The sequence below is a fragment of the Trachurus trachurus genome (genome assembly GCF_905171665.1).
Source record: "Trachurus trachurus genome assembly, chromosome: 18".
In the NCBI taxonomy this organism is placed as follows: domain Eukaryota; kingdom Metazoa; phylum Chordata; class Actinopteri; order Carangiformes; family Carangidae; genus Trachurus; species Trachurus trachurus.
The window spans coordinates 292,882-364,970 of NC_139909.1; the positions used below are offsets into that span (position 1 = coordinate 292,882).

General features: G+C 44.0%; 2 protein-coding genes across 4 annotated transcripts; one reads left to right on the top strand and one right to left on the bottom strand.

Annotated features, from left to right (window-relative positions):
- Positions 1-1,956: 1,956 nt before the first annotated feature.
- On the bottom strand, positions 1,957-38,180 carry ctc1 (CTS telomere maintenance complex component 1; the record flags this gene model as incomplete). Of its 2 annotated transcripts, XM_083993388.1 has the most annotated exons (25): positions 1,957-2,075; positions 4,639-4,759; positions 4,896-5,052; positions 6,486-6,541; positions 8,909-9,071; positions 9,152-9,211; positions 10,650-10,785; positions 12,859-12,944; positions 13,037-13,083; positions 15,015-15,143; positions 15,283-15,369; positions 18,613-18,952; positions 20,809-20,923; positions 21,833-21,999; positions 24,726-24,928; positions 25,328-25,487; positions 27,127-27,356; positions 28,243-28,365; positions 29,337-29,639; positions 30,812-30,941; positions 32,216-32,436; positions 32,851-33,073; positions 36,021-36,123; positions 37,057-37,159; positions 38,130-38,180. In XM_083993388.1, 25 exons carry the CDS (start codon positions 38,178-38,180, stop codon positions 1,981-1,983), a joined length of 3,609 nt encoding a protein of 1,202 aa, XP_083849514.1. In that variant the 3' UTR covers positions 1,957-1,980. The 2 variants fall into 2 exon arrangements, with proteins under 2 accessions (XP_083849514.1, XP_083849515.1); XM_083993389.1 differs by lacking the exon at positions 38,130-38,180 and having other exon boundaries at positions 36,021-36,117; positions 37,057-37,148.
- Positions 38,181-42,133: 3,953 nt separating this feature from the next.
- On the top strand, positions 42,134-55,103 carry hmgb2b (high mobility group box 2b). Of its 2 annotated transcripts, XR_014596221.1 has the most exons (6): positions 42,134-42,294; positions 45,059-45,217; positions 48,343-48,494; positions 51,476-51,650; positions 53,369-54,081; positions 54,504-55,097. XR_014596221.1 is itself a non-coding variant. In XM_083993427.1 (5 exons), exons 2-5 carry the CDS (start codon positions 45,068-45,070, stop codon positions 53,495-53,497), a joined length of 606 nt encoding a protein of 201 aa, XP_083849553.1. In that variant the 5' UTR covers positions 42,183-42,294; positions 45,059-45,067; the 3' UTR covers positions 53,498-55,103. The 2 variants fall into 2 exon arrangements, 1 of the variants encoding a protein (XP_083849553.1); XM_083993427.1 differs by having other exon boundaries at positions 42,183-42,294; positions 53,369-55,103.
- Positions 55,104-72,089: the final 16,986 nt, after the last annotated feature.

Consider the following 72,089-nt stretch of genomic DNA (forward strand, 5'->3'; position numbering starts at 1 on the left):
TTATTGGTTTGGTAATTTAACTGTTAAATCTACAACTGAAATCTCAAGCCTTGTCAAAACTGCTGGCAAGATTATGGGAATAACACCCCCCCTAAATCCACAGGACCTTTTTGAGCAGGCGACGATCAGACAGGCAAATGCCATTTTAACAGATAGTTCTCATGTGCTGAATAGTGAACATACTCTCCTGAACTCTGGAAAGAGATCTAGGCTTCCTTTGTGCAGGCACAATCCATACAAACATTCCTCTGTGCCTGTATCAACCAAGCTTCTCAACAGCATGAAATGACTGCGATGTCTCTGTATATGTATACGAACATAGGCTGTGTGTGTATATGGAAATGAATGTATTATGAGTCAAACTATGGACATACTGTATGTGAGTGAATGGATTAATGTATGCTTGAGGTTATGTGATGCTGATATGACTGTATATTAATGATTCCAGTTAGAGTAGCGGTGTGGATGCATGTGAATGACGTTCAGCTTGCTGCAGGTGCAGGATTGTCCAGTGGTCTGTTTACTCCACCAGTCTGTTAACCTGATGTTCTTTTTGTACTGTAGCTAAGTGTTTTTATGTATGCAACATGTTCCCTGTTTCCCTGGTGGAGACCGATAAACTAACCTAACTAACTAACTAAGTGTTACCCAGTGGTCTGAAGCTGGAACAGGTGAGAGTTCACCGTAACCAATAAACTAACCTAACCTAACAAGAAGAAAGCTGTTCTAAACCTGTTGTGTCTGTAGACTCGGATCAATAACAGTATTGATTATTGATCTATAATATTCGTATAGTATAGAATATACATTCATATCAGTATGCTTGAGGTTATGTGATGCTGATATGACTGTATATTTATGATTCCAGTTAGAGTAGCGGTGTGGATGCATGTGAATGACGTTCAGCTTGCTGCAGGTGCAGGATTGTCCAGTGGTCTGTTTACTCCACCAGTCTGTTAACCTGATGTTCTTTTTGCACTGTAGCTAAGTGTTTTTTATGTAGCAACATGTTCCCTGTCTCCCTGGTGGAGACCAGTAAACTAACCTAACCTGACCTGACCCTGATTGTAAAGGGTTACCCAGTGGTCTAAACCTGGAACAGGTGAGAGTTCACCGTTGTTGCCATGACAACAGGGGGCGGGGTGATGTAACACGAGAGAGAGACGCAAAGTTCAGGAGAAAAAGATTTAATACATGACATCATCACAACAATCAACACTGTCAGGTGAGTGTGTGTGTGTGTTGGTCCAGATGTTTATCCAGGTGTGTGTGTGTTGGTCCAGGTGTTCATCCAGGTGTGTGTGTGTGTGTTGGTCCAGGTGTTCATCCAGGTGTGTGTGTGTGTGTTGGTCCAGGTGTTCATCCAGGTGTGTGTGTGTGTGTGTTGGTCCAGATGTTCATCCAGGTGTGTGTGTGTGTGTTGGTCCAGGTGTTCATCCAGGTGTGTGTGTGTGTGTTGGTCCAGGTGTTCATCCAGGTGTGTGTGTGTGTGTTGGTCCAGGTGTTCATCCAGGTGTGTGTGTGTGTGTGTTGGTCCAGATGTTCATCCAGGTGTGTGTGTGTGTGTTGGTCCAGGTGTTCATCCAGGTGTGTGTGTGTGTGTTGGTCCAGGTGTTCATCCAGGTGTGTGTGTGTGTGTTGGTCCAGGTGTTCATCCAGGTGTGTGTGTGTGTGTTGGTCCAGGTGTTCATCCAGGTGTGTGTGTGTGTGTGTTGGTCCAGATGTTCATCCAGGTGTGTGTGTGTGTGTGTTGGTCCAGATGTTCATCCAGGTGTGTGTGTGTGTGTGTTGGTCCAGATGTTCATCCAGGTGTGTGTGTGTGTGTGTTGGTCCAGGTGTTCATCCAGGTGTGTGTGTGTGGGTGGTGTGTGTGTTGGTCCAGGTGTTCATCCAGGTGTGTGTGTGTGTGTGTGTTGGTCCAGGTGTTCATCCAGGTGTGTGTGTGTGTTGGTCCAGGTGTGTGTGTGTTTATCCAGATGTTCATCCAGGTGTGTCCAGCTGCAGACAGGTGAGCTGCAGAGGAGGAGTCGTCCTGCTCATGAAGTCTCTGTCTCCTCGACTGAACCTCCTCATCTCTGACACACACACACACACACACACACACACACGTTGATCATTACACACTCTTTGATGACGTCAACACACGTGAACTATGACGTGACCAGATGTTGCTGCTACTGGTCATGAACATCCATCCTATGTGTGGTGTCCTAGGAAAACCCTTCACATGGTGGGATTTTGACATTTTAATTTTTTAATATTTCAATAAACTAGAAGTTTTCAGCCGTTCATAACTGTTTGAATAACTGAGATATCCCACTCAGATCAAAAGTTATGGGCATTTTAATCTGTTATGACCAAAAAACTGAAAAGTGAGAAAACTGGCTTTAACTAGAACGTTGCTGTTTTAACCCTCTAAAGACGAGTGTTTTACAAAACATTAAACAACTTCTGAACCGTTTATGATAGAGACGAGCTGTAAAAAAGCATCTGAATCGTGGGATTCTCTGCTTTCCGAGGGTGAAGGTTACCTCTACGGTAACAACGGACCTGTCTCCCCCTGTTGTCCATGTGGCTACTTGTGCGGCGGTGTGTGTGCTGCCTCTGTGCCATCCAAGAGTTCACCTGTGTCGTTCTATGTCTTGGGTTTCTCCTGTATTTTTCTGCAAACTGTATTTTATTGTGATTGTACTGTGAGTTTGATGTTGGGACTACAGATGGAAATGAGCCCTAGTGGCTAAATCTGGTACAACCATCCAGGCCCGGCTCTAGCCATTTTGGTGCCCTAGGCGAGATTACTCCCAGGCGCCCCCCCCCCCCCCAACAATGATCAATAATGATTATAAGGATAACGTAGCAGTGTATCTCTATGTCCCCTCTGACCCCGAGATACACAACTTGCACAACAATCAGTAAAATGTCATAAAGTAAATCCTGGGTGAAGACATGAAAAAAATGAGTCTACAGTCATGAGAATAACCTGTTGTGATGCTTGAAATGGGTATACGAAAGTCTTAGCTTCACAAAAGCAGTGGAATATACTGTATGAATAAAAGCTAATAGATACGTGTGGAAAACAAGTTAAAATGAAATTTTGTGAAATTGCTTTTTGAGCATAAATGTTATCTGTCATTCTATTTTCACCAAATGTCTCAAATGTAAAATAAAAGAAGCTAAATATTGACTTAACAGTACATTTCAAACTTCATGAGATGTGTGTAGCCCTAAATGAGAAATTAGCTTTTTTTCTCCAAACAAAATATCAACTAAACAGACAAAAAACACAACATTTACAATATTTAACCTATATAATGTACCCTATATATGTCACTGTGGTGCTGTTTAAGAGGTAAAAAAAAGAAAATGGTTTGAGAGCTCAGCAGGTCTGGAGCTGGAGCTGTGGCCCTGCTGTCTGAGCAGGCTGAAGTCTCAACTCTCTTCTTTTTTCAATATCTTCCTCATCTAATGAGTCAGAACTTTCAGCCTCTGAAGCACCTTCATCCTCCTCACTGCTTCTCTCTCTCCTATCGATTCTGCGGGTTCGAAGCGTTTCACAGCTGTTCTTTTGATTGACAGGTCATCAAGGGCGGCGTAAAATGACCGAAATATAAACAAAAACATATCGAGACGGTCGCGCAAACGAGCCGGCATTTGTGCCGACTTTGAGGATTAATGCAACCAAGTATCCACACATCTAATTAAAAATGTGGCGTTTCTAACAAGAAAACGGCTTGAAAGCATTCCTACTGCAGACAGGTAGGCCTACCTCTGCTGTGTGTGTGACTGCGGGGGGAGCGGAGGGCAGTACCAATGGGCATGTGGGGGAGAGAGGGGGGGGGGGGGGCGACTTAGTAAGTAATGTTGTAACATATTATATTATTACTTTTTAATAGGTATTGCTTTGCATTTAAATTAACGTGGGATTATTTTTTGTATTAAGAAATAATAGTACCTAAAAATAGTGAAAGTTACACTTTTTTTTCTTTCCCATTTGTGGCGCTGGCGCCCCCTGGATGGACGGCGCCCTTAGCATTTGCCTATACGGCCTATGCCACGGGCCGGCCCTGCAACCATCTCTTCTCTGTTCTTGATTAATGGTATTGTACACTGTCCTGTGATAATAAACTAAACTAAAAAAAAAAGTCTCCTCTAGCGCTGCTGCTGCTGCTCAGCTGGAAATGAAATGCTTCATGCTATTCGCCACAAAAACATAAAAATAAGTACTTTCCGTTTTGTTTTCTTAAAATATTTATTCACCACGATGTAGTAGGGAGTTCAAAGTACCAGAATCACATTAAACATCAAAATCGTGGAAACAGTAGCTACTTTTCCACCTGTTTTGGCTGTTTGCCACAACAGAACGTCAGCGACTTCTGACGGGTTTTCCCAGGCCGCCACACGTGTTTGAGTAAAGCTGATCAATGTGCGACAGAGCATCGTGGTAACCGTGGTAACTGGCTGACAGGTGTGTGTGTGTGTGTGTGTGCGTGTGTGTGTGTGTGTGTGTGCGTGTGTGTGTGTGTGTGTGTGTGTGTGTGTGTGTGTGTGCGTGTGTGTGTGTGTGTGTGTGTGTGTGTGTGTGTGTGTGTGTGTGTGTGTGTGTGTGTGTGTGTGTGTGTGTGTGTGTGTGTGTGTTACCCTCGGGCCTCTGCTTGCTCGTCCTCCTGCAGGTGAGCGAGAGCGGCGCACACACCTCGCTGCTGCACACACACAACAGGAAGTGGAGGAGCGCGTCGTCCGGGTCGCCGCCGTCACACACCTGAGACACACACACACACACACAGGAAGTGACATCATCACCACACAGGAAGTGACATCACAGACAGGAAGTGACATCACACAGACAGGAAGTGACATCACAGGCAGAAAGGCGTCTGATTGGACGGGGAACTGACCAGGCTGCGGCCGCGGGGGAAGACCCTGACGTGACCTCTGACCCTGACGGCCCGCTGAAGCCCCGCCCACTGAGCCTCGGCCAATCGCAGCAGAGGACGGACCAGAGCGCCGGACACCCAGAGGTGAGCCTCGCCGGTCCCGTCGTCAACCACCAACCTGATCAATCAATACATACAGATCAATGGAGGGGGGGGAGGGGAGGGGTGGGAGGAGGAGGGAGGAGGAGGAGAGAGGAGGAGGAGAGGAAGAGGAAAGAGGAGGAGGAGGAGGAGGAAGAGGAGGTGAGCCTCGCCGGTCCCGTCGTCAACCACCAACCTGATGATCAATAATCAATACACACTGATCAATGAGGAGGGGGGGAGGAGGAAGAGGAGGAGGTGAGAAGAGGAAGAGGAGGAGAGCAGAGGAAGAGGAGGAAGAGAGAAGAGGAAGAGGAGAGAAGAGGAGGAAGAAGAAGATGAGGAGGAAAGAAGAGGAGGAGAGAAGAGAGAAGAGGTAGAGGAGGAGAGCAGAGGAAGAGGAGGAAGAGGAAGAGGAGAGAAGAGGAGGAGGAGGAGAGAAGAGAGAAGAGGAAGAGGAGGAAGAGGAGGAGGGGGAGGAGGAGGAGGGAGAGGAAGAGAGAAGAGGAAGAGGAGGAGGAAGAGGAGAGAAGAGGAGGAGGAGGAAGAGGAGGAGGAGAGAGGAGGAGGAGGAAGAGAGAAGAGTAGAGAAGAGGAGGAAGAGGAGGAGGGGGAGGAGGAGGAGGGAGAGGAAGAGAGAAGAGGAAGAGGAGGAGGAAGAGGAGGAGGGGGAGGTGAGGAGGAGGAGGAAGAGAGAAGAGTAGAGAAGAGGAGGAAGAGGAGGAGGGGGAGGTGAGTAGGAGGAGGAAGAGAGAAGAGGAGGAGGAGGAGAGAAGAGGAGGAGGGGGAGGTGAGGAGGAGGAGGAGGAAGAGAGAAGAGGAGGAGAAGAGGAGGAGGAGAGAAGAGGAGGAGAGCAGAGGAAGAGGAGGAAGAGAGAGGAGGAGGAGGAGAGAGGAGGAGAGAGGAAGAGGAGAGAAGAGAAAGAGGAGAGAAGAGGAGGAGGAGGAGAGAAGAGGAGAGAGGAGGAAGAGAGAAGAGGAAGAGGAGAGAAGAGAGAAGAGGAAGAGGAGAGAAGAGAGAAGAGGAGGAAGAGAGAAGAGGAAGAGGAGAGGAGGAGGAGGAGAGAAGAGAGAAGAGGAAGAGGAGAGAAGAGGAGGAGGAGGAGAGAAGAGGAGGAGGAGAGACGAGGAAGAGGAGAGAAGAGGAGGAGGAGAGAAGAGGAAGAGGAGAGAAGAGGAGGAGGAGGAAGAGAGAAGAGGAAGAGGAGAGAAGAGGAGAGAAGAGGAAAGAGGAGGAGGAGGAGGAGAGAAGAGGAGGAGGAAGAGGAGGAGGAGGAGGAGAGAAGAGAAGACAGAAGGAGGAGGAAGAGGAGGAGAGAAGAGGAGGAGGAGATAAGAGGAGAGAGGAGGAGGAGGAGGAGGAGGAGAGAAGAGGAGAGAGGAAGAGGAGGAGAGAAGAGGAGGAGGAGAGAAGAGAGAAGAGAAGGAGGAGGAGAAGAGGAAGAGGGGGAAGAGGAAGAGGATTCTTACTTTGCTCTGGAGTGGAAGACTGAGGAGGTCGAACGACACTGAGAACTGGAACAAGACTGAGAGAGAGAGAGAGAATGACAATGAGCAGCTAAAGTCACAACAACAACTTAAACTTTATTGATTTCATTTCAGTTTTCATTTGACAACATGAACTGAAAACCAAATCAACGGACAAAGTCACAGACAACTTAGTTCCTAACGACAAAAAAGCCAGAGAAGGAGACGGAGGAAGTGACTCATTTAGTCCTACTCCTACATACACAGAGAACAAACTGAAATGTATTTATGCTGCACATAACAAATAAGGTTGAAAGGAACACACAACCCTATACCAACCCTATAACCATGACCATCAGGTGGAATTTATACAACCTCTTCCCTTCAGGGCATAGTCAGGGTTTAGGGTTAGTAAGTGTGCAGTAAAATTGTTGGTGCTCCACTAAAAGACATTTCCTTGCTGTACAAAACTAGGGCCCTGAATAAAGCCAAACTCGTCCTGACTGACCCTAGCCATCCCCTTGGCACCTGAATTTAAACTGATCCCATCCAGACGCAGATTTCATGTGCCAAGATGCAGGACCAACAGATTTAAAGATTCATGGGCTCCAGTGGCCATTGGCCTTCTTAACAACTCCTGTTTCATCTAGGTGGCATTGTTGCACTTTAACTCCTGTTTCGTCCAGGATGGCATTGTTGCACTTTAACTCCTGTTTCATCCAGGATGGCATTGTTGCACTTTAACTCCTGTTTAATCCAGGTGGCATTGTTGTACTTTAACTCCTGTTTCATCCAGGTGGCATTGTTGTACTTTTACTCCTGTTCCAGGATGGCATTGTTGCACTTTAACTCCTGTTTAATCCAGGTGGCATTGTTGCACTTTAACTCCTGTTTCATCCAGGATGGCATTGTTGCACTTTAACTCCTGTTACAGGTGGCATTGTTGCACTTTTACTCCTGTTCCAGGATGGCATTGTTGCACTTTAACTCCTGTTCCAGGTGGCATTGTTGCACTTTTACTCCTGTTCCAGGATGGCATTGTTGCACTTTAACTCCTGTTTCATCCAGGATGGCATTGTTGCACTTTAACTCCTGTTACAGGATGGCATTGTTGCACTTTAACTCCTGTTACAGGATGGCATTGTTGCACTTTTACTCCTGTTCCAGGATGGCATTGTTGCACTTTTACTCCTGTTTAATCCAGGTGGCATTGTTGCACTTTAACTCCTGTTTCATCCAGGTGGCATTGTTGCACTTTAACTCCTGTTTAATCCAGGATGGCATTGTTGCACTTTAACTCCTGTTTAATCCAGGATGGCATTGTTGCACTTTAACTCCTGTTTAATCCAGGATGGCATTGTTGCACTTTACCTCCTGTTCCAGGATGGCATTGTTGCACTTTAACTCCTGTTTAATCCAGGATGGCATTGTTGCACTTTACCTCCTGTTCCAGGATGGCATTGTTGCACTTTAACTCCTGTTCCAGGATGGCATTGTTGCACTTTAACTCCTGTTTCATCCAGGATGGCATTGTTGCACTTTAACTCCTGTTTCATCCAGGTGGCATTGTTGCACTTTAACTCCTGTTTCATCCAGGATGGCATTGTTGCACTTTAACTCCTGTTTCATCCAGGATGGCATTGTTGCACTTTAACTCCTGTTTCATCCAGGTGGCATTGTTGCACTTTAACTCCTGTTTAATCCAGGATGGCATTGTTGCACTTTACCTCCTGTTTCATCCAGGATGGCATTGTTGCACTTTAACTCCTGTTTCATCCAGGTGGCATTGTTGCACTTTAACTCCTGTTTAATCCAGGATGGCATTGTTGCACTTTACCTCCTGTTCCAGGATGGCATTGTTGCACTTTAACTCCTGTTTCATCCAGGTGGCATTGTTGCACTTTAACTCCTGCTGACTGATCAGTGAGGGGAGGTGAGGTGACGGCTTAAATGTTACGTGACACAAAGGTTTTCAGACGGCCAGTGCACTTCTTATCACTTGTGTTTACAGACTTCAGTCCAGTTTGGTCCGAGTGTCCGTTACCGTGGTTACCAACAAGCGTTTGAGCCAGCGCAGTAATATTTAGAACGTAATCAGGCTATTTGACCGGAACATCTTTATGGGTGTCTTTATAATGGACACCCCGCAGCCAATCAGAATCGAGGATTCACCCAGACCATGGTATAACGTTACATAACATATACGATGTTACGCTGTGTGTGTTTGTGTGGTCTTAACCAGAGCGCGTTTGTGTTGCGGTGCAGCAGAGACGAGAGCCGGGACACTGGGGCAGGGAAAATGTCGCGGCTTATAGTCCAGAAAGTACGGTATATGTTTGAATTGATTTATATTAATGCATTATTTTAACTGTTCATCCATGTTCTTACTCCTACAACAGAAACACAACCGTTTCTTAGTTTCTCACCTGTGTGAAGACGCTGCCACACAGCGAGCAGCTCCACTGCAGCTCCAGCAGCAGGAAACACACCAGGTGACCTCTGACCTGGCCCACGGTGCACCCCTGGCCCCCCCCGCCCACAGCCCACGGGCCCAGGTGCATCATGGGAGGAGGGGGGGGGCGGGCCGAGCTGAGGGGGGGGAGGGGACACACGATCAATAATAAACCAATAAAACCTCAACAACCAATCACAGTCCGCTTCCTGTTTACCTGGTGGAGACGACGGTGACGCAGCTGATGGGTAGACTGCTGCAGTACGGCCCCCCCCTCCTGAAACACAGGTAAACTACAGGTAAACTACAGGTAGACTGCTGCAGTACGGCCCCCCCCTCCTGAAACACAGGTAAACTACAGGTAAACTACAGGTAGACTGCTGCAGTACGGCCCCCCCCCTCCTGAAACACAGGTAAACTACAGGTAAACTACAGGTAGACTGCTGCAGTACGGCCCCCCCCTCCTGAAACACAGGTAAACTACAGGTAAACTACAGGTAAACTACAGGTAAACTACGGGTAAACTGCTGCAGTACGGCCCCCCCCTCCTGAAACACAGGTAAACTACAGGTAAACTACAGGTAGACTGCTGCAGTACGGCCCCCCCCTCCTGAAACACAGGTAAACTACAGGTAAACTACAGGTAGACTGCTGCAGTACGGCCCCCCCCTCCTGAAACACAGGTAAACTACAGGTAAACTACAGGTAGACTGCTGCAGTACGGCCCCTCCCTCCTGAAACACAGGTAAACTACAGGTAGACTACAGGTAGACTGCTGCAGTACAGCCCCCCTCCTGAAACACAGGTAAACTACAGGTAAACTGCTGCAGTACGGCCCCCCCCTCCTGAAACACAGGTAAACTACAGGTAAACTACAGGTAGACTGCTGCAGTACAGCCCCCCTCCTGAAACACAGGTAAACTACAGGTAAACTACAGGTAAACTGCTGCAGTACGGCCCCCCCCTCCTGAAACACAGGTAAACTACAGGTAAACTACAGGTAGACTGCTGCAGTACAGCCCCCCTCCTGAAACACAGGTAAACTACAGGTAAACTACAGGTAAACTACAGGTAAACTGCTGCAGTACGGCCCCCCCCTCCTGAAACACAGGTAAACTACAGGTAAACTACAGGTAGACTGCAGGTAAACTCCAGATAAACTCCAGGTAAACTACAGGTAAACTACAGGTAAACTACAGGTAGACTGCTGCAGTACGGCCCCCCCCTCCTGAAACACAGGTAAACTACAGGTAAACTACAGGTAGACTGCAGGTAAACTCCAGATAAACTCCAGGTAAACTACAGGTAAACTACAGGTAAACTCCAGGTAAACTCCAGATAAACTCCAGATAACCTACAGGTAAACCACAGGTAAACTCCAGATAAACTACAGATAAACTCCAGGTAAACTCCAGGTAAACTACAGGTAAACTCCAGGTAAACTACAGGTAAACTACAGATAAACTCCAGGTAAACTACAGGTAAACTACAGATAAACTCCAGGTAAACTGCTGCAGTACAGCCCCCCCCCCCTCCTGAAACACAGGTAAACTACAGTTAAACTCCAGATAAACTACAGTATGTTAAGTCTGAGGAAGGGTCGTTGAGCCTGAAACGTTACTCCCTTTGGGTGATAATAAATGATTTATTGCTCTGGAGCTTTTTGCCGGTGTGTGCGGATTTTTCCTTTTTCATCACAAACTCCAGTGTGTTACCTGGACACTCTCCTCTGGAAAGCAGACAGCAGCAGCGTGTTGCCTGGCAACAGGCCAGGTGGGTAGGGGGTGTGGCTTAAGTCCAGGTAAACCTGCAGGCTCCGCCCACTTTCATCGGACATGGTGAGACGCACACCTGGAGGGTCGATAAGAACACCTGGTGGTTAGAGTTACACACCTGGAGGGTCGTTAACACAGAGTTACACACCTGGAGGGTCGTTGAGAACACACCTGCTGGTTAGGGTTATGAAGGGTTATGAAGGGTTATGAAGGGTTATGATGGGTTATGAAGGGTTATGAAGGGTTATGAAGGGTTATGATGGGTTATGAAGGGTTATGATGGGTTATGAAGGGTTATGAAGGGTTATGAAGGGTTATGATGGGTTATGAAGGGTTATGAAGGGTTATGAAGGGTTATGATGGGTTATGAAGGGTTATGATGGGTTATGAAGGGTTATGATGGGTTATGAAGGGTTATGATGGGTTATGATGGGTTATGAAGGGTTATGAAGGGTTATGAAGGGTTATGAAGGGTTATGAAGGGTTATGATGGGTTATGAAGGGTTATGATGGGTTATGAAGGGTTATGAAGGGTTATGAAGGGTTATGAAGGGTTATGAAGGGTTATGATGGGTTATGATGGGTTATGAAGGGTTATGATGGGTTATGAAGGGTTATGAAGGGTTATGATGGGTTATGAAGGGTTATGAAGGGTTATGAAGGGTTATGATGGGTTAGGCATGACGCCGTGAGCGGTTAAGCTCAGGGTAAGATGCAGGTGGGGGCTGAAGGGCAAGAAGAATAAAAAAAGGCAAAGGAAAAGGGGGAGAGAGGGAGAGAGACACACACCACCAGAGACACCAACCAACACAATAACAGGCCCTGAAGGAAGCAGAACTAGGAAGTGTTGGAGTGAACATTAAGTTTGAAGTGAACATTATACTAAGTGAGTTCTAGACACGGCCTTAGATTAAACCAGGTCCAGTTTGGTGGCAACATGCAGCTACACATGGTTCTGTAAATAATCTGGACTATACCATGGTCTGGGTGAATCCTCGATTTTGATTGGCTGCGGGGTGTCCATTAAAAAGTGACAATGGACACCCATAAAGATGTTTCTAGGGGCCGTGTCCACCAGACGTTTTCAGCGCTCTGGGCGTCTATTTTCCATTCAAACCCTATTGAGTCGGCGCTCACAGCGCTCAGCGCCCTCGGCGGTAAAACGCCCTGGGCGCTTGCTTCTTTTTGTCGCGGCGCTCAGAGCGCTTCGAGTTGAAATCTGTTCAACTTTCAGAACAGCGCTACGCTCGTCAATGTCACTTTTCACCGCACCGACCAATCAGAATCAAGAAGGGGCGGGACATACGTTACCACAGCAACACAACCGGAGACGTGGCTCGGTTTATATCCTGACCATCACTTGTGTTGAAGGTAGGCCGACCTCAGGGTCCATGTCAAAAGCTGCCGCTAATGCTATTGTGTATTTCTGACACTCGTTGTAGTGTTTACATTAAACAAGGCAGGAACACGGAAGTGTCAGAGGACTCGTTTTGTAACCTAGCAACAGCGGCGTTCTGACGAGGGAGAGAGAGAGCGCTAAGCGCTGGGAAAGCAGCGATGAGAGCGCTGTCAGAGCTGAAAGCACGTCTGGTGGACACAGCCCCCTATTCTAATATCACTGCGCTGGCTCAAACGCTTGTTGGTAACCACGGCAACGGACACTCGGACCAAAACAACTTTTTTTCAGCGCATCACGGCACTGGAGTCTGTAAACACACAAGCGGTAAGAAGTAAAACTTTGTGTCACGTAACATTTAAGCCATCACCTCCATCACCTCCCTTCACTGATCAACTACCAGGCTGTGGCAGAGTCACCATGGCAACACGCTGCGGTCACAGAGGGTCCCTCTTGTTTTTCTTTTATTGCCGACTAGAGTTATTAAATAGTCCACTCAGCCGCTTATTGTTAAACGTATGATTTTAACGGTAAAAACAACATTAAATTAAAATAATTTATTTAATATGTATTTATCTGGTAAGTGACCATGGTATAAGCGGGATAATGCCCGGCGAGGTGTCCGAGGTTCACGCCTCCGCATCGTCCATTAATTTCTGATAATGGACACCTCGAAGGGCATTATCCCTTACTTATTTAATCGTGCAGCCCTACTTCACACCTGTCTTCACCTGTCTTCACCTGTCCACTGACCTGTGTGTGTCTGTGGAGACTCAGTCGTCCTGTCGGTCAGACTGGTCCTGTCTGACACCACGGCCCGGAGACTCACCAGCTCTGAGCTGTAGAGACACACAGAGAGAGACAGAGTTAGAGTTACATGGTGTAGTAGAGACAGCAGCCTGTGGGGGCAGCACTGAGCTCCATCAGTTACCTGCAGTCCAACACCTGAGAGACAGACAGCACCGGGGGAGGGACAGCCTGAGACACAGAGAGACAGAGAGAGACTTTTTATTTATTAGTTTCTATTAGATTCAGTGAGTTGTAATACACGTCAGGATGTTTTGAGTCAGTAGGCGTGTTTCCACTGCAGGAACTTGGGGGTAATTTTATGGGGCCAGCCCCGTTGGTGTGTGTTTTCACTGCAGGAACCTCCCCCACAGGGCCATTTACAGGAACTTTTACGGGGGCCAACGGAGTACCTACTCCAGGGTAGGTACTCCGTTGGGCCTGAAAAGCTCCTGGGTGGGGCTCGAGGTTAACCCGGCACTGATTGGCTAAAGCTAGAGCAGCTCTGACGCTACCAGAAAGCACCAAAACAACCAACCGGCATTTTTAAAAGGGTGAGCAGAAGCGGAGCATTAGCCTAGCAGACACCGCTGTAAACAACAAGAAAACAGCAGGAAGATGTACACAAATGGACCGATGATGAGGTGCAGACATTGATTGTAGTCTACGGCACCGAGGAGATTCAGAGGGGGTTTGAGTAATCGCGGACAAATGAAAATATCAGCGCACCACGACACACTGGGGATCCATCACGCCGCAAAACAATGCCGTGAAAAGTTTAAAAAAAAACTCTAGCAGGATTACAATCAGCGGCCATGCGCACAAACACACAAACCAGAAACGCGGCTACCGCCTCAGCTCCTTCCATCCTTCTCCTTCTCCGTTGTTGTTATGATTTTTGTTTGTGACCTGCCTGGGTGACGTCACGGTCGAAACAGTCGCACAGCGATTAAGCAGCGATGGAAACTCATGACGTCACCGTGGGTCCGACTCTGCAGTGGAAACACGGCCACTGAGAGGACGGTTCCTGTAGAAGTTCCTACCCCCTCCCTTTACCAGGAACTCCTGCAGTGGAAACACGGCTAGTGTAGCTGTGTCCTAATGATGAGAGGACGAGGCTCTTTACTCTGGTATGATGATTCTAGTAGTAGAAGGTAGTTACCATCTACCTCTCTACTCTGACCTCCTGGATCAGACCTGTCACAACCACTACAGCTCCCATATTATGAATAACTGTTTTTTTCTGGTCTCTACCTGCATCGACTCCTGAGCTAAGTTGATGAAATACCGACCAGTTTGAAGTGATAAAGTGGTAATGATCTTTGCCGTGTACAGTCACCATGTTAATTAAAGGTGCAGACACAGAAACAGCTTGTTCTCAGCAGAGCTCATTGGAGCGACTTTCAGACAGCCGACATTCAGGACCACGGATCAGTTTGGGGCGACACATTTACAACACAGTGTAGTTGGACGTCTGACAGCTGAGTGAAACTGAGTAAAAAGAGTAGAATATGGGATCTTTAACACTAGAACAACAACCTCCGAGGGGTCGTTTTAACCCCCAATAGAAAACAGCTGTTTAGTGCCGTGCTCAGCGTTCACGCCGCTGTCCGGTTGCTTGACAAGTAGCCTACCTATCCTGCCGACCATGGCCCAAGAGAAGAGGAGGAAATGTGTTAAAATGCAGTAAAAACTAAACCTCTACAGTGTGCATGAAGAGTCTACATGTGGACCGTTCTGTATGGACCTGACACAGCAACAGGGTTTCTGCAGGCAGCTGCTACCAGCAAATCAGCCTCAGTCAACACAGAGGAAAAACGTTTTTGATTGATGATGAAATAGTGTAAAGCAACAGTGAAATGAACAACTGTCCCCATGAAGTGTAAATGTCAAAGTGTTTTTATGAAGCTACTTCTTATTTAACAGAAAGGAGGAAAATGAACTTTACTGCTTCAGATCAGTGATGGATGAAGGTCAAGACCCTATGGTGTTGTAGTGGTGAAGACACAGTGAAGAGCTGCTGCTGCTGTGTGTCTCTGTGTGTGTGTGTGTGTGTGTGTGTGTGTGTGTGTCTCTGTGTGTGTGTGTGTGTGTGTGTGTGTGTGTGTGTGTGTGTGTGTTACCTTGAGCAGCAGTGCTGGGCGTGTCACAGAGTGGAACCTCCAATCAGCTTGGACCTGTAGGGTGGAGTCAGTGTGAAGCTCCGCCCCCCTCCGCCCAGGAAGGCTGCAGCCAATCAGAACACTGGGATCCTGATGGACACACACACACACACACAGACAGTAGATGGTGACATCACAGCTGATGACATCACAGCTGATGACATCACAGCTGATGACCTCACAGCTATAGTTATATATAGATATATAGTTGTATTGCCAGGTGACTGACCTGAGAGCGAGCCACCAGTCTGTAGAAACATCTGGACTGGAGCAGAGGAAACCATCTGGTACACACACCGGAGAACACCAGCACCACCTACACACACACACACACACACACACACACACACACACACACACACACACACACACACACACACACACACACACACACACACACACACACACACACACACACACACACACAGGTTTACATGGACACAAATATTCCAGTTTTATTTGGTTTCAAAGCCCAAACTGAACAAAACTACCACACAGAAACAGCTCAATGAGAATAAACAGCCCAAACCCAACCACATTTCATTGGTTTTCAGAGAGGTGGAATAACCCTTTACTTAAACCAGGGGTGTCAAACGTGCGGCCCGTGGGCCAAAACCGGCCCGGTAGAGGGTCTAATCCGGCCCGCTGGTTGAATTTGCCAATTGTGAAAATGACATAGAAGACAGAAGAGGCATAATATTGTTGAAATTTCATCAAGAGATTTCAAGTTGTTCATAATATGTTTTGTAAAAGGAGAGTTCATGAACTGTAAACATCTTAATAATGAACTAAAACAAAGGGTTCTTTTTATTTATAGGTTATCATGCTATTATTTTACTGGTCGGGCCCACTTAAGATCATATTGCGCTGTTTGTGGCCCCTGAACTAAAATGAGTTTGACACCCCTGACTTAAACCATTAGAGAGTAAAATGACATCATGTAAACGGTGAAACTGAATGTTGTCTGGTTCTGGTTCTGGTTCTGTTCTTTCTGCTCCGTGTCGATGTAGTAAATGTGTAGAGAAGTTTCTTCACTTGTAAATGTTTGAAAGAAATAGTCAAAACAAAGAGTGACTACAGTCATAGTTATTATAGGCATTAGATAAACTCTATTGTCTCCCAAAGGGTTAATGTGTCTTGGGCAGAGTGTACAGAGACACATAGCAACATATAGCAACAATACAATCAGTACAGTGACAGACATAGAGACAAAGCAGCGCTGCACAGCCTCAGATTCTGACTGATATTCTGGATGCACCGTCGTCTGTTTCTCTGTGTTGCAGCATCTTCCTCCCACTGCAACATGTTTTAATAGACCACGTTTATGAAAAGCAGCGTTAGAAGTGAATAACGGGAAAATATCTTCAAAATAGGATTAGATGTGGGCTATTACATGCAAATAGTTTTTGTATTTTGTGTCACATTGTGTTATTGTAGTGACACTCATTGACAAGAACATTTCAAACCAGCGCTCCATGTCACAGAGGTTTCCTTCCCCTGCAGTAGACTCTCTCACTGGCTGACTTTCATTTATAAATCTGTTCTTGGACTGTTGCCTACATATTTGTGTGTACACATGTGTAGAAACCACAGCCGATATGGCCTCAGCGTTCTCAGGACTTTATACAGATGCAGAGTCAGAACGTTTAGACATTATACAGATGCAGGTCCCGAAAGTGAGAACGGAACTGGGCAAAAAGGCTTTTAAATGTTCTGCCCCGTCGACCTGGAACGATGTGCAGAAGGACTTGAAACTAGGGCCCGACCAATTTATCGGCGAGCCGATTAAATCGGCCGATTATAGCCCGTTTGAGAATAATCGGTAATCGGCCAAAACTCACCGATTGTCGCCGATATTTTCAGAAATAAAATGCAGGGAATAAGACTTGGTTTTACTTTGAAAATGTTCCCCCATTTGAAAACATCCCCCGACATTAGGCTATTTATCCTGTAGAGGGCGCCGTGCATCCAACTGCATTGCATCAATTAATCTTAATATTGTATCTGTTTAGCACTTTACCTGCCCAGGGACGACAGGTGGAAATTAGCAATTGTTGCTATAACCTGGCTCAAAGCATCTCTTCTTGTTTTACAAGATTAATGTTTTTTTTGTGCATTGTCCCTGTTTTAAATAAATAAATTCAATCAATCAATCAATCAATCCACTCTCCACTAACCACCTCACACACAGCAGACTGACTGATCTGCAGCAGGTCAACAAACCAGAAACGTCTGGAACAACATTGGAAAAAAAGTCGCTTTTGAAAAAAAAAAAGAGAGCGAGAGACACCCTGCTGTGCCGTGTAAAAAACAACAACAACAGAAAAGTGTCACGTGTCATGACTTCCTGTATCTGGCCCTTCAAATTAAAAGCCCTATAGCCTTTCATATACAGTTCAGTCATTGATTTTGACTTCATTTTGACAAGACAGGGCTCCAAATGTTGTTGTTTTTTCCTGCAACCAATTGACCAATGAAATTTTGGCAGCCCTAATTTATATATTATATAATTTATGTAGATATATTACTTAAATTAATAAAAATTTAAAACTTTATTTAAAAAAAAAATAATCGGCCGATTAATCGGTTATCGGATTTTTCCCCCCCTAATAATCGGCATCGGCATCGGCCCCAAAAAATAGATATCGGTCGGGCCCTACTAGAAACTGACTCATCTTGTAACTCTGGGGGAATTCAGGTCAATTATAATAAACAGAGAATTGAGCTCCATCGGACTGTGTGATTGCGTTGTTTAATCATGTTTTCCTGAAATGTGTGATTGTATTTTATCTGAGTCTTGTGTGATGTGCAGCTGAGCTGTTGTGTGTGTACTGCCGTCTTGGCCAGGTCACTCTTGGAAAAGAGGTTTTAAATCTCAATGAGTTTTTACCTGGTTAAAGCAGAAGTAAGCGATCCGGTCGTTTTGGCTAATGCTGCGTTCCAGGCAGGCTTTTGAAATCGTAAATTACAGCTTCAAGTCACAACTTACGACTTTGTAGCGTTCCAGGCAACCCACTCGTGTTTCTCCGACCTGTTTTACCTGTGAAAGTCACTATAACGGCCACTCGTAACTTCTGACCCGTGAACTCGTACCAGATCGAACTGGTACCACTTCACAGGTCGGAAAAACACGAGTTACGGGTTGCCTTGAACGCACCATAACCTCGTCATGGATCTATTGGTCCTCGTCCCTACGTCACCACATTCAGGCGCATCCCTTGGCTGCACACACAGAGAGGACTGCCCCTTTATGCCGTTCTCTCTCCTCATTGGATAAAGGTTGTAGGATACAAGGAAAGTTTTCTCCTGGGCTCAGAGCAGAGCAGAGTGACTGACAGACCCGTGTTTCAGACCAAACACTCTATAGAAGTGATTGCTGTTGGAAGATACAACTATTTAAGACTTATATTAACACAAAAATATCACTTACTTCTGCTTTAAATAAAGGATATTGATTGATAATGATCAAGAACCTGGTTGATTGGTGACCAGGTTATTACACACACACACCTGGTGACGTGTGTGTGTGTCTCTGTGTGTGTGTGTGTGTGTGTCTCACCTGCTGTAGCTCCTCCCCCTGCCTCTCCTCGTCACTGATTGGCCGGTTCCTGGGGTCCCGCCTCCAGCTGACCACCGGACCAATCACGGCGGCTCGTAGGGAGAAGTGCAGCACAAGCCCCGCCCCCTCTGCTGGCCCCGCCCCCGTGTTCCTCCAGGCCACGCCCTCTTTCTGCTGCACCCTGATCACCATGGAGACGCAGCTCCCCTCCCTCCCCCTCCCCCCCCTGTCTGTGACATCATCACCACACGGCCCCGCCCCCTTCTGCCTCAGGTACGTTGCCATGGCAGCAGACGGACTGAGGACGTGGAGGTGGTGGGAGGAGACCTGCAGGTACACACTACACACACACACACACACACACACACACACACACACACACACACACACACACACACACACACATTAAAGGATCATAGGATTTGTGAGAAGATACCCATGTGTTTTATGTTTTTTATCTGTCACCGGGGTAGGAAACCTCTGTGACATGGAGCGCTGGTTTGGAATGTTCTTGTCAATGAGGCTGCCACTACAATAACACAATGTGACACAAAATACAAAAACTATTTGCATGTAATAACCCACATCTAATCATATTTTGAAGATGTTTTCCACGTTATTCACTTCTAACGCTGCTTTTCAGAAACTTGATCTATGAACATGAAGAGGGCAACCGCGGCAGAGCCATTGATATAGTAACCAGGGTTTTTCCTGGCCAAAATTTCGGCTGAGGCGGCGGCGAGGGGAGGGGGGGGGGGGGTGGGGGGGCGAGTGGAGTCCCATATTGCTGCGTGACAATGCTTATACCAGTCAGACAGACAGTTCGTAGGGAGACTGGCTTAACCAGAGACTGGCTGGTTCGCGATCGAGACTGGCTTATAGTCTTATAATGTTTCTGAGAAAGACTTATACTTCACATAAACCTGTTTCTTTGTTTTTTTTTTTGTTTTTACAACTTCAACCGACAAATGTGAAACATAGTTATAGCACTAGACAGGCCTCAGGAAACAACTTCACCTTGCCTTTACCTAGAACCAAAGCACTCAAAAGGTCAGTTATGTATAGAGCTGTAGCTCACTGGAACAGTCTCCCCTCACACTTGATCACAACCACGGGAATGTCCAGTTTTAAAATGAAACTGAGAGAAGCTGTGTTTCGTCATAATATTATATTGCAATAGATTACTACTATATTAGGCAATCATGTCAAGTTGAATTCAAGCATGTTATTACACCTGTGTTGTACATTTATTTATGCTTTAGGTTATCTCATATGTATACTCTTCTATAATCATGTAACTATTTTATAATCATGTAAAATATATATATATATATATATATTACTCCTCTTGATCATGTCATGTCTATAATCATGTAACTATTTGATAATCATGTAATCATCCTCTTGATCGTGTTAACTTATTCACATTGTACTACTTAATATGCATTTTTATAATCTTGTTTAGGATAAATGATTTCATGTAATTTTTTCTTTTTTTTTCTCTTTTGTACAAACACTGTATTGTTGTGTTTGATTTAATGTGGACCCCAGGAAGAATAGTCCGCATCATTATGCAGACTAATGGGGATCCAAAGAAAACAATAAACAATAAACAGTGTGGGTCAATCGCGTGATGAAGAACAACAAAAAAATGTATAGGCTATTTAAAAAAACACAGTTGTCTGGACAGCAGCATTTTTCTCACAACCGACCTCAAAAGTGAGGGCAGGTCCGCCGAAGCATCACTCCGGGTGTTGTCTTTGTTGTTATTTGTTGCCGCTCCACAGAGCGCACATGGCTACTTAATTATGCACGTGCTGACCATATATGGTTGTGCTGAGGCGTTCTGGGGGTGGAATATGAGGTGTGTTCATGTCCGCACCATTCTTGGGTCCTGTGTGATTTATCAATGGAATATTGCGGAGAGTTGTGCGTACGCACAGCTTGATCAGTGTTTCCCACTAACAGAAAAAAAAAAAAAGTATCAAAATTTTTTTTTTTTTTTCTTTTTCCTCACGTGTGTTTACGTGCGGTGCGACACCCGGACCCGGCACGTTAGTTCTCGGTGCTGGCCCGTACATGTACTACACAGCTGTTAAATGACTGGCTGTTTGTTTGTCTGTGCGTGTGTGTTAGTGTGTGTGTATCTACCTGTAGTGTGTGTGTTAGTGTGTGTGTGTGTGTGTGTGTTATTACCTGTAGTGTGTGTGTGTGATGAACTGGTCCTGGTCCAGGTGTTGGTACGAGGGGAAATCTGATTGGAGGAACCTCTCCGTTACCATGGTGAACTGGTGGACACACACCAGACAACCTGCAACACACACACACATTCAGCCTGCAGTGTGTGACCTTTGACCCCTGAGTTCAGAGCTGAAAACGAAGGCCCAGTTCCACTCCGACCCCTCATGGACTCACTGACTTAGAGGCGCGTTCACGGGAGGTCTGTGAGTGTGTGAGGGCTGTTCCGTTGTCAGATCATCAAGTCCTTACTAACCCTTTACCATAAGTCAGCACTGATGCTGACTGACGGTAAAGGAATTACCCACAGTTCATAGCTTAACGTTAATTAATCTCAGCTTGCTTTCCATTAGTATGTGACCTCGTCTTCAGTCACTGTCGTAGTAAACATTTCAGAACAGTTCTACAGCTGTGCCTGTGAGCATTTAGCTTCACCACCATTCAAACCAACGTATCTAACATGTTATGTTGCTCCACATTAATCTACAATGTTCTAGTTTCTCTCTTGTTGCATTAAAAGGGGTGCTGGTTGACGGTATTCTGTAAAACTGGAGCGTTTTGTTATTTTTATCTAAACGATTAGTGCAACTAAGGCAAGGCAAGGCAAGGCAATTTTATTTGTATAGCCCGTTTTTACCAACAGTTTGTCTCAAAGGGCTTTACATCCCATCATAACAACATCCTCTGTCCTTAGACCCTCACATCCACTGAGGAAAAACTCCATGGAAAACCCTTTTAACAGGGAAAACCAGGAGAAAGCTCAGGGTGAGCAACAGAGGAGAAAGCTCAGGGTGAGCAACAGAGGAGAAAGCTCAGGGTGAGCAACAGAGGAGGAAGCTCAGGGTGAGCAACAGAGGAGAAACCACAGGGTGAGCAACAGAGGAGGGATCATCACCCAGGACAGAGATGTTGTTACAGACAAGAAAACTGTTTATAGTTTTAACTAACAGCACAACAAGACAAGATGGTGGCTCTTTCTCACCTATCCAGGCGGTGTTGGACTCGGCCCTCTGACCCCCCTCCTCCTCCTGGCTGGTCTCCGTGACGACACAGGGGATGGCGCCCGTCCCGTCTCTGAGCTGCAGAGTGTGTGTGTGTTCAGACGTAGAGGGGAGCTCCAGTAGACCCACCAGCAGCAGGGGGCGGGGCCTAGACCAGGACCAGGAGAGACCAGTTAGAGACCAGTATAGACCAGTATAGACCAGTATAGACCAGTATAGACCAGTATAGACCACTATAGACCAGTATAGACCAGTATAGACCACTATAGACCAGTATAGACCAGTATAGACCAGTATAGACTAGTATAGACCAGTATAGACCAGTATAGACCAGTATAGACCACTATAGACCACTATAGACCAGTATAGACCAGTATAGACCACTATAGACCAGTATAGACCAGTATAGACCAGTATAGACTAGTATAGACCAGTATAGACCACTATAGACCAGTATAGACCACTATAGACCAGTATAGACCAGTATAGACCACTATAGACCAGCAGCAGAGTGTGTGTGTGTGTGTTCAGACGTAGAGGGGAGCTCCAGTAGACCAACCAGCAGCAGGGGGCGGAGCCTAGAGGACCAGTTAGAGACCAGTAAAGACTGGTATAGACCACTATAGACCAGTATAGACCAGTATAGACCAGTATAGACCACTATAGACCAGTATAGACCAGTATAGACCACTATAGACCAGTATAGACCACTATAGACCAGTATAGACCACTATAGACTAGTATAGACCAGTATAGACCACTATAGACCACTATAGACCAGTATAGACCAGTATAGACCCTTCTATAGACCAGTATAGACCAGTATAGACCACTATAGACCAGTATAGACCACTATAGACTAGTATAGACCAGTATAGACCACTATAGACCACTATAGACCAGTATAGACCACTATAGACTAGTATAGACCAGTATAGACCACTATAAACCAGCAGCAGAGTGTGTGTGTGTGTGTTCAGACGTAGAGGGGAGCTCCAGTAGACCAACCAGCAGCAGGGGGCGGAGCCTAGAGGACCAGTTAGAGACCAGTAAAGACTGGTATAGACCACTATGGACCAGTACCTGGGGCGATATGACTGATTAATTGTTTACTTATGTGCTGTCTGGATGTTGTATTACTGTTATGTCTTGCACATTAATGTTTGTCCTGTCCTAGTACCGTGTCTAACATTGTTTTTATTGTCTTGTCTTTCTTGTCTGTGTAGTGCACTTTTATGTATTTCGCTATATGTATTGTATTGTATAGCCTTCGCTATATGTATTTATTGTTTTGTTTTTATTCCTTGTGGTGTACTGCTGTATTTTATTTATTTATTAGGGACGTCGGACGCAAATTAGCCGCCTGGCTATAATCCGGCATATTTACAGCAGTATTTCTTTTAGTTATACTAATGTTCATTAATATGCACTGTCCCTATTCAAATAAATGCTATAAAAAAAAATAAAAAATAAAAAAAAAGTAGAGACCACTATAGACCACTATGGACTAGGGCAGTCAGTTTTTAGAAAAATTAGGTTCAAACGAATATCAAATGACCCCCCCCCACCCCGCGCCGCAGCAGCAGCAGCACACACAGTCGCGGTGTTTTATTTTGAAAATTGACCGGATTCTCTTGTTGTTTCATGTGTGACTTCCTGTCCAGCTTGACACAATCGCTCGCGGCTCTCGCACAAAATAGACCAGACACCGAAACGACCGCTGCAGGGCGCTAGGCCGGCCGCGGAGCTGCACGCCGCGACACCACCAGCGGTTAATATGGGCACAGACAGGAAACTGGCTCCGCTTCTCGGCTCTTCTCGGCTCTTCTCGGCTCTTCTCGGCTCTTCTTGGCTCTTCTCGCCTCTTCTTGGCTCTTCGTGACTGTTCTTGGCTCTTCGTGACTCTTCTCGGCTCTTCTCGGCTCTTCGTGACTCTTCTCGGCTCTTCGTGACTCTTCGCAGGTCTTCTCGGCTCTTCGTGACTCTTCGCGGCTCTTCTCGGCTCTTCGTGACTCTTCTCTGCTCTTCGTGATTCTTCTCGGCTCTTCTCGGGTCTTCGTGATTCTTCGCGACTCTTCTCGCCTCTTCGTGATTCTTCTCGGCTCTTCGTGATTCTTCTCGGCTCCTCGCCTCTTCGTGATTCTTCTCGGCTCTTCTCTGCTCTTCGTGGCTCTTGTCGGCTCTTCTCGGCTCTTCGCGACTCTTCTCGGCTCTTCGTGACTCTTCTCTGCTCTTCGCGGCTCTTTGCGGTTCTTCTCGGCTCTTCTCTGCTCTTCGTGGCTCTTCTCGACTCTTCGTGACTCTTCGTGGCTCTTCTCTGCTCTTCGCGGCTCTTTGCGGCTCTTTGCGGTTCTTCTCGGCTCTTCTCTGCTCTTCGCGGCTCTTTGCGGCTCTTCGCGGCTCTTCTCTGCTCTTTGTGGCTCTTCTCGACTCTTCGCGGCTCTTCGCGGCTCTTCGTGACTCTTCTCGGCTCTTCGCGGCTCTTCTCGGCTCTTCTCGGCTCTTCCGTGTCCGGTGGCCGTTCGGCGGCGCTGTGCAGCCACTGGGCTGCAGCCAGAGAGAACAGATTCATAGAGAATCTCTGCTGCAGCCGACACATCGAACAGCTCATTACCGCTCCAATATGAACTCTTCACCCCACGTTCAAACTAATGTTCGAATGTCGAATTAAAAGTGACAGCCCTATAGACCAGTATAGACCAGTATGGACCAGTATGGACCAGTATGGACCAGTATGGACCAGTTTAGACCAGTATAGACCAGCAGCAGGAGGCGGAGGACACTACGTACCTGTCTGTCTGTCCAGGCTCGGGGACAGAGGACACTACGTACCTGTCTGTCTGTCCAGGCTCGGGGACAGAGGACACTACGTACCTGTCTGTCTGTCCAGGCTGGGGGACAGAGGACAGCGTCCTGAAGGACCAGGACAGAGCCGAGTTGATCTCAGACCGGGACAGACTGGGTCCATCAGAGGACAGCAGAGACCGGAGGGACACGGAGGACCAGCTGTCCTCCTGGAGGGACACACGGAGCTCCGAGACACTGAGCAGCTGGGGGACAGCAGCGTCCACACTGTACTGTAGAGACAGAGACAGAGACACTGTAGAGACAGAGACAGAGACACTGTAGAGACAGAGATAGAGACACTGAGTGTTTATAATGTTTTTTAAGAGACTGCAATGATTTGTCAATTATTATTATTAATATATATGATTATTAAAAACATCATAAAAGATAAGAAAAATTCTTATTCAAATCATATAATATCATACAACTGCAGAACAGAAGAAAACACTATAATTGGTTTCAGTCTCAGCACCTAAAAGTGCGTAAGTATACTCCTGACTGTCCCTAGATTTTGTTCTGAGTTAAGAACAATTTCTAGATAAGAAAACAATCATGAATGCCACAATCTTCGTAAAAACTTTGTAAGTAGGATGTAAGAACGGTTCGTGAATGAGGCCCAGTGTGTGTACCTGTGTGAGGGGACAGGTGTGAGGCTCGTCCAGCATCTCTGAGTAGATGTCCCTCCGTCCTCCTCCTCCTCCTCGTCCTCCTCGTCTCCACAGCAACTCCATCAGTTTCCATGACAACACACACACACACTGCTGCTGTCTCAACACGCTGGGGACGAGGCTGAGGACAGACAGGAAGTAGAGTCAAACATGATAGTAACTGTAATATAGGCTCTTTATTTCAGATTATACAACAGTTAGTTCCGACCGGTCCCAATCGAGCAATCTGATTGGACAAGAGACGTTCCATAGTGCTGATATACAGTATAACAGCACTGGGACTTTTCACAGACAGTATCACTCCGCTGTACGGGCGTTCTAATAACCGTTTATTAATGTTACATCAGCTGTTAAATGTCTTAGATTGTGGCAAACTTTGCACGGTAAAGATGGACATATTTCCACAAATAACATTTGATTTGAACTATGAATGGTCATCATCAGACTCGGAGGAGGACGAAGGGAAGGAAAGAGGCCTGGATACATCAGCACAGACCAGGTGTGCTGATAGGACATCAGCCGACCTCGACAACTTAGAGAAGAGCAAGAATGAAGCTAACACTGTAAGGCAGACAACCTGGGCTCTGAGCTGCCTTCAGACCTGGATGAATCTAAAAAATATCCAGCTCAACTTTCAGTCGATGAAGAAGACCGAGCTGAACGCGGTGTTGAGGCAGTTTTAGGGATCGATCCGGACAACTAAAGGGGAGCGACTCAAACATGCAGCCAGAAGTTTATCTACTTCAACAAGCCGACATGTTTGTAAAACTAGATCTAATTCAAAGTCTGGCGGAGTCGAGATCCAAGTTGACGCTCGGTGTGTTCAGGTGCAGTGGGAAGCTCCCGTTTGTGTTGATGCTCGGTGTGTTCGGGTGCAGTGGGAAGCTCCCGTTTGTGTTGATGCTCGGTGTGTTCAGGTGCAGTGGGAAGCTCCCGTTTGTGTTGATGCTCGGTGTGTTCAGGTGCAGTGGGAAGCTCCCGTTTGTGTTGATGCTCGGTGTGTTCAGGTGCAGTGGGAAGCTCCCGTTTGTGTCAGAAACACTGCAAAAACTCTAACTCTTACCAAGAATATTTGTCTCATTTCTAGTCAAAACTAATCTCATTCTACTTAAAATCAGACTCATCACATTAAAAGCAGCTTGTTTGTAGACACTTTTTACTTCTTTCAAGCAGATTTTCACTTGAAATAAGTAGAAAAATCTGATATGGAGCAAGTTTTTCTTTCTTATTACAAGCACAAAAAACTTACTTTCAGATTCTTGTACTTATTTTAAGTAAAAATGTATTTGAAACAAGTGAAAATGATCTAAAAACAAGTTCATGTTTAGGTGATGAGTCTTATTTTAAGTGGAGAGAGTTTAGTTTTGACTAGAAATGAGACATTTTGACAAGAAATAAGACAAATATTCTTGGAAAAATGTAGAGTTTTTGCAGTGAACACATCAACTCTGGACTTGCTTGAAGTAAATAAACTTCTGGGTGCATGTTTGAGTCTCTATCTGACGCTGTCTGTGGCTTTGAGGGATGGAAACAGCCTAAGCAGCAGAACTTCAATCCGCTCCCATTCATCGTTGCCGTGGCGACGCGGGGACAGACCATAACTACCGCAAAACAGGAGACATTAAACTGAAAACCTTCAGATTCCTTCTGTTAGACCTGAAATGTTAGGAACATACAGCCTGAGGTGAATTTACCCGGAATTGTCCTTTAACAAAGTTTCTAAAAATAAAGAAGTAGAGTCAAACAGGAAGTAGAGTCACCTGCGTGCCAGCTGGGAGCTCAGGTGACACGTCCACAGGTACTCGGACACGCTCATGTTCTTCTCCACCAGTAACCGTGGCAACGCCCCGTCACCGGGACAACCGGCGTCGGGCGGCGACGCCCCCACTCTGCTGAAGCTGGTCACCCTGAGGCTGGAGCGCAGGCAGCTGCAAAGCATGCTGGGAGGAAGGTCGGGGCACGGCCGGTACAGGAAGTGGACGTGGTGCAGCTGCAGGAGGAACAAAACTTTATTAGTCTCTTGTTGACGACACAGACACACACAAACACACACAGATACACACACAGATACACAAAATACACACACACGGCAACACGTAGATGAAGATCCATCGATCAGCTGATTGGTTATCAAAAGCTTTGTTGAAAACAAACGCACACGACCAGAGGAGGGTGAGCAGACTTACAGATTCTAATTGTTTTTCTGGAAATTTTAACACTTTTTTCTAGAATTTTAAACCTTTTTTTGGGGGGGGAGAAATTTCTTTCCACATTTTTTTTTCAACGTATTATTATTATTATTTCTTTTTTTTTATTATTATTCTTAGAAATTTTACCACTTTTTCTAGATTTTTTTACAAAACGTTTTTGGGAGAATTTTTTTCACTTTTTTCTAGAAATGTTTTTTTGGGGAGAAGTTGTACAGCTCTTGTATCAGTCCTAATTTAAACATCGTACATTGTCTAAAAAAGCAACGTTCTTCAGTCTCAGAACAAAGATTTGTGTATTTCTGGTGTTTGTTGTTGTCCAGTGGGGGTCCGTGGTCTAATTTGTGTCAATTTAGGGTCCTTGATGTAAAGAAGTCAGAGAACCACTGCTCTAAATGATGCAATTTATAAATCAATTAAAGTCGTATTTTGATCAAAATGATGTCTCAGATTAATTATTTCACTCGTAAACCGTGTAATAAATGGGATAATGTAGAGTTTGCTCGCTCAAACTCTTACGGTGCGTCCACACCAAACGATGGACGTGATGAACGCCGCAAGTTTCCATTCAAAGTCAATGTAAATGTCCATGGCGTTTGGTGTGAACGCACGGTTATCCCTTACACCTGTCTACCTGTCTACCTGTCCCCCTGTCTTCTGTCCTCTCACCTCCACGGTGTCTCCAGGTCTCAGTTTCCTCCGTAGCCTCGGCTGATGGGCCAGACACAGACCCACCGTCCTGTCCAACACGTAAAGCCCCGCCCCCTCACTCACCACCTGCGTCACCGTGCCCTATGGGAGGAGAGGGGTGGGGCTTAGAGTCACACAGGTAGTACCTACAGCACTGTAAACAGGGTTCCTACACATTTGAAATTTCCAAATCCCATACTTTTCCCAGACCCTAATCTCCAGACTTCTCTGTAAAAAAAAATCTAATAATTAGTGATATTTAAGTAAATAGATGTGCATAATATTAAAGAAGCATGCAATGTATCTTGTTTTCATTATTCTGAATGGGTATGCCATTATGCAACCAAATAATTACCAGGAGATCGTTAACCCAATGAACCCAAACAGGTAAGACCAAACCAAGATAAGATAAATAAAATCATTTCCATACAATAGTTTCCATTTCCCATACTTTCCCAGACCTGGAAATGTATAAAATCAAATTCCATACTTTCCATACTTGCGTAGGAACCCTGTGTAAAAGAGAGTAATGACACCACCATTGACTCCCGTGGTAAGGGTTTAAGGGTTTAGGGTTTAAGGGTTTAGGGGTTTAAGGGTTTAAGGGTTTTGTGCCCCTAGTGGCAGGATATGGGTATTGCAAAAGCGCCCAGAAAACCCATTCACTCCAATGTATGTGTGTTGCCCACTTGCTGGTAAATTGATGAAAATGGCCGTGTTTTTGTTTTTAGGTGTCTTGGTCATATCAGATTATACTTATAATTAGTTTATTATAAAATGTAGATTGAAACATTCATGTAGACAACTGTTTTTGTTGTTGTTGTTTTTTTTTACTGGTCTATGTGTTAATGTTTATCTGTAAAGGATCCTCAATGATGCTATTAACGTGGGTGATCTATAAATGTCCTTAAATTATTGAAAACACCACACTGCTCATTCACCAACAATGCAGAGATGTCAGTTCTTTTGCAAAACCCATATTCCTCCACCAGGAGGCGCTGCCATTGGACCAATGCTGTCACTACTCTCTGTTACAGAGCTCTAGTAGAAACCAACAGCCAATCAGAGCTCACCTGGTAGCTGATGACTCGAGACCGTTTCATCCTCACACCTGATTGGTCCTCCTCCCTCTCAGGCTCCGCCCCCTCGTCGTCGTCGGGCTCTGATGTAATCATTGGGGGCGTGTCCTGTGTGTCCAGTGTGTCTTGTGTTGGTGTGTGTGTCGTTGGTGTGTAGTCGGTGTGTATCTCAGACTGGTCGGTCACACACAGGACGTTGTTTCCTCTCCAGCCTCGCAGCACACACACACGCAGCGCCGTCACACACACACTCTGACCCACACACACACACTGGGACCACCACAGCCTGCTGCCGTCCTGCACGCACACACACACACACACACACACACAGGGTCTGAAACAAACGCTGCGTTCACACCGGACACAAAGTGATTTTTTCGTGCGACGAGATTACGTCAATGTTAAGATGTGGAGCGTGACCATTTTGTGGCGAGTATATTCTATTGGTTCAGAATCCAAACCAATCAAATTATCGAGGGACGTAAACAAACTTCTGGCACTATTTTTAGATTCCTGACATTTCCTGGTTGCTGTTTTTCACATCTTGGAGTGTTTTTTAATTGTATTTCTCTCCTATTCTCCTCTCTATGCCACCAGTCCTCCTGAGTGTGTTGCATGTTTGGTTGTCTGGTGTGTGTATAAGTATATGTTGCTTGGCATTTTTGGCTTTACATGTTACTCAGTGTTGGGGATGTTTCTGTTTCTGGTTATGTATGCATGTGGCTCAGTGTCGTATGTTTAACAAGTGGTAACGTAGATTCATCCACATTAATATCAGACTTTTTATAACCAAATAGAAACTCCTCGTTGTCCCTTTAATAAGGGAGATTCATCTATACACTCTGTCACTGATCGCGACTATGGTTTTGTCTCTATGGTTATTTTGTTATTATTAGTGGTGGTGGAAATGCTGGGCGAGCCGACCAGCGTTTCTTTACTTTCGGTTTCGTGGCGAGTCATGAGAATAACGCCGCCGAATCTCCGTTTATGGTGGGAACTACGACGGTATGTGATCGTCTTCCAACCTCTGACTTTAATTCTTGATGAATGAAAACATGAGTCTGTCTTGCACCGGTCAAAGAATTTCACGGTGCGGAGGCTCATAAATGTAGTGTGGAAACACTTCGCTTTTACAAAACTCCTCGTTGTCCCTTTAGGGCATTCTATTCTATTCTAACTAGCTCGTCAACAGGAAGCAGCGTGGACTTTTCAACCAATAAGAAGTGTTTAGGGGCGGGACACCGAGCTGTGTTCACCTCCAATGAGATTATGAACCCAGACAGGACGAGGTGACGACGTGGGCTGTTTATACTCACGTATTTGTACAAGTGTGCAACGAGTGAACACAAATACTCCCGCGGTCAAACCCGTGTGAGTGCAGCGAGGTGAAACCTGCTTTGTGTGCGTTGTGAACACATCGTAAAGACAGCAACACATGAGCGTGAGTGGGACAGGAAGTGACATCACACCTGGACCAGGACAGGAAGTGTGAGTGTGTCCTGGGTCAGCGTGAAGCAGAAGAAGGTCGACCCCGAGACGTCCAGCTGAGGGAGGACTGAGCCCACACGTCCACAGACCGACACACGCTGTCCCTTCACCCTGGGGGGGGGGGGGGGGGGCAGAGAGTTACCTTAGATAACATCCATCAATACCATGCTCCCTATCTATTTCTATCCACCACTTTATTTCCCCATGATCCATTGTGTCACACCACAACAGAAGTGGGTTTTAGTAGCATTCTAGCGAGCGGCTAACTGGTAGCGTTAGCCACCAGTTCTAGCGAGCGGCTAACTGGTAGCGTTAGCGGCTAACTGGTAGCGTTAGCCACCAGTTCTAGCGAGCGGCTAACTGGTAGCGTTAGCCACCAGTTCTAGCGAGCGGCTAACTGGTAGCGTTAGCGGCTAACTGGTAGCGTTAGCCACCGGTCCTAGCGAGCAGCTAACTGGTAGCGTTAGCGGCTAACTGGTAGCGTTAGCCACCAGTTCTAGCGAGCGGCTAACTGGTAGCGTTAGCGGCTAACTGGTAGCGTTAGCCACCGGTCCTAGCGAGCGGCTAACTGGTAGCGTTAGCGACTAACTGGTAGCGTTAGCCACCGGTCCTAGCGAGCAGCTAACTGGTAGCGTTAGCGGCTAACTGGTAGCGTTAGCCACTGGTCCTAGCGAGCGGCTAACTGGTAGCGTTAGCGGCTAACTGGTAGCGTTAGCCACCGGTCCTAGCGAGCGGCTAACTGGTAGCGTTAGCGGCTAACTGGTAGCGTTAGCCACCGGTGTAGGTACCAAATGTGGGGGCTCCGGGCTGCCAAAACTGTTTTGTCTAAATCTGATGTTTGTTAAGTCTATAAAACGAATTATTGAACAAACATTACTATTTCTGTGTGCATGTTTTTGTAATTAGTCATGGTTATCGTAGTTGTTAGCTTTGCTGCTGCTGACAGCTAACAGCAGTAGCTAAGCTAACAGCAGGACGTCAGCTGTTAAAACCCTCCCGTTGTGGGACACGACATGAAACTACTCCAGTTAGCTCAGTCATGTTGGAACTAGGATATCCGCTGGAAAATAATATTTTTTTCATGGGCCGTTTATTGAGTTATTGTTTATTGACCCTGCTAACGGCTAACAGCTAACGGTTAGCCAAGCTAATCTAAAATGTTTGTTCAACAATTAGTTTTATAGACTTCATAAACATCAGAGTAGTCACAACGGTGATGTAGTGACGTGAAAATGTGACATAAAGCTAAAACCTCGTCTGTATTGTTCTCATTAAAATGAGGTGATGATTATAAATAAAGTCGTCAAAGTCTATGCTATCAACAATACAGTAACGGTGGGATGGAGTGTCATGGCGACACCCAGCGTGGACAGAAGGAAACTCACCTGGTGTTGATGACACCTGCAGCCTCTCTCACTCCCATTGGTCGGCCAGGCCACGCCCCTCCCTCAGCAGCCAATCCCTGCTCAGCGCTGGGATGCAGCAGCACAGGAGAACCAATCAGCTCCACCCAGCCCTCCTCCTGCCCCGAGGCATCATGGGGGATGTAGTTCCAGTGAGGGAGGAAGACGAGGCGGTCCAGCCACCGGGGAGAGGGAGACAGGCACTAGAGAGACAGACAGACAGGTAGAGAGACAGGTAGAGGGGTTAGACAGGCACTAGAGGGACAGACAGGTGGAGAGGTGAGACAGGTGAGACAGGTAGAGGTAGTCTTTAACATCTTAACTTGCACCATTATTTACCGTATACCTGATTGTACTAAATTCTATATTGTATATTTGTTATATTGAAATGTCTTTGTAAATAGTTTGTGCAGTGCTTTGGCAACAACACATTTCTGTTCATGCCAATAAAGCTAATTGAATTGAATTGACAAGTAAAAACAGACAGACAGACAGACAGGTAGAGACAGGTAGACAGGAGGGGGTAAGGAGAGTGCAGAGAGAAGTGAAAACCTGCTTAAGGGCCAAGGAGGCCTATAAAAAGACAGTGTAGGGGAAGCTGAGACATATTTTCTCACCTCACAGCGGACGCTGCCGCTGCTGTCCGTCAGCCTCAGGTCTTGGCCCCGCCCCCTCCTCAGACAGCCAATCAGCAGCAGGTTGAGGCGGGGCAGAGCCTTGTTGCCGGGCAGCGAGAGCTCCGCCTCCTTGGCCCAGGCTCTCTGCTGATTGGTGCTCCAGCCCAGGTGGCTCACACAGGCCAGGTGCTGCTGGGAGAGCAGCTCAGACACGCTCACCGGCCTAAAGGTCAGAGGTCAGAGGTCACACAGAGGTGAATGATTTATCGTTTTCTGTTTGAAATTGCGATCATGTGATTGTTTGCAGTGCTCCGGACCGACCCAGGATCTGCTGTTAAAGGTGTACAGAAAAGAAAATTGAATTTAAACCCACTCTGGGTCATAAAATGAGTGTAATAACTCATCTTTCAGACGTTGTAGGCCAAACTTTGTGCAAAATTCTATTTTTGAGTAAATCCGGGATGAAAGTGTGGTATTTTAGTGTATATTTTTTTTCGTATTGGATAACCAGGCGCACGGATTATACGTCAGCCTGCTCATGATTCACCAGCCACTGATATTGGATCCATCATTCAAACATCTGAGACACGCACACACACACGGAGCTCGGTCTCGCCCCAAGCTTTGAATATCCCGCCCGCTCGATAACGACCAATCAAATTCGTTTTCCTCACTCGGGTAAACTCGTGTTGCAGCTCGTGACAACTCGGCGCGACAAACAGGACAAACGGCCATTTCTGTACACCTTTAATCCCGTTAAGACAGTCAAATGGCTGTTTTCCACTACAGCTGTGTTTCCTACGGCCCGCCACCATCTTGTCTGGCCTCGCCACACTCTCTCACAGGGAACAAAAAGAAAGAAAGTGTTTTTTGTTTTTTCTCTCATCTCTGTCAGTCAGCCCCTCCACCTGCCGTCATATCTGGCCCTCTGCCTTGTGTTTTTCTGGGTACGGATCGAACCCTGGTCTCCTGGTCTCCAACGATGCTAACCGTTTTGCTAAAAAAAAAATGAAGATGAAAATGTTGGCCTTCTGAAAAGTCTGTCCATCTATATGCTCTCAGTACGTGGTTGGGGCCATTTGACTTGCCATTGAACTAGTGGAAATAGCCCAGACTTCTCCATGTTACTCTAGTTTATTGAGACGCTCCTGTAAAACTCAAGGATGTGGGGCATTGAAACAACAGCGACAGGGAAACAGCCAATCATCTAACAGCTGTATTCGGTTGAAGTGCCGTCTCCACGTGTGTTTATTGACAACAGGGTTACACGTTAGCTCGTCGGTATGGTAACTAAACTGTAACAGGTCAGGTGACTGTTGCTGCGTGCCTCTGCCCCGAGTCTGACACAGCGTCGGCGTTAATGAAGCAGCGTCAGGCCGCTCACCGTCACTGAAACACTCGGTGAAATCACTGATTAAATGCGACGAGCCGTGAGCGATGTAGATAGCCTATCTCACCTGGTAGAGCAAACACCCGCTGCAGGGACCCAGTTCGATTCCACCTGACATAGGGCTGGGCGATATGACGATATTAGATGGTGAAGGATTAGAGCATGTAGACGATCTGCCAAAGTGCAGAGATCGTAGGATCGTCTGGGGCACATACACTGTAGCCTATATAGAATAGGTTCAGCTTTTTTATGGCTTTTCCCCAAATGACAAAGTGCAAACAAAGGTCCTTTGCAAAGTTTGCATTTTTATTTGACCCTTTTCAATCAGCTATTTAGTGTTTTGATATACTTAAATCCTGTTAAAATGACTGTGTTGAATAAAGCAGTAATGTCTTCATTGATATTTTACTTTAATGTTTATTGAAAGCTACCTTTTATGTTGCAAGAGTGCACTTTACTTTAGTGTTGTTGTTTATCTTTTAGTATGTTTACATTGTTTGCAAATGTTGGCAAAACTGCAGCTATTTAGATTAAAATCTGTTCAGAAAGGTTCTTTGGCCTAAACTGTCTGTTTTTTTTCTGTTTTTTTTTTCGATTTAAGATCGTGATAAAATCGAAATCGTGACTTTATTTAAAAAAAATCGTGATATGATATTTTTCCCATATCGCCCAGCCCTAACCTGACAGTCCCTTTGCTCTGCGTCCATCCCTCCTCACTCTCTCTCCCCCCTCCCCTGTCTCTCTCGCATGACGCGCGTCTGTCGCCCGTGATATTTTTTTCTTCTTTCCACGGCACCTTAGTTTACTTGTTATAAACCTCAACATCCCATAATATGCTGCTCGCACACTTGCATCATTACTAGGCAGCGAAGCAGGTTAACTGGCGTTGCAGAACAGCGCTGCACAGAACCTCCTAAACAGAAATGATTATTGATTTCTGAATGAATGGATATGTCGCTTATTTTTGCCATATTATTTTTTTTTTTGGCCTGGTGGGGCTCTCGTTGGCCTGGACAATGGTAGGGGAAACACTGCAGTAACATAAAATTAGGGCTGGGCGATAAAACGATAACGATATATAGGGTTAGGGTTAGGGTTACCCTCTTGTCCAATCAAATTATTTGGTTGAAACTAACTGTATATAATACCAGTTTTATTTATCTGAAACTGTTATTAGGCTACTCATTGCTTTTATATGTTAATCATTACATCTGAAATGTTCAATTTTTGACGAAAAATAAATATTTAAATCAGAAATAACCTTCTGATATCTTCAAATCTCACTTGTGAGTATGATAGAACATTTAGGCTTGACAAAAACAGTGACTTGAGTCCTATCGTGATATATATCGATATCGACTGATATGAAAAAAATTATCCTGATAGGATTTTTTCTCATATCGCCCAGCCCTACATAAAATGTTATTGGAAATTAGATTATACCACTACTAGTACACACCCCCACTACTTAACTTTAGTTTTCATTCTTGCATTAGAGCAATAGTGGCATATTTAATGTTTTAATGGTATGATGTCATTTTCTGTCATGTTTGTAAATGCAGTGTTTCCCATTAATGAACGAGACTGTGGCGGCCCTTTCCATCCTGCATGTCACCCCCCCCCCTCTCTCTGCCTCCCCATTTCCTGTCTCTCTCTCACTGCACTTTCCAATTAAAGGCAATAAATAAATATACTTTTAAAAAAAAATCGTTCAGCCCTAGTCAGAGGTCAGAGGTCAGAGGTCAGGCCTGTGTTGTCAGCTGTGTGTGTGTGTTCCTACCTGTAGCTGACCGGTAAGGTGTGTGTAGCCGTCATGTTCTCCTGCAGCGTCTTCACCACACACTCAGTCACAGACACACACACATCAGGACACACACCTCCACCTGTAACACAACACACACATCAGGACACACACCTGTAACACAACACACACATCAAGACACACACCTGTAACACAACAGAAACACCAGACAACACCTGGAAGCAGCTGACTGACTGACTCTACATGACTTTACATGCAGAGCTTCATCCAGCTCGGCTCAAAATTTTGGCGTCAAGTCGGACTTCTGTCCTTGTCTCAATATACATGCAACTGAGAAAACCGAATAACTGACGGGGTCCATCGCCCCCTCATGGTGTCACCGTTGTTTCAGCAGGTTAATACCATGGATGTATTATATTAACGGTTAATGCGCCCCCCGTCCTGTTGACTTTTCTGTCACCTCGTAAAAAACTGAATATAAACAACTTAGTAGCTTAATAATAAATTCTCAACTGCAGTTCCCGACCAGACGCGGCAGTCTGGGCCGGATTCACGCTGAGAATAAGGTACGGGCTTCCTTTTTTCATCTCTCTCTCTCTCTATATATATATACATAATAAACCACTCCTGCTGGTGGCGCTGTGTGAAATGCATTGAATCGGCGCTGACGTTGGGTTTTTTTCTTTACTTTGCCGGGTTCAGGCGGCTTCTCTGCTCCACTTTGTGCCGTCTCTACTGTTGTGGAGCATGAGCACATGTATTGTCCAGTTATACTCCGACTAAGGTGTTTACATGACGGAGAAAATCTAATTCCAATCGCATTATCTGGGTGTCTTAATCGGAGTTCTCCAACTCTGATTTCAGTCGGACTAAGGTGTTTACATGCACTTCAGTTGTCCAGTTGTAGTTCAGTTTTTTCAAGTGTCATGTAAATGTACTGAGTGATAGATACGGTTCATGAAGGAGACCCAGTGTGTGTGTGTGTGTGTGTGTGTGTGTGTGTGTATGTGTATGTGTGTTAGTGTAGTAGAGGTTGGTGTTGTGTGTCACACACCTGTGTGAGTCTGGTCCTCACCAGTAAAGGGGGCGGAGCCAGAGAGGACGGGACACACCTGCTGTCTGATGAAGGAGAAGACTTCTCTGAGCCACGACGACTCCTGAAGACACACAGACACACAATTATAACAACACACTAACACAACTCACCATCTACCAACACTTTAACACATGACTCCTGAAGAGACACAGTTATAAATGTTACACTTTTAATTTAATTTAATAACACACTAACACAACTCACCAAATCTACCAACACATTAACACATGTCGTCTTCAACACAAACATCTGGTCATAAAACACTGACAACTGGTGCAACAACACAAACTGAAGACTTTACATGAGTCACATCTGCAGCTTTACAATAGACAGAATATTGTATTGATCATAAATGGACTTTTATATTATTTCTCTACATTTTACTTCTGTTAGGTTTAGTAAATGTGGGTATTTTGTTTCTTTTTTTGTAAACAATCAGAATAAAAAGTGAAGTCCTGCTGGTCTCAGAGCAGCTCTGCAGCATCAACTCTGCATCACAGCTGCTGCTCATTTATTCACATAGAAGAGAAGAAACAGAAGAACTCCAGTAACAGAGCTGCTCTTCTGTTTCCTCATGTGACTGAAGGAGCCTCAACACCTGACTGTGTTTCCTTCATGTTGCTGTAATACAGATGGGATCAGCTGGGATGGAGGGATTTTGTATTAATTTGTATCTGTAAATATGAGCATTTTAGCTCAACAGCTTCCAGGTCATGTGATCAGTTGACTCAAAATGTGTGGGATCATAGTAGCTACTACTACACTGGCTCTGGTTTTTACATGTTGAACCTCTGAATATTCTGTATTTTGGGGGAACTTGACATGTTGGAGAGGCTCGTGACGGTCTGTCCAACATCCAACTGGAAACTAACTTCACTTAAGTGTTAAAGTGAAAAACGGGTCACAGCGGTACACGGTCTCAGTAAACACAGTTAACACTGCACTAGTCTGAGCTGCAGGTCAGACCCAGAACCAGAACCAGAACCAGAACCAGACCCAGTCCAACCCCCCTGTGTCACACCGCCACTGACCGCGTCGCTCTGGGGCTTGAACCGGTCCAGAAGCCGCTGCTCCGGGTCCATGATCCCGCTGGTTCCGCTGGTCCCTAACCCAGTCCTCTGGTCTCTGGTCTCTGGTTCCAAACAGACCAGAACCAGCTCGGTTTCTACTGTCAACAACTCTCCGCTGCCGCCAAAAGCCTCAAACTACTTCCTGCTCTGCTACGGAGGCTGCGGAGGGACAGAGGGACAAACCAGCGCGAAGCGACGAGCTGCGACTGTCAGTCAATCAGTCAGTCAGTCAGTCAGTCAGTCAAACTAATCGATCAGTCAGTTCAGTCATCAATCAGTAGAAGGGGCGGGGCTTACAGGCTGGTCCTGGAGGAGGCACAACAGCTGCAACAGCTGCTGCTTTTTTCTTCTTTTTCTTTTTTTTCACTGAACTTTATTGAAAAGCGTTTGTAGCAACAAACAGATGAACAGAGGAGATGAGACAGGCCTCCATGTGATGTCACGTTCATCTGATCAGAGAAAAATAACACTCAATATATAATAATATATTACACACAGGGATGTGAGCAGTTTTAACAATATTAAATAAATAATCATAATTAAAAGAAAGGGTAAATAAATAAATAAAATGACATGGGGATAAGAAGAAAAGACATGTAGGCTATTACTCCTCTTTGAAAAGATTTTCATATAGATTTGTATTAGTGGTGTTTTGTTTAGTATCAATAAGTGTTAAGGTTTTAATATATTCCTTAAATCACCATAAAAACTCCTGAAGTTGGCTGAGACTTTGGTTTACATTTGTGTTCATGGAATCTGCCGTGCAAAACAAATAGACTTGTGATGTACGTAAAGTCATGTTTCCATTGGTCAAAGCACATTATAACACTTTACAGTCAATTGAATGTTACAGTAATATAATTTACACACTATATAACACTCAGGTTGAATCCAGAAACTGATTGAGCTCAGTAGTAGAATAAAATGTAGAAAAATATAAATTTGTTGGATAGATAGTGTGTAAAATGTTGATGTGGACTTCTTTAATTTAATTGGAAATTCAATATCCAGCCTTCTTCCAGTCAGTGTGCATAAAGATGTTATAGGAGATATTCTCCTCTTTTCATAAAAAGTATTAGGCTACATACAGTATATTATATGTTTGATGTTGCACTTTGAATGTAATACATCAAGTTCATTTATCATTAGAAGGGTTTTATTAGTGTTTCTTCTTGATACAGATGAGATGCCATCAGGAATCACTTTAAACTCTTTCCTCCTAACAGGGAAGGGTTTAATGAGAAGGAAACGTTGGTAACTCAGCATTATTATAGCCTAGCATTACAACCAAAAACGTCACATACAGAAATAATATTCTTGTCAATCCATTTCTGTTTCAACATGGGTTTTTTCCTGACAGTGTTTTTATTTTTATTATAGATAGATAGATAGATAGATAGATAGATAGATAGATAGATAGATAGATAGATAGATAGATAGATAGATAGATAGTATTATTCCATATTATGGGTTTGTGAGGGGGAATAACATGATTTCCTGGACGCTGTATAACATCTGCAGCAGCTGTGATGTCACTAGCTACACCTGTGATGTCACCATGTTGTATGACGTATGAACCTGGCTTCATACATGACAGACCACACAATAGAAACTTTATTAAGTCGACATGGTGCAATACAAATCAATACACCAACAGAACATCACCAGGGGGGTTTCAATACAGACAATACAATGCAGCTGAAGCTTTCATACAGAAACATTGTAAAGTGTACATACATTCAAAGTTTTTATATCTTTCATGTTGATGGATTTTTTAATAAACTTAAAGGGACAACCAGGAGTTTTGTTAAAGTGAAGTGTCTTCACACTACATTTATGAGCCTCCGCACCGTGAAATTCTTTGACCGGTGCAAGACAGACTCATGTTTTCATTCATCAAGAATTAAAGTCAGAGGTTGGAAGACGATCACATACCGTCGTAGTTCCCACCATAAACGGAGATTCATACGGCGGCGTTATTCTCATGACTCGCCACGAAACCGAAAGTAAAGAAACGCTGGTCGGCTCGCCCAGCATTTCCACCACCACTAATAATAACAAAATAACCATAGAGACAAAACCATAGATTTATCTAAAATGGACCATTAACAAGTGGTAACGTAGATTCATCCACATTAATATCAGACTTTTTATAACCAAATAGAAACTCCTCATTGTCCCTTTATTATATTGTTTGGCTTCATTTTCAAAAATAAAAAAAGTGGTTTTTGATTATTGTAACGACATTTATGAATGTGCCATTTGGCTAACTGTATAATAAGATTGATGATATAGTATTGTTTTTCTTTAGAGTAGACCAGGGTTTCTGTCTCCAGATGTGGATGAACACCGCAGTGTGTGTGTGTGTGTGTGTGTGTGTGTGTGTAATGACACGGTCAAGGTGGGTAACTGTTATCTTGTTGAGTAAATGGCTCAGAGGGGAGAAATCCACTTCACTGTCACTGTCATGTCAGATAAACTTCATCTTCAGCAGGATATTGGTTTTATTAGTGAAACAATCTACTGATTATCATTGATCACTTCTCTATTGATTAATCTTTTATTGATTAGCTGATTAAAATGGACGAGCGTAAACAGAAATACAACCATAACTGTGTATTTTTAGATTCTCCATCTTCATCCCCGGCACCGCTGCACCGCCCCTCCTCCATCCCCCCCTCTGATTGGCCCGTCGGTTTGACGGACACGGATTCTGGCCAATCAGCTGCAGGGATACCAGCTCGCCCCACCCCGTCGTCAGCGTGGAGTTCCCGCCCTGGTGGCGTCGCTGAGGGGCGGAGCCAAGGGGGCGGGTCGACTACACGCAGGCGTAGCTCACAGTCGGCCATATTGGAACAGACAGTTGCTTTAGTTCCTCTGCACTAAGAAAACTATTCATAACTCTGAAAAATAAACCAGTATGTAGCTATTACTATTGCTAGCTGTAGAGAAGAAAGCGTTTAGTTTCGCCGCTCCATCAACATGGAACAACCTCCAGGCTGAACTGAAAATGTCTGAACTTGTATCTTTTAATGTTTTCCGTCACTTCCTAAAGGTCCGACAACAAAAATCAATTGAGCGGTGCCTTTGCTGACCAACCTTGTCACCATGACCCCCTTGCTCCTTGCACTTTTGTTTTAACCTCTATTGTAACATGGCCCTATTTATTTATTATAATGTAATATTGTAATGTATTCCGTATTTTATGGTAATGTTGACGACGTGTGCTGCTGCCCTCTTGGCCAGGTCGCCCTTGAAAATGAGATCTCGATCTTAACGGGTCTTTTACCTGGTTAAATAAAGGCTCAATAAAAAATAAAATAATACTTTAACTATTTGCATAAAGTTACTTTTACAAAAAAAAGTACATGATTAAAAGTATCCGTGATTTTAAGTATGCTGCATCATTTTTCATCAGTTTTACTTCTTCCCACTCCTTTTCGGATATGAAACAAACAAACAAACAAACAAAATATATCAAATTACCTTTATTTTAAATTATTTTATTTCACTTTTTTTATATATATTTTTTGTTCATGTTGTCTTTGCAAAGTTTTTATATGTTATGTCTGTCCATTTCTGTATTATGTTTTATTTCTTTTAACATGTCCGAAATAAACTTAAACTAAACTAAACTAAACTAAACTAAACTAAATAAACGTTCATAAAAAATCAATCCGTTTGGAAATCGGACAAAAACTGAGCAAGTTGTGGTCATTATAGCAGAATACGCACCACAGGCTTCATGCTCTGGGGGAGAGAGTTGCCCTTACCAAGATGGCCGCCGTGTGGCTACGCCGCGTCACTAGGCAAACAGCGGCGGGCGAGCGGGCGGGGCTGCGTAGCAACGGAGGGGATTGAGGGGCGTTCCCAGCAGCCAATCAGAGCGCAGCATTCCCCTCGGCCCCGCCCACCGCGGCCGGCTTGGCCCCGCCCCCCCGGACAGAGAGCACCAACGGGGGCGGTGCTGGGGGGCGGGGCCAAGCCGCAGCTCGACCCAGTTTGAAAGTGAACCAACGGTTTCAGTCGCTGCTTCAGCTTCAGCCTCCAAACAACAATAACAAGACCCAGAAACCCAGACCCAGAAGCCCGGTCCAAGACGTCTGCAGCCCGGCCCTCATCCAGAGTGAGTACCGTTACCGAGCTCCGGCTTGGCTTACATCCATTAAGTCAACCACATAAGTGACAATGAGCTGGCTTTGATTTATCTGCCGGTTAGGGTTTTGGGGTTTTTTCTTTAACTGACGTGCAGGAGCTCCGTGTTAAATAAAAAAAAAAAAAAAAAAAAAAAAAAAAAAAAGGTCCGTGAATGAGGCTGGAAAAGTGGGATAAAATGGCCGCTTTGACGAGCAGAGTGTCGGTGGTGGTGAAGAACCGTGTTCGCATCACTGAGCCTCTCTCTGTCCCTGTGTGTGTTAACGTTACACTGATGGAGAGAGAGACGTGTTGTTGTTGTAAACACGAAACGCCCATTTTGGAGAGTAGCAACGCCAGGAAATAGTCCTATCCCCCCCGTCCACACAAGGCTGCTATGGTGACCTCTCCGGCGCATAACCTGAGCCCTGCGTTGAAAATGCGTAGCTGCTCTATCGACTCCATTATTTCCATTGCGGACTGGGGAAAAACACCTAAAAACTAAAAATAACCGCGCCGCTTTCAAAGATATACATTTAATTATGATATTAAACATATATATTTAATTTAATATGTTTTATATTTGTCCCGTTAGCCCTGCTAGTTGCTAGCTAGCGGAGGGGGATGGGCCGTTAGCTCCGCAGAGGGCGGGAAGCAAATGGTGGCTCATTGTTCTGTTAGCACCGTTAGCACGGCTAGGCTAACTGCACCACTCATAGTCATACATAGACGCCGCGACGCAGCTCGGCTAGCGGCCGTTTTCCTTCACCACGGCCGCTCAGGAGGCTCCGCTGGCCGGCGGGGAGAGGCGCGGAGCTCCGGCCGGGTGTCGCGGTGCTGCGGTCGGCTGCAGCCCGCAGAGAGAGGGGTCCAGCCCGGCTCAGAGGGCCTCCTTTTCCCCCCTGGTTTTTATAAAATGGATCCCACTCTCTGTTCTTTGTTATTCCCAAATCAGCTCGGATGGGCCGTTTTCACTCTGCACACACTTTCACATGGAGGATGGATGGAGAAAGTTATCCTCCTCCTCCATCAGCATCACATGGCACTCTGAATAAAACACTTTTTACATTTTAGACATTTTATAATTATTATAAAAAATAAAAAAAAATAAAAATTTTCTTTTTTACTAATGAAAAAAAGAAACATTGATTTATTTTAAAGGTTTATTCCAGCCAAACGTGTTCAAAGCTTTACTAGTGTGTAAAAGGGAGAATTTAGGGGGTTTGAGCACAATAAAGGTTAAATGTCAGATGTGTGTGTTCAGTGGGCTGTTTTCACTCTCCAGACACTTTCACATGAAGGATGGAGAAAGTTCTCCTCCTCCTCCATCATCAGATGGCACTCTGAATAAAACACATTTTGCATTTTAGAGATTAAAAAAATTTTTTAATAAAAAAATAAATCATTTTTACCCCCTTACTAATGAAAAAAAACAACATTGTATGTTTTATTTAAAGGTTTATTCCAGCCAAACGTGCCCAAAGCTTTACTAGTGTGTAAAGGGGAGAATTTAGGGAGTTTGAGCACAATAAAGGTTAAATGTCAGATGTGTGTGTTCAGTGGGTGGTGTCGGGTTCAAACATGTTTCCAGACATAATGAACCACTAACTCAACATCCCACTGTTTCCTGGACCTGTGAAGCTTCATGGACAGATGATCTGAGACTGTTTTATAATAATTAATCACATGAGAAGACCCTGTAAAGACATAGCAGAGACGATGCAGATGCAGCCAGACCCAGTTTTCCTTCACCTTCCCTCCACTCCCAGGCCGGGAGAGAGGACCGAGGCCCCGGCCGGATGCATCCCAGCCCGGTGCTGCAGCCGGATGCATCCCAGCCCGGTGCTGCAGCCGGCACGGAGAGGGTCGGTGCTGCAGCCGGCACGGAGAGAGGGTCCAACCCGGGTCTGAGGGGCCTCCTCCTCCCCCTGGTTTATAAGATGGACCCCACTCTGGGAATAACAAAGAACAGTCAGCTCAGTCTCATCATTCATCAAACACTTTCACATCAAGGATGGAGAAAGTTCTCCTCCTCCATCTGTCATTCTGAATAAAAACACATCACATTTTAGAGTTCTTTTTATTATTTATTATAATGAACAAAAAGAAAAATTGTATTTTAAAGGTTTATTCCAGCCAAACGTGTCCCACTGCCTTGACCTGTGATGCCTCTGTTACTGTTTTATATAATGATATAATGGTTTTTATAATAAAGATTATATGAGACAATGACAAGACACTAAGAAGACATGACAGCTGCAGCTCAGAGCTGTTTGAGTAAACATCATGTAAGGAATAGGGCTGCAACTAACGACTATTTTAATAATCGATTAATTGGTCGATTATTTTTTCAATTAAACTATGAATCGGATTAAAAAAACATTTATTTTCCATCTCTATTCAGAAACAGAACATTATTTCAAATTGACGGTGCAGAAAAGTGCACAAATGACAGGTTTCTGCTTGAACATTATGTGTCAAAGTAATAAATCAAGAATAATTAAAGAAAAAAATAACTAAATGCTTTTAATAATCAATTTTTATCGATTGGTTATTGCAGCCCTAGTGAGAAACCTGAGCTGAGATCATGTCTCTTCACTGACCTCTTCTATAACCTCTATAACCTGTACCTCTTAGTAAAGGTTGATCAATATCTGAGTTATTGTCTCTAACATCAACATTATTACTAATAACAATGGAAGGAAAATACTTTTCTTAGTTGGACAGACCATGATTTCCTCTTCTTCTCGCCGCAGGCCGCCAATATGATGCGAAAAGACGTCAACAAGCCGAAGGGGAAGACGTCGGCGTACGCCTTCTTCGTCCAGACGTGTAGAGAGGAACACCGGAAGAAAAACCCCGAGCAGTCGGTCAACTTCGCCGAGTTCTCCAAGAAATGCTCCGAGAGATGGAAGGTAAGACGGAAAGACAGACGGGTGGGACAGAGAGAGAGAGATTTTTAAGATAATTAACTATCTATGTATTTGTTTTAACTCTGCTGTAACTCCTATTGGTAGGACAGAGAGAGAGTGAGACAGCCTGAGACTTGGACCTGTAGATAGACAGATTACACAGCGCTCCAGACTAGGGATGTCACAATTACTTGTTTTCACAATTAATCACGGTATTAAACGCCACAATTAATTAATCGTAAAGATTCTTAAATACCATCACTTTCCAAAAAAGATTATTTTGGAAACACAGAGGCAGATGTGCACAAAAGTTAAGGTAAATGTAAGAAATACTGGTCAATTAACCTTTAATGTAACATGGTAGAAATTTAAATGTTAGCCTAGCGTCTCATTTGTGATAAACAATTAAAATAAACTTAAACATTTGGTATAGATGACAATGCTTTGAATATTTAAAAGACTTCCCCTGGAGGATTAATAATTGGTTACATATGAATAGTAGATACTCAAAATATTTAGTGTAAAGATTTGTAATGTAATTATATTTTGACTGCGTTTGATTTTACACATTCATATGTTGTGAAATTAATTAGGCTAATGCGTAATAATCGTGATAATCATACAAAGAACATCTATAATCGTGACATCCCTACTCCAGACTAACAGTTTTTACTAGGAGCACAGTGCTTTTTAGAAGATTTACAAATCAACTTTCAACATTTCCTTTTCATCCATGATCCTCACACACACACTGCTTTGCTTTACTTTACTTTATTAGTTTATTTAGTCGGGACAATGCAGTAAATACACCAGATTTAGCACATGTGCTGAATTACATCCGTAGTCCCCAAAACAATACAACAATTAACATAAAAAGTCCATAAAGACGGAGGACCAGTAGATAACAGAAAAGGCACATTTACATAGTTACAGGGTTATACATGATTCTTTGAATTGTAAAAAGATATATGGTAACACTTTACAATAAGGGTCCCTTAATTAACCTTAGTTAGGACATTATCAAGCATTAATATATAAACTAATGTGTTAATTAATGCTGAGTAATGCATACATAATGATAACTAATTACATTATTCAACTTTTAAATGTATTAACTAACTTTGAGTAGTAAACATTAATTAACTGCTTAGTAATAGGCTACATTCATTAATGTGTTTCCTAATCCTAAGTAATACATAATAATGATTGTTAATATATTAATTAATGCTTAATAATGTACTAACGTTAATTAAGGGACCCTTATTGTAAAGTGTTACCAAATATATATAATCTATGTATATAGCTGCGATTAACATGATTCATTGAAACATAAAAATATAAATCTATACAGTTGCGATTGACATGATTCATTTAAATATAAAAATGTAAATCTATACAGTTGTGCTTGACATGATTCATTTAAATATGAACATATATATCTATACAGTTGCAATTGACCTGACACCTGTAATCTCAGATACCAGCTCCTTTGAGTCGCCACTTTCACATTTCACCAGTGAAAGGTAAATTTACTGGTTGCACATGTGCAAGTAGATGAAAAATTTACTTGCACTGTCTCAGATTTTAGGGGCAAAATGCCTCCATGTTGGGGCAGTGGAGCCCTGTTACAGAAAGACAAATATTTATATATTTATGTCATGGTCATGGCTGCAGTTCCCCTTTAGTTCCAGCAGAGGGAGCCACTCACTCATACCACCAATCAGCACCAATAACCTTTATTTATAATAGTTTATTAAACACTCAACATTAGAAGATTCATCTGCCTCAGTGATGATGAATGTCACATGGTACAAGGTTCAATACCAATGTGCTTGGTTATGGAAGAGATTTTTGCAAAACTAATGTAACAAGTGTTTTATTGAAAATATTCATCTTTATATTAAATTGACCGTAACTCACTCCTGAAGTAAACAGTGCAATCGTGAACATTAAAAGGTCGATCTAAGGATTTCATGAATCGATATTATATTAGATCTTTCAAATTGAGTTTAATATGAATCGGAAGTTCCTTCAGAATAAAAGCCTGTGTCTTGTTGTGTGTGTGTGTGCAGGTTCTCTCTCCCTGTTCCTTCAGAATAAAAGTCTGTGTGTTGTTGTGTGTGCAGATTCTCTCTCCCTGTTCCTTCAGAATAAAAGCCTGTGTCTTGTTGTGTGTGTGTGTGCAGGTTCTCTCTCCCTGTTCCTTCAGAATAAAAGCCTGTGTGTTGTTGTGTGTGCAGATTCTCTCTCCCACTTCCTTCAGAATAAAAGCATGTGTCTTGTTGTGTGTGTGCAGATTCTCTCTCCCAGTTCCTTCAGAATAAAAGCCTGTGTGTTGTGGTGTGTGTGTGTGTGTGCAGATTCTCTCTCCCAGTTCCTTCAGAATAAAAGCATGTGTCTTGTTGTGTGTGTGTGCAGATTCTCTCTCCCAGTTCCTTCAGAATAAAAGCCTGTGTGTTGTGGTGTGTGTGTGTGTGTGTGTGTGTGTGTGTGTGTGTGCAGATTCTCTCTCCCAGTTCCTTCAGAATAAAAGCATGTGTCTTGTTGTGTGTGCAGATTCTCTCTCCCAGTTCCTTCAGAATAAAAGCATGTGTCTTGTTGTGTGTGTGCAGATTCTCTCTCCCAGTTCCTTCAGAATAAAAGCTTGTGTGTGTGTGTGTGTGTGCAGGTTCTCTCTCCCTGTTCCTTCAGAATAAAAGCCTGTGTCTTGTGGTGTGTGTGTGTGCAGATTCTCTCTCCTGTTCCTTCAGAATAAAAGCTTGTGTCTTGTGGTGTGTGTGTGTGTGCAGGTTCTCTCTCCCAGTTCCTTCAGAATAAAAGCCTGTGTGTTGTGTGTGTGTGTGCAGGTTATCTCTCCCAGTTCCTTCAGAATAAAAGCCTGTGTTGTTAGGCTCTTTGTCCCAGTTCCTTCAGAATAAAAGCCTGTGTGTTGTTAGGCTCTTTGTCCCAGTTCCTTCAGAATAAAAGTCTGTGTGTGTGCAGATTCTCTCTCCCATTTCCTTCAGAATAAAAGCCTGTGTGTTGTTAGGCTCTTTGTCCCAGTTCCTTCAGAATAAAAGCCTGTGTGTTGTTAGGCTCTTTGTCCCAGTTCCTTCAGAATAAAAGCCTGTGTGTTGTTGTGTGTGCAGGGTCTGACTCCCAGTGATAAGAAGTGCTTTGAAGACATGGCCAAGGCCGACAAAGTGCGTTACAACAGGGAGATGAGAGACTACGTCCCACCCAAGGGCTTCGGAAAGAGGGGCCGCAAGAGGAAAGACCCCAACGCTCCCAAAAGACCCCCGTAAGTTAAAAGCTGAAACCCTAACGCTCCCAAAAGACCCCCGTAAGTTTACTAACAGCTGAAACCCCAACGCTCCCAAAAGACGCCTGTAAGTTTACTAACAGCTGAAACCCCAACGCTCCCAAAAGACCCCAGTAAGTTTACTAACAGCTGAAACCCCAACGCTCCCAAAAGACGCCTGTAAGTTTACTAACAGCTGAAACCCCAACGCTCCCAAAAGACGCCTGTAAGTTAACAGCTGAAACCCCAACGCTCCCAAAAGACGCCTGTAAGTTAACAGCTGAAACCCCAACGCTCCCAAAAGACCCCCGTAAGTTTACTAACAGCTGAAACCCCAACGCTCCCAAAAGACGCCTGTAAGTTATCAGCTGAAACCCCAACGCTCCCAAAAGACGCCTGTAAGTTAACAGCTGAAACCCCAACGCTCCCAAAAGACCCCCGTAAGTTTACTAACAGCTGAAACCCCAACGCTCCCAAAAGACCTCTGTAAGTTTACTAACAGCTGAAACCCCAACGCTCCCAAAAGACCCCTGTAAGTTTACTAACAGCTGAAACCCCAACGCTCCCAAAAGACCTCCGTAAGTTTACTAACAGCTGAAACCCCAACGCTCCCAAAAGACCTCTGTAAGTTTACTAACAGCTGAAACCCCAACGCTCCCAAAAGACGCCTGTAAGTTTACTACCAATGAAACCCCAATGTTCCCAAAAGACCTCCGTAAGTTTACTAACAGCTGAAACCCCAACGTTCCCAAAAGACCTCCGTAAGTTTACTAACAGCTGAAACCCCAACGCTCCCAAAAGACACCTGTAAGTTTACTACCAATGAAACCCCAACGCTCCCAAAAGACCCCTGTAAGTTTACTAACAGCTGAAACCCCAACGCTCCCAAAAGACCTCCGTAAGTTAACAGCTGAAACCCCAACGCTCCCAAAAGACCCCTGTAAGTTTACTAACAGCTGAAACCCCAACGCTCCCAAAAGACGCCTGTAAGTTTACTAACAGCTGAAACCCCAACGCTCCCAAAAGACCCCTGTAAGTTTACTAACAGCTGAAACCCCAACGCTCCCAAAAGACCTCCGTAAGTTAACAGCTGAAACCCCAACGCTCCCAAAAGACGCCTGTAAGTTTACTAACAGCTGAAACCCCAACGCTCCCAAAAGACGCCTGTAAGTTTACTACCAATGAAACCCCAACGCTCCCAAAAGACGCCTGTAAGTTTACTAACAGCTGAAACCCCAACGCTCCCAAAAGACCCTGTAAGTTTACTAACAGCTGAATCTGACCTTGAACGCTCCCAAAAGACCTCCGTAAGTTTACTAACAGCTGAAACCCCAACGCTCCCAAAAGACACCTGTAAGTTTACTACCAATGAAACCCCAACGCTCCCAAAAGACGCCTGTAAGTTTACTAACAGCTGAAACCCCAACGCTCCCAAAAGACCCTGTAAGTTTACTAACAGCTGAAACCCCAACGCTCCCAAAAGACGCCTGTAAGTTTACTAACAGCTGAAACCCCAACGCTCCCAAAAGACCCTGTAAGTTTACTAACAGCTGAAACCCCAACGCTCCCAAAAGACGCCTGTAAGTTTACTAACAGCTGAAACCCCAACGCTCCCAAAAGACGCCTGTAAGTTTACTAACAGCTGAAACCCCAACGCTCCCAAAAGACCCCCGTAAGTTTACTAACAGCTGAAACCCCAACGCTCCCAAAAGACCCCTGTAAGTTTACTAACAGCTGAAACCCCAACGCTCCCAAAAGACCCTGTAAGTTTACTAACAGCTGAAACCCCAACGCTCCCAAAAGACCTCTGTAAGTTTACTAACAGCTGAAACCCCAACGCTCCCAAAAGACGCCTGTAAGTTTACTAACAGCTGAAACCCCAACGTTCCCAAAAGACCCCTGTAAGTTTACTAACAGCTGAAACCCCAACGCTCCCAAAAGACCCCTGTAAGTTTACTAACAGCTGAAACCTACCCCAACGCTCCCAAAAGACCCCTGTAAGTTTACTAACAGCTGAAACCCCAACGCTCCCAAAAGACCCCTGTAAGTTTACTAACAGCTGAAGCCCCAACGCTCCCAAAAGACCCCCGTAAGTTTACTAACAGCTGAAACCCCAACGCTCCCAAAAGACCCCTGTAAGTTTACTAACAGCTGAAACTCGCCTCAATGCCCGTAAGTTTACTACCAATGAAACCCCAACGTTCCCAACGCTCTTTTGCTTTTTCTACTGGTTTATACTAATCAGTCAATATGTTACAGTGAATTTATTCAGATTAACTGCTCGATGCATGAACACACTTGTTTTAATCAGGTGGTTTTATTTTGTGTCCATATAAACATAGGCCGGGAGCCAGGTCCACCCCTCAGGATGTTTTTTGCTACCTTTTTTTCACTATTATTTCTTAGAAATCATGCTTAATCCCATTTGGAATGGTAATGCTGAAAGTTCCGTTTTCTCTGATTTTGAGGTAGGACACTGGAAGACTTTGGTCATAGCAGGTGTAATCTTCTAGATGGAAAGGTCATTTTGGGCTTAAATTGAGGCTTACAAAAGTGGGAAGTTTTTCATATCCATCTAAGGCAGTGATATGTATAATAAATGATTTTAAAATGATCACATTTGATGACAATTTGTCAGGCGGAAACACATTTTTTTGTCTTTTGGGATAAACTGAGGGTGATATTTGAAAATAGGAAGGCATTAACCCCTAGAATATTATTCTGATAGTTTCCCCTATGTGTCAGGATACACCATGAAAACATTTCAGAGTTATCTGACCATGTATGCAGTTGCAGTACCCTATATGCCATTACATCATTTCGCCAGAAGCTTTTCCCAAAAAGGTTTTTTTTTTTGGCAGATCCAAACGGATCCTTGCTGGGGGTACATGTCCCGTGTCCCTTCAGAGATGTAATGTTTTATGTTTGACCCGTGTCCCTTCAGAGATGTAATGTTTGACCCGTGTCCTCTGTCCCCTCAGGTCTGCGTTCTTCGTGTTCTGCAGCGAGTACCGTCCCAGCGTGAAGCAGCAGTACCCCGGTCTGTCTATAGGCGACTGTGCCAAGAAGCTGGGAGAGATGTGGAGCAAACTGTCCCAGTCCGAGAAGCTGCCGTACGAGGAGAAGGCCCAGAAGCTACGAGAGAAATACGACCGGGTAAGAGACCGCTTACTATCACACCATTACCTCATCATTATTAATATTAGACAGACACACACGCTTCATATCATTATTATTATCATTATTATTATTAGGGACGCGCCAAAATTAAAAGTTTGGGCCGAAAATCACTGAAAGAAATCATTCTGACAACTTCTAGTGACTGTGTACTCACCTCACTAAAATCAAAGCTTTGCTATTTCATAAATTATTATTCATGCTTCAAAGTAATCGGTTACAAAAGTTATGAAAATATTTATTTAGCATTGACGTTCCAACAATGCACAATATAAAATTCTAAATAAAACAGTCTACTTGACCCCACTCATGAAAAACCTGCAGGCCTATAACTGACTGGCCTTTTACTGGCTGCTGAGAGATAGTAAAATTAAACATGATTTAGGGCTGCAACTAACGATTATTTTCATTATCGATGAATCTGTTGATTATTTTAACTATTAATCGATTAGTTGTTTGGTCAATAAAATGCCACACCACCAGATGACATCGTCCTCAAATGTCTTGTTTTGTCCACAAACCAAAGAGAGACTCAGTTTATTGTCATAAAGGAACAAAGAAACCAGAAATATTCACATTGAGTAGTTTTTGAAGAAAAAGTCCCAATTCTCTGATTCCAGCTTCAGAAGCTCTCCACGAGTAGAGCTTCTTCAAACTGATTATTAGATTATCACAATAGTTGACGATTAATTTAATAATTGATTCATTGTTGCAGCTAGGGATGCACATGATTAACCGTTTAACCGTTAACCGATAACAAGAACTTTGACCGATCGGTTATTTATAACAAGAACTTTGACCGATCGGTTATTTATTTATTTTATTAGCTCCTTATGTCGTCAACTCATGGGGGCGTGTCGACACGTGCAGAGTTCACTGCCTTCAGTCATATTTCACAGCAAAAAGTTCCACAGGAGGGCTGACAGTATGTGCAGCAGCCCCCATGAAGGAACATCAGACAATAAATGTAGCTGCACGGACATGGATGTGAATCACCTGTAACTACGGCGCTGAGAAAAAACAAAGAGGACGAGGACGTGGCTGCTCTCCAGCCTGTTCACCTGCAGCTCCACAGAGGAGCTGTCAGAGGAGCTCTGCTGCTCCTTCAGCCTGGTGTTTGGCTGCACTTTGTATAAAAACAGTTCTACATTGGACGATCTAACCTCCAGAGCGCGATCAGCTGAGACAGAGCGCACTGATCAGCTGTCGCGGCGCACGTGTGTATTTAACGGCAAAAATAAATAAATAAATTGGAGCGATCAATTTTTTTTTTTTTTTGCCGTGCACCGCAAGCGTCTTAATCTAATCGGTTAACGGTTAATAATCAGTTAACGAGCGTCGGTTATCGGTCAGAAAAAAATTCAAAATGTGCATCCCTAGTTGCAGCTCAAATATATATAGATAGATACAGGTGTTAACAGTGATACATCGTTTATTCTTTCAGCTCGTACACGTTTGTTTTCACTCTGGTCCAAACGCCACACCGCTGGCAGGGCGTTGTGTTTCCATGACGACTGACCAGAAACTCTGCATACGTCATGTTAACATGAGTCCAGATTGTAAAAGTAAAACTCTGAGAAGAAACGCTGAACTTTAATAGCAGAGACACGTAGACACAGATTAGACACCGTTGCCGTTGTGTTTTTGGTTGCATCATCTCAACACCCTGTTCGATTCCCTCCCTTGTTGTTTATCAGGACATGGTGGCGTACCGCGGCGGCGGCACGTACGCCAGGAACCCCGGCTCCTCAGCTCAGGGAGGAGGAGAGGAGGAGGACGACGACGACGGAGAGGACGACGACGACGAGGAGGACGACGACGAGTAGACGAGACGACGGCGACGAAGAGATGACGACAAACTGCAGCTGGATGAGAGAGAGTGTGTGTTAGAGCGAGAGAAAGACAGGTGGGTGTGTGTGTTTCAGAGGTCCGACGGTTTTAAACAGGAGGGGGGAGGGGGAGGGGGAGGAGGAGGAGGAGGAGGAGAGGGAATCCAGCTGCCACCTTCTGTCCGTCTCCATGGACACGCCGTAGGTTGATGGACAGGTGAGGAGAGAGAGCACGGCAAAAACTCTACATCTGTCCAAGAATATTTGTCTTATTTCTTGTCAAAACGTCTCATTTCTAGTCAAAACTAAACTCTTTTCACTTAAAATAAGACTCATCACCTAAAAATTTACTTGTTTTTAGATCATTTTCATTTATTTTAAACTAATTTTCACTTGAAATAAGTAGAAAAATCTGCTTGAAAGAAGTAAAAAGTGTCTAAAAACAAGCTGCTTTTTAATGTGATGAGTCTAATTTTACTTTGACTAGAAATGAGACAAATATTCTTGGTAAGATTTTGAGTTTTTGCAGCAAGACAGGAAGTTATCAGCTGCTCCTGTCCGTCTCCATGGATACGCCGTAGGTTGATGGACAGGTGAGGAGAGAGAGCACTGCAAAAACTCCAAATCTTTCCAAGATTATTTGTCTTATTTCTTGTCAAAATGTCTCATTTCTAGTCAAAACTGAACTCTTTTCACTTAAAATGAGACTCACCACCTAAAAAAAGATAATTTTCATTTGTTTTAAACTAATTTTCAATTGAAATAAGTAGGAAATTCTGCCAGTGAAAGCAAGTTTCTACTTATTTCAAGTGAAAATCTGCCTGAAAGAAGTAAAAAGTGTCTAAAAACAAGCTGCTTTTAATGTGATGAGTCTGATTTTACGTAGAATGAGATTTGTTTTGACTAGAAATAAGACAAATATTCTTGGTAAGATATTTTGAGTTTTTGCAGTGAGACAGGAAGTTATCAGCTGCTCCTGTCCGTCTCCATGGATACGCCGTAGGTTGATGGACAGGCCGTCTCCATGGATACGCCGTAGGTTGATGGACAGGTGAGGAGAGAGACAGGAAGTATCAGCGGTCAGTTTTTACCTCAGTGCTGACTCACAGGTTGAAGCAGCTCTGAAACACACACACACGGACCACAGAGTGTGTGTCGCTGTGTGTGTGTACTGTGTGTGTGTGTCTGTTGCCTTTCTGTAACGTGTGTATGTGTGTGTGTGTGTTTGTGTGTGTGTGTGTGTGTGTGTTGGCGGTCATCAGATGTTAAACTGTCCGACACCAGAGGATAGTAGAGAACCCCCCCACTCCCACTCCCCCACCTCCTCCTCACTGTTACCATGGTTACCCCTGCACCCTTCCACCCTCCCCTCCTCCTTCCCCGTCATCGACCCTGTGTGTCACCATGGAAACCTGAACCCCCCACCTCCTCCTCCTCCTCCTCTTCCTCCCCCCCCTCCCTTTCCCTGCTCATCATCATCATGTTTTTTTTTTATTTTCTTACTGGAGGTTTATTGGAGTTTTTTCAGTTCCTTGTTCACTGTCAGAGTAGAAACTTCAACTTTTATAATAAAACGACCAACTGAGGGAAAAAAAACCACGAGTCCGCTGCTTTCTTCTCCGCTGTAAAGGTCCTGCAGGTCCTGGTCCAGACCCGGTGTCGGTACCAGATGTGTCCGAGGCCCTTGTGCGCCCTCGTGAGGATTTATAAAAGTTCTTTTTTTAATGTTTTGTCTTTATGCAGGGTATCCGTGGGGTCTTAAATAGTATTAAAAGGTGATAAATCAATTTTGGGAAAATGAAGACCCTTAAAAGGTATTAAAAAGTCTTTTCACGACTTTATAAAGTCTTAATATTTGAAGGTATTTTTTTTAGAATTAGCTGTCCAAGAGTTTGAGTCCTAAAAAACATTGTAAAAGTGTGTGAATTTATTAATTTTATTAAAAAACAAAGATGAACCGGGTACCTAAAGAAGAAAAGAAGATTGTTGTTTTTGTTTTTTGAGAGTAGAGCAATGTCTATTTATAAACTTTGCCTTTGATACAACAGAATTCAAAATAGGCTGAGATAATAAATCATAGTGATCTATAGTCTTTATTTCCCACCATAAACGGAGATTCGGCGGCGTTATTCTCATGACTCGCCACGAAACCGAAAGTAAAGAAACGCTGGTCGGCTCGCCCAGCATTTCCACCACCACTAATAATAACAAAATAACCATAGAGACAAAACCATAGATTTATCTAAAATGGACCATTAACAAGTGGTAACGGAGATTCATCCACATTAATATGAGACTTTTTTATAACCAAATAGAAACTCCTCGTTGTCCCTTTAAATAGTCTCCACAATGGAGTTAAGTTCTGTTTATTTTTTAACAGCATTTTGTTTGAGAAAAGAGAATAATTTCTTTGTTTTTAATTTATTATTGTTGTAATTAGGGCTGGCTGTTTGGGTTTTTTCCTGCGACCAATCGACCAATGAGAATGGTCGGCTTGTGTTTTTTTGGCCGACTATTTTGCTACCAAAATTACTTCTTTTTTTAACCTTAAAAACTTAGAATTGAATCGAACCGTGGGTCAGAAATGGAGATACGAATCGAATCGTGACTTTGGTGCATCGTTACAGGTTCAGACTGAGTCTCCGTCCGGACGTCTTTCACCTCCAGCTCCTCAGCGAAGACGTCTCAAACACCGAAGAAGAAGTCTTTGTCCTGTGTTCCTGCTGACCTGACAGGAAGTCCTGGTGGTTGCACCCTTCACAATAAAAGCCTCTTGCATGGTGTTGAGGAGGAAACTCCTGTTGTTGTGATTCTCTGGATGAATGAGCTTCAGTCTTCATCTCTCCATGAACTCAAGACACAAAACGACTTTCATAAGATTCATTTCCATTTATTAAAACTTCATCAAGTGTCAGGGACATTTGTTATCAATAATTTACTATCGGCCAGGGCCAGCAGTCAGGTGGTGCTGTTAAATTAATGTTACATTACTAATACAGTGCTATCACAGTAGTGTTAAATTACTATTACAGAATTTTACAGTACTATTGCAGTAGAAAGAACTTTTACCTTCATGTTACAGTACTAATACAGTGCCATCAGAGTAGTGTTAGATTACTATTACAGAACTGCAGTGCTTACTATTGTGGTAGTGGCACCACATTAATTTATGTAGTCTATATACTGTGTTTCCACACATTATTTTACACTCATCCTAAACAATTCAGGTATTTTCCAGCCTTCTGTAGCGATGTGCTATACCACAGATTTATTTTCTGATCCGATACAAAGTAAAACTGAAGGTGGTATTGCGGTACATTTTACAACTGCTTCATGTGTGAAGAGGGAAACAAAAACAGTTTCAAATTATAGTTATGCAAAGCAAATTTGCTAATTTGTAACACAATCTTGATGATTTTGACCATTCAAATTCGCTTTTAAAGGAATAATCTGCATTTCTCTGAGATAGCAGTGAATAGTTCACAGATTACCTTTCTTGTTCTTTAATTAGAAATACTTGTCTCAATAACATCCAAACTGTAATCCTCCTGTTCTCATTAGGTCTATGAGTTCAGCTGAGTGTGTGTGGGAGGGGCACATAGATTTACACAACCATAGGTCGCCTCGGAGGCAGAACAGGTGTAGTCCCTTCCAAACAGTGTGAAAAAAGGTCCTTTAAATAACAAAATAACTGTCTACTGTGAGGAAAACAGCGGTTCACCCCAAATTAGTGCACACCGGCGATAGTATCGATACTTTATTATGAATACCCATACTAAAACGGGCACAAATGGTATCACACAAGTATCGATACCTGAGCGTCAATCCGCACATCACTAGCCTCCTGCTTACAAGTTCTACCTTTACTCTTAAGATATTGCGTCATCTTTATTAATATCTGTTCAACAATGTTATCAGGCTGTTGGTTTATTATATATATTAATATATTTGAGAAATCTAGACTTCAATGGGTTTTTTTCATACTAATCATCAAAGATTCAAGTGGTTTTCCAACTATCATGCAAGCATTCACATTCATTTTCTTCAGGAAATGCTGATGTTAGTTTCTTTCAGCACTGTAACATTAGTGTTGCAGTGTTACTTCACAGTCCATGTACTTGAGGTTTGGAGGTTGAGGTCAGGTGTGTTTCTTCTTTCATTTCTGCCACAGCTCAGGAAAACTACAAGAACATGTCATTCCCTAACCAGGCTCCTCCAGTCAACATTTCGAAGTGTCCTTGGGTAAGACACTGATTAGATTAGATAAACTTTATGTTTCGCCAAAAGGGTAAATTTGTCTTGGGCAAAAGTGCACATGGAGCCGTATAGCAGAGTCCTGCACGGGTCCAATTTTGGAAACCCGCGCCCGCCCGACCCGTTGGTTTTTAAGCCCGTGTCCCGACCCGTCACCCGTGATTATTTCTGACTACAACCCAGATCCGACCCGCCCGTCAATATTAAGACCCGTTCCCCGACCCGCTGCCCGTTAGATCGCCGTCATCACCGGCGATAACAGGGGTACAGCCGTACTCTTTAGAAAAAAGAAAAGAAAAGAGAGAGAGAAAGGGGGGGAGCCGTACTCTTTCGCGGCTATTTCCGGAATGATAGCGACATAATTCTTTTTTTAATGAAAGCAGGACACTTCAGCCTTTACATTGATCCCATCGGTGTGTTTGTAGCTTTTACCCAGAAGCCGAGCAGTCAAGCCATGACAGGCTAAACTCCAGGGAAAGCTGTGAGCGGTCACACGCGCGGCCAAAGATCGTTTATTTACATCAAGATGCTGCTCTGTTGTTGCCGTGAATGATAAAAAAAAATGATTTGCTACGCTGGTTCATGCAGCTGCGCGTGAGTTTTCCTCTGTAGGCCTACACATACACCCGCGTACCCACCCGCGTTCATGTGAGTTCCGCCCGTGCCCGACCCGTGAATTTTTACAAGACAGCTTATCCACCCGTTGAACACCGTTTTTGCGGGGTACCCGTCGGATACCCGCGGGGATCCGACCCGTTGCAGGACTCTGCCGTATAGCAACAATACAGTAAGTACAGTGACAGACATACGGGCAATAGCCATACAGACAAAGCAGCACTGCACAGCATCAGAACCATAGCAGTCAGCATTATCAGTTCTAAAAGAGAGAGGTGTAAAGTAAAAAAGGACAGAAGCTTGGCTTGGTAAAAAATAAAGGAATTTAAAAGATCCAAGGAAAGTGATCCCACACTTGCCCGCCCATTGGGTGCATGAATGTGTGTGAATGGTTAGTTTCCTGCACTGTATGAATGTGTGTAGAGTAGGGCTGACCCAAAAAATTGGAAGCTTCGAAGCTTTGTTCGTTGCCATGGTAATCAATCTTATTTTTTTCCTTTTTGACACCGGTTCTCATCGGCAATTGTTACATTAAAATGAGCACGCTACTTGGTATCCTGGAAACCTGCCTGATTTTGGAGATATGTAGTGTTTTTTTGCCATTACTTTCATTATTTCCACTACGATCGCGCACAACCCCGGCCGTCGAAGCTTCGATTTTGATCGATTTTATGTCCGCGAATATTCAATTATCAAAATATGATAATCGGGACAGCCCTAGTGTAAAGGAAAGTGGTCAAAGAGACTAGAAAAGCGCTATAGTCCGCTACGGGGAAAACAGTGTGTAGAGCTTGAGGAAGAGGAAGAGGAAGTCTGTCAGCTCCTTTCAGTAACTAGAGATTGATCACCCATCAAGGGAGCTTCTTCTTCTGTTCCACACGTTGACCGGTCTGGAGGTTTCTCTGCGGAGACAGAAGACAGTGAGACAGACACAAACAAACAACTTGAGACAAACAAACAAACAGCTCTGACCTTTGACCAGGAGATTCAGCGTTTTCCCCCTCAGAAAGACTCCGTCCTTGAAGACTCTACAGCTGTATTCTCCTCTGTCTGTGACTGTGGGGTGTTTCAGCTTCAGACTGAAGTCTCCAGTCTCCTTCAGCTTCATCTCTGTTCGGCCTCTGTAATGATCATCCTGTTCTACAGAACCATTCTGATACTCATGGACTATCCTGTGGACATTGTTCCACCTCACAACGATGTCTTCAGGCAGGTCAGCTGTGGTCTTGAAGGACAGCTCGACAGACTCATCCCCCTCCTGCACCTCCACCTGTTGGTCTGAGAGACAACAAACACATGATGATGTCATCAGACAGCAGCATCAGTAGAGTTTAATCTCCTCCTTGATTGTTCGTTTTCTGTTGCTTGTCCGACCCTCGACTGCAAAACTAGTTTACACTTGGGTATCAATCAAGTAACCTGAACCTGAACCCTCAGTGAGGAACCAGAAAGCTGTAGAGGGACCTGAAGGACAGAAGCAGGCACAGTGGACACTGATGCTGCGTTCCTGCAGTGTTGAGGGTACAAGTGAGTTGGTTCTGAGCAGAGCTGAACAGAACCTGAACCTGACACCAACCTCTAGAAACTGCTGACATCTGGGCTACAAGGCAGAAGGAGGAGGAAAGAGGAGTGTTTTCAACTCTCACCTGTGACTAGAAGCTCCACTGGTTCCTTCATCAGGAGGCCTTCACTCCTGCTGGAGACGGTGCAGGTGAAGGTTAAGGTGTCCTTGTCTCTCTCCGTGATGTGTTTCAGGGTCAGACTGAAGTCTCCAGTCCTCATCGGGTCTTCATGCATCTCTGTTCGGTCTTTGTAACGCTGGTCCTGTTGTTCAGGCCGGTCAGAACCGTTCTCATACACATGGACCTTCTTGTCCTCTCTGTCCGTCCACTCCACTCTGACGTCTCCAGGTAGTCTAGGTGTGGTCTTGAAGGGCAGCTGGACAGACTCTGCTCCTGACTCCACCTCCACCTTTTGGACTGAGAGAGAACAAATAAGTCAGTCGAGGTCTTGGCTACAAAACAGTAGGAAGTGGAGGCAACAACAGATTGACAAAGTGCTGAAAATGGACGAAGGAGGATTGACTCTGACCTTTGACCGAGAGTAATAGCCGTTCCTTCCTCAAGATGTTTCCATCGTTGTTGGAGACTCTGCAGTAGTATTCTCCTGAGTCTCTGACGATGGGGTGTTTCAGGATCAGACTGAAGTCTCCAGTCTTCATCAGGTCTTTCTTCATCTCTGTTCTGTCTCTGTAAACCCGCTCCTGTTGTTCAGGCTGGTCAGAACCGTTTTGATACACGTGGACCTTCTTGTGGTGATGGTCCTTCCACTCCACTCTGACGTCTTCAGGTAGTCCAGGTGTGGTCTTGAAGGGCAGCTGGACAGACTCCTCCCCTGACTCCACCTCCACCTCCTCCACCTGTTGGACTGAGAGACAACAAACACATGATGATGTCATCAGATAGCAGCAACGGGTTTTAATCTCCTCAGTGAAGAAACTTGTAGGAAAGAACCAGAATCAGAGGAAGAGGAAGAGTGGACAGATGTAGAAGCTGATGCTGCATCTGGTTCCTGCAGTGTTGAGTTGGTTCTGAGCAGAGCTGAATAGAACCTGAACCTGACAACAACCTCTATAAACAGCTGACATCTGGACTACAAGACAGAAGGAGGAGGAGGCAGTGCAGATTGATAACCTGCTGGAGATGGAGACAGAGGAAGGAGGAAGCAGGACTTGTTGTCAACTCTCACCTGGGACCAGCAGAGTCACTTGTTTCTTCATCAAGTCTCCGTCCTTGTTGTAGACTCTACAGATGTATCTTCCCGAGTCTTGGACTCTGGGCTCTTTCAGGATCAGACTGTAGTCTCCAGTCCTCATCAGGTCTTCATTCATCTCTGTTCGGCCTCTGTAAACCTGGTCCTGCTCTTCAGGCTGGTCAGAACCATTCTGATACACATGGACCTTCCTGTCGTCTTTGTCCGTCCACTCCACTCTGACGTCTTTAGACAGGTCACCTCTGGTACGACACATCTTCATCCTCACCCGCCACTTGTCAGTCCAGTTGAAGGACAGCAGGACAGACTCCTCCCCCTCGTCCACTTCCACCTGTTGGTCTGAGAGACAACAAACCACATGAAGATGAGATCAGACAGCAGCAGCGGAGTTTAATCTCTTTAGTGGAGGACCACTAGGCTGTAGAGGAACCTGAAGGACAGAACCTGAACCAGAGGAACAATAAAAGAAAGAGGGAGAGAGGAGGGAGGTCATGGCAGACATAATGAATGTATGGTAAACAAACACTGCATGTCTCCAAAACTTATAGAGAGCCGAAGCGGAAGCAGGAAGTAACGGCGCCATGGGACCTTAATTCGGAAAAACTCTCCATGCAAGTGAACGGGAGTTAAAGTTTTATTTTGTGATCCGATTGAATTGCGCCATGAGAAAAAACTCTGTCCTCTACCTGTTTAAAACATCACGTTTCGGGGCGGTGCGTGGCGCAGTGGTTAAGGCGGCCGCCCCATGTAGAGGCTACAGTCCTCAACGCAGGCGTCCCCGGTTCGAATCCCACATCGGGCAGACCTTTCCTGCATGTCATTCCCCCTCTCTCTGCCTCCCCCTTTCCTGTCTATCTCACTGTGTGCTATCAAATAAAGGCAAAAAAGCCCAAAAAATATACTTAAAAAAACATCACGTTTCATGCCGAGAAATCGGCAGTTTGTTGTAAAACGGCAACAGAAGAATGTATTTAGTGTGAAGACGCTCTACGGACTACAGATCAATACGTCACCAACTGACACGGGAAAGGAAGGACGCCATGTGGTCGCCATGGTGATGTCACCTACGCGACTTGTAGTCTTTCTGGTTACGGATTCTAGTTTTACAACGAACTGCTGATTTCTCTTCATGAAACGTGATGTTTTAAACAGGTAGAGGACATTTTTTTCTCATGACACGATTCAAACGGATCACGAAATAAAACTTGGACTCCCGTTTACTTGTATGGAGAGTTTTTCCGAGTTAAGGACCCATTGCGACGTTACTTCCTGCTTCCGCTTCGGCACTCTATGAGGCAGGTTTCCAGGATGCCAAGTAGCCTACTCATTTCAATGTAACAACTGCCGATGAGAACCGGTGTCAAATAGGGGGGAAAAAAAAAATCGATCACAGACTTCATGATCGATTACCATGGCAACGAACAAAGCTTTGATTTGTTTGGGTCAGCCCTACTCTACACATGAGCTAAGAGATTCCTACACTTCCTGTCTTTGACCAATCGTTTACATTTGAGGGGGACCAGCTCAAACTGTAAGAAGGGTCTGATGGAAAATGTTTGTGATTTTTTCAAACCACTGTAAACCCTGAAACTGGTAACCAGCCCATGACGATGTGAGACAATGGGGAAAAGGTTATGTTTGTTTTGTTCATGTCCTGAAATAAGGGGGGGTGGAGCTAAAGGGACTGAAGGGTAAAGAAACTGCATGTCACAGATCAGATCACAACAGGTGGAAAGGAAGTAGGTGGAGAATTTCAGAGTCTCTACGTACCTTCTCTTTTCTTCCTCCACTTGCACCAGATGAAACACCCAGCTACACCCACCAAAATGACCACGACGACTACACCCGGCAGCCAGTGTGAAGTAGGAGGAGGAGGGAGAGGAGGAGGAGGAGAGTCTCCTGTAAAAAAAACAATAACATAAACTTACAATATACCACACGATACCAACTTTATTTATAAAGCCCTTTAAAAACCCAGTGGACCATAGTGCTGTACAAAAACACAAAATTAAACATATAATATATAACAGCCCTAGAACCTAAGTACACATATTACAAACAGGTATACAGTAATAGCAAAATTAATAGATACAACACAAACTGACAGTACTAATACTCTGACCTATGACCTGTATCTACAGCTCTTACTTGTGACGTTCAGCTGTCCTTCTTTACTGTTCTTGACTTTCCCATACTGTCTTATGACGCAGGTGTAGGTGTCATTGTCTTGTATTGAAGCCCCGAAATGCGAAATTGTGGACCAGGAAGAGGAGCTTCCGCTGCAAACAAGCTTGAAATATAGACTTATTTAATTTTTTTTGGAACAATTTCTCATGTCAGGGCTTCAATACCAGAGGGACATTACATACGAGCAGCATGGAGGTATTTGGATGTTTTTTGGTGTGTCTTTTTGTTACGAAGACAGTTGGTATCCATCTGCAACCGTTACATGGACATGCACTGCTACGCCGAGACCCCCTGTAACTCAGAGAAGCCACGGAGGACTCTGAAACTTCTCCCAGCCCTTAGTCCACATGAGGGGGGGGAGATCATGAGGGAACTTTGAATTGAACTATTCTTTTAGTCAGGGCCGGCCCTGTACATCTGGGGGCCCTAAGCAGGATAAAACTGGGGGCCCTGCCTCACAGTGTAGGCTATATATGTACCATCAAATATTCATAAAACCAGCTACCGTATGCAACCCTTGCATATTTTATTGTACCTCTATCAACATGATGGCGAGCAGATATTTTATTACTAATTAGAGTCACTGAAACACTTAAAGCTGTCTAATTGCACTTGTCATTTTTTCTTCTACTTTGTTTTTGTCTGAATGTTAATGTTAATATTGTGAATGGCAATAGGTGGCTCCAAACTGGCAGTATTAAATCACTACTTTTGATGTAGCAGAAAGATAAAAGATTCTACAAAAGATTACAGTTTGAACAGATTTATTTTCTTTAAATTATCCGTACAGCTAAATTCTAGAACCCTTAAAACAAAACTTCAGTTGAGAAGAAGATAGAGGATGTTGGTTGGTCAGCAGCATCATCAGCAGTAACCAATGGAGCTGTGGAGAAGATTAGTAGAATTTTTGGTAACACTTTACTTGAAGGTACCGTCATAAGAGTGACATGACAATGTCATAACAGTGTCATGACACAGTCATAAACGTGTCATAAACATTAAGTCAATGTCATTAAACATTTATGACTGTTGTCATTAAGTGTCATTCGTTTTTGTAATGACAAGTTGACATTATTTTGGTTGTCTTGATTATGACACCTTGACATTAATCAAGGTGACATAACCAGAAGTCGTCTTTGTCATGACAACTTGACATTAAATTTGTTTGGGATGTCCTTATTATGACAACTTGACATTACTCAAAGTGACATTACCAGAAAAGGGCCTTGTCATGACAACTTGACATTAATGAAATATTTTCTGTTTTGTTGACATGATTATTAATTAGATGTGCAAGGTTACAGAACAAATCTAGCACTTGGTCATTGTTGTTTGACAGGATGTGGACAGGATACCCAAAACTGACTGTCATGACACCATTATGACAGTGTAATGAAGAAATTCTCTGACCTCAAGTAAAGTGGTAGCATTTTTATTTGTCATTAACATATCATGAAGGATAAACTGACTGTCATGACACAATCATGACAATGTAATGAAGATATTCTGTGACCTCAAGTAAAGTGGTAGCATTTGTATTTGTCATTAACATATCATGAAGGATAAACTGACTGTCACTACACAATTATGACAATGTAATGAAGATATTCTGTGACCTCAAGTAAAGTGGTAGCATTTTTATTTGTCATTAACATATCATGAAGGATAAACTGACTGTCATGACACAATTATGACAATGTAATAATTTTTTCACATCACGTAAAAAAGAAATCAAACATTTTTGAAAGCTTGAAATTATAAAAACTATTATACTGACAATAAATAAAAAACAAATATAATAACAGTGTCTAAAAACCATTAAAAAAACATAAATCATTCAATTTCCAGGTGGAATTTTATGTCAAGGCATGCCTTGACCTCAGCTGCAGCGCTGCAGTTGTAGCCGGGACGGTCTGCAGGCCCCGGCTACACTGGTTGTGTTCTGACCCAGGGGTGGGTTCACACTCTGGTTTATTCCTGTATGGCGACATAAAACAAAATGGCTGTGAGTGAATCTTCTCCTACCACAAAATAAATAAAATACATTTAGCAAGTAGACTAGTACATGGAGGACGCACTACCACATGCACACCACACACACACACACTCACGCACGCACGCACGCACACACACACACACACACACACACACACACACACACACACGTAGAGGGAGAAATCGCGGCAAAATAGCTTTCTCTCTCCTGCTCAAAACGGTTCTTAAAACATGCTACTCGACAGAAAACACCACAAACACATCTCCAAACAGTTTCACATTAACATTCATTGGATAAATTAGCATTAAAACTCATCAAATATAACTTTTTCGTCCTGGAGACTACTACATTACCTCAATCATTCAGGAACAGTGCAGACGGACGAGAGAAGGGAGCTACATGCGTCATATCCGCGAACTTTCAAAATAAAAGCTTGGACTAGTAAAAATGAAAGGAATACAAAAATAAATCCATGAAAGTTTGAATTATACTGCTTTACATAGGAATATGTGTTAATATAATTCAATAATTCAATTTTCATGGATTTATTTTTGTATTTCTTTCATTTTTACAAGTCCAAGCTTTTATTTTGAAAGTTCGCGGATATGACGCATGTAGCTCCCTTCTCTCGTCCGTCTGCACTGTTCCTGAATGATTGAGGTAATGTAGTAGTCTCCAGGACGAAAAAGTTATATTTGATGAGTTTTAATGCTAATTTATCCAATGAATGTTAATGTGAAACTGTTTGGAGATGTGTTTGTGGTGTTTTCTGTCGAGTAGCATGTTTTAAGAACCGTTTTGAGCAGGAGAGAGAAAGCTATTTTGCCGCGATTTCTCCCTCTACGTGTGTGTGTGTGTGTGTGTGTGTGTGTGTGTGTGTGTGTGTGTGTGTGCGGTGTGCATGTGGTAGTGCGTCCTCCATGTACTAGTCTACTTGCTAAATGTATTTTATTTATTTTGTGGTAGGAGAAGATTCACTCACAGCCATTTTGTTTTATGTCGCCATACAGGAATAAACCAGAGTGTGAACCCACCCCTGGGTCAGAACACAACCAGTGTAGCCGGGGCCTGCAGACCGTCCCGGCTACAACTGCAGCGCTGCAGCTGAGGTCAAGGCATGCCTTGACATAAAATTCCACCTGGAAATTGAATGATTTATTTATGGTTTTTTTTATGGTTTTTAGACACTGTTATTATATTTGTTTTTTATTTATTGTCAGTATAATAGTTTTTATAATTTCAAGCTTTCAAAAATGTTTGATTTCTTTTTTACGTGATGTGAAAAAATTATTACATTGTCATAATTGTGTCATGACAGTCAGTTTATCCTTCATGATATGTTAATGACAAATAAAAATGCTACCACTTTACTTGAGGTCACAGAATATCTTCATTACGTTGTCATAACTGTGTCGTGACAGTCAGTTTATCCTTCATGATATGTTAATGACAAATACAAATGCTACCACTTTACTTGAGGTCAGAGAATTTCTTCATTACACTGTCATAATGGTGTCATGACAGTCAGTTTTGGGTATCCTGTCCACATCCTGTCAAACAACAATGACCAAGTGCTAGATTTGTTCTGTAACCTTGCACATCTAATTAATAATCATTATGTGAACAAAACAGAAAATATTTCATTAATGTCAAGTTGTCATGACAAGGCCCTTTTCTGGTAATGTCACTTTGAGTAATGTCAAGTTGTCATAATAAGGACATCCCAAACAAATTTAATGTCAAGTTGTCATGACAAAGACGACTTCTGGTTATGTCACCTTGATTAATGTCAAGGTGTCATAATCAAGACAACCAAAATAATGTCAACTTGTCATTACAAAAACGAATGACACTTAATGACAACAGTCATAAATGTTTAATGACATTGACTTAATGTTTATGACACGTTTATGACTGTGTCATGACACTGTTATGACATTGTCATGTCACTCTTATGACGCCACCTTCAAGTAAAGTGTTACCGAATTTTTTTAGCCACTTGTGTACACACAATTTAATTTTCCAACAGAGATAAACATATTGTGGCAACAAATATGGAGAGTATCCTTACCAACTGTATGACTGGAACCAGCCACAGGGGAATGAGGATGTGGCAACATGACATATCTAATCAGCCATTAATAAATGGGTGATTGATCCTTTATCCCCTCACAGGAAAACAGCTGTTATCTTTTCACTGTAAACAGACCTTTTTTTTCGTCCTCGACCTTCTTCTTTTTCCTATTTTCCACACCTGACGGATATATCCTTTTGGACATCGTCGCTGTCCAAAAGCTAATCACCTCCTCGCAAATCGCGATCTCAGTGAGTGAGGGAGGGAGGGGGCCAGGGGGGAGAGGGGGGGAAGGGGTGGTGCGCGCTCGTTACCGGAGAACGGCCACAGTCTGCGTTACGTTTACTGTACGTATGCGTGTCACGGTCATTGTTGCCAGTTGGGTCAAGGGTTACATGTTGCCCTTGTCAGAGACGGTTAGACAAATGATTGAGCAAAGTTTGGGGGCCCCCTAGTGGCTGCGGGGCCCTAAGCAGCTGCTTAGTTCGCTTATAGGGAGGGCCGGCTCTGCTTTTAGTAGATATAAAGCTGTATTTTACATGTCTGAAACTGACATCACTTCTACTCTGATGTTTGACCTCTGACCTTTACCTCCAGCTCTGACCGTCAGTGGAACTTCAGCCTTCAGCTCAATATCTTCTCCACCCTTTCTGATGACGCAGGTGTAGTTGTTACTGTCTCTGGCAGTGGGGTTCTTCAGGATCAGACTGAGGTTTCCAGTCTTCAGAGCGTCAGACGTCATTGATGTTCTGTTGATGTAGTTCTGGTTCTGGTCTTTCAGGTCGTCTCCACTCTGCTTTCGTGCATGGACAATCAAACCCGGCCAGTCTTTAAGCCTCCACACCACAGTGGAGCCTTTAAGGATCGGGTCACTGACATTACAGGGCAGGGTCACAGACTCCGCCCCCTCAGACACCTCTACACCCAAGGCATGCTGGGAAACTGAGGACACAAATACAAACCAAAGACAGTATAATGAATATAATATAATATAATTTGAACTGCGTCATCTTGGATTTCAGTGGGAGAGTGGTGTACTTTCCATATTTGGAGGAGATGTGGCGGTAACTCTACGGGTCAGCTTGCCCAGAACCCGCCCACTGAGCGCTAGGCTAACCAGCTAAGCAGCAGCTACACGGCAGTCAGAGCCAAGTACAACCCTGCTTTATACAGTCTATAACCGTTTTCCCACTAAAATTAGCGGGTCAAAACCTTTCCTTTGGAGAGAGTGACATACATACGAAAAGGAAGGCAAGGCATATTTGAAGAGATATGGAAACCGTTTAATGTGTTTGTTAATGGTATCGATTTAGCAAATGACAATGAAGAGGAATAAGTAGTCATGTAAACCTTGTGACAGAATTAATGAGTTCAAATACCCGCAATTGTATTGAGCCCTTGAATTGTGTACAAAATGTATTATGGCTGAGAAGTGGATGTTTGTGATGTTTGTTTGTTCGGTTTTGCTCTTTCAACACTTGTACCATAACAGGTGCCTTCATTAATGGAGCACATATCTACATATTGATATAACTGCATATGTAATACAAGTGTATGTGTATGTAAGAAAATGTTAATAAATATATTGTTTAAAAAAAAAAATTAGCGGGTCAACGCGGGTTTTTTAAACGCGGGTCGACCCGCTAACAATCGGCATTTGGCCCCTTTCCCACTGACCAGAATGAGCCGACTGAGCATAAACCAGTCGCCCCGCTCTCATCCGCGGTGCAAGAAACACAGTGTCCGTCGGACGAGGCAGACTGGCCGACCTGCGGAGCACCAGGACCGCGGTCTGGACAGCCAGTCTGCCTCGGCCATATGACGGACGTCCGCAGCACAACAACACGTCAGTTAAACAGACTGTCGCTTCTTTTCTTTTCTTTCAATCGTTTTTGGTCAGTGTTGTTTGATCTTTTGATCCCAGTCTGGAATGAGAGCAGAGCGTTGTTTTGGTACGTGATGTGAAACGCGACCGGCGCGATGACGTGCCGTCACGTAGCGCTCAGCGTCATCACGTAAATTAGCGGGTTGACCTGGGTCTGGCGTTCCCACTCCAAGCCGAGCAGAGCCGAGCCGATTAAAGGCGATTTTAACCCGCGTCGCCAAGTCGTTTGGCTCGGTGCACCTTTCCCACTGCCACCAAAAGCCGATTCTAAACGGGTTTAAACGGGTTTTATGACCAGTGGGAAAGGGGTATGAGATGTAGCCGCGGCCCTCTGGGATGTAGCCTAGCCCAGCAGATGCTTTAGCAACCAGCTAACGATCGGTAACTGTCTATGGACCTGTCACTCAACGTAACCACGCCCCCATTATTTTAAGCCTAAACAATACTATCCTTGGCTCTTCAGAGAGGAGAAGAGCCTGGTGTCTGGTAACTCCAAATTCTGTCTGCATTCTGGTTCCCGTCTTCTAGTGGATCCAGAAATCACCAAATTCACCAAAATAAAAGTGTTAACCAACATAAAACTTATAAAATAGACATTGACTTGTAATACAATAAAAGTAAAAGGTTAACTTAATGGCTCAGGGACTTTCTTGTAAATTATATTCCTTAAATTAAAGAGTTTCACTGCATTTTATTATCTTGGTGCTTTTATTTTGATGGAACGGCCTGTCTCTCTCCCCCTGGATTCGGTTGCTTACCAAAACAGCGAGTCAACGGCCCCAGACTAAAACAACACTAAAAGGTTGTGGTGGCAAAACAAATCACGCCCCTACAGTGTTCACGGAGGTGGAAACTATCAGTAGAGAACTGGTCGGTTCTGGTCATTGAGGTTTTACCCTCATTTGCATTGTCGTCGAGATCACAGCAATATTCAAAGCGAAACACAACGCACAGCACAAGCCACATATAGTTAGGATAAAACACAGTTACAAAGGTTAAATACATCTGATTCATTTCAACATTTAAAAACAGTTACAGACTTTGGTAAAGAGGTTTGAGATGATATTTTTATAATGTGCATAGGGTGGAGGAGTGTTTTTAAGTATGAGTTGCAGATCGTTCCAGGAGGCAGGGGCATCATAGCAAAATGCAGATTTACCAAGTTCAGTTTGGTGCAATAACTACTGTCCATGTTTGTACTTGTACATATATTTCTATGTTTAAAATGTCCTATATTTAAAATTAAGTTAAATGATTTTGTACTATTTTGGGTTGTGCGCTGTGTACAATTCTTTATTTTGTTGTGATCAGAAATGTAAGTGTACTGATTAATTTCAAATGTCTGTGATCTGATCCTATTGTATTAATGCGTACATAGCCTATATATATATTTTTTTTATTTTTCAACCTACACCCTTTCGGTTATATAAGCTTGATATACCGAAATAAATAAATTCATTCATTCATATATATATATGTATATTTTCTTGCTCTACTACTACTACTTGCTCTTTTAACTTGTACACTTTGAGTTGTAATGTTGTTATTGTAACAGAAAGGAATTTCCCCTCAGGGATCAATAAAGTATTCTGATTCTGATGACATCATCCTCAGTGTCATTCTTCCATTGGTTCAGTTCACCTGTAACATGACGTAACTCCTTCCAACTATAACTCACCTAGGCTATATATTTCTATCTATATATCGTTATTATCCCCGGTCTTTCCAGTCCGTCCGTGTGTTTAACCCCCCCCCCCCCCCTCCCTTCTCCTCCCTGAGTCGCGCTCTTTAATCTCCTCTTCATAACCGGGACTTTGTGTCTTTGTGTCGGGTTTTCTTACCGAGTAGGATCAACACAACCACCGCGGACATCTCCGTCTTCATCTTCTTCTTCTTCTTTTTCCTCTTCTGTTGAACCAGAGCCACTCACATGGCGGTGAGGCGTCTTCTCTGTCCTCTGTCCTCTCCTCCAGACCCGACAGTAACTGACTCACACTAACAGACACACAACTACTACAACAACAGCAGCAGCAGCAGCGGCGTCTCTCTCTCTCTCTCTGCCCGCGGGAAACACCCGGTAACTTTCGTTTTCTACAGGAAGTCATCACGGTACAGGACAGGTAGGAGGAGGTTCACCTGTTGTAGCAGAGCAGCTCCTTCACAATAAAGCTGCTGCTGCTGCTGCGCCCTCATGCTGCGTGTGTGTGTGTGTGTGTGTGTGTCAGGGATGCAAACAGCGCGCCGAAAAGCCGCGGACATGCACGGTTCCCTACGTTGCTGTGTCAGGCAGGTGTTTCCACGGAGCTCTGCCCCGTTTCAGAGGTGAAGGAAGCCCTGAGTGGAAAGACGTCGCCTCCGCGATGTAGAATGTGTTCAATTAAAGTGAAACTAACACATTATATAGGCCTATATGTCCATTACACACTGAATGAAACATCCCATGTCTTTATTTATGCAGTTTATTTTAATAGTAATAATTATGACTAACATTCAGTGAAGACCTAAAAATCAGTATCTCCAAAATGGAAATATTGCAAAGGAATTTTTTTTTTAAAGCATTTTTAATCTAGAAATGTTGGCCTTCTGAAAACTATGTCCATCTATATGCACTACTTGGTTGGGGTTGAACTACTGGGAATTGACTTTTCGGTGGGTGAGCACCCCCCCCCCCCCCCTCTCTCTTTTTTGGTCCTGAACCCTTTGCATCCCTGGTGTGTGTGTGTGTGTGTGTGTGTCTGTCTGTCTGTCTGTCTGTGCATGAGCGCCATCCCACTGACGGTGTTAATTTAATTTAATTTAATTTAAT

What these genes read in the sequence shown, in the direction of transcription:
- hmgb2b (XM_083993427.1), top strand. Translation starts at nt 45,068, where the DNA reads ATGATGCGAAAAGACGTCAACAAGCCGAAGGGGAAGACGTCGGCGTAC. An exon ending in AACGCTCCCAAAAGACCCCC is followed by an intron (nt 48,495 to 51,475) that starts GTAAGTTAAAAG and finishes CTGTCCCCTCAG; the next exon opens with GTCTGCGTTCTTCGTGTTCT. An exon ending in TACGAGAGAAATACGACCGG is followed by an intron (nt 51,651 to 53,368) that starts GTAAGAGACCGC and finishes GTTGTTTATCAG; the next exon opens with GACATGGTGGCGTACCGCGG.